This window comes from Calonectris borealis, chromosome 5 (assembly GCF_964195595.1).
Source record: "Calonectris borealis chromosome 5, bCalBor7.hap1.2, whole genome shotgun sequence".
Taxonomy (NCBI): domain Eukaryota; kingdom Metazoa; phylum Chordata; class Aves; order Procellariiformes; family Procellariidae; genus Calonectris; species Calonectris borealis.
The window spans coordinates 42341651-42411933 of record NC_134316.1 but is presented as its reverse complement, the minus strand read 5'-3'; the positions used below and the strand labels follow the sequence as shown (position 1 = coordinate 42411933).

The 70283-nt window shown below is 47.3% G+C and overlaps 1 protein-coding gene and 1 long non-coding RNA gene across 2 annotated transcripts; both read right to left on the bottom strand.

The window, feature by feature from the left end:
- Window positions 1-33489: 33489 nt before the first annotated feature.
- Window positions 33490-33965, bottom strand: LOC142083054 (uncharacterized). The gene is made up of 2 exons (XR_012673938.1): window positions 33865-33965; window positions 33490-33573 (listed from the first exon to the last, which is right to left on the bottom strand). It is a non-coding gene; the product is annotated as an uncharacterized LOC142083054 (long non-coding RNA).
- Window positions 33966-38856: 4891 nt separating this feature from the next.
- Window positions 38857-68216, bottom strand: EHD4 (EH domain containing 4). Its single transcript, XM_075152089.1, has 6 exons — window positions 67931-68216; window positions 60347-60523; window positions 54724-54821; window positions 45898-46310; window positions 42158-42322; window positions 38857-40048 (listed from the first exon to the last, which is right to left on the bottom strand). Exons 1-6 carry the CDS (start codon window positions 68161-68163, stop codon window positions 39512-39514), a joined length of 1623 nt encoding a protein of 540 aa, XP_075008190.1. The 5' UTR covers window positions 68164-68216; the 3' UTR covers window positions 38857-39511.
- Window positions 68217-70283: the final 2067 nt, after the last annotated feature.

Below are 70283 nucleotides of genomic sequence, written 5' to 3'. Positions count from 1 at the left end.
TTTATTCCAGGTGCATTGTATTGTTTTGGAATTCCTGACTTTATTGAAGATGGAACCTTGTTTTTTTCCACCAGTTTTGCTGTCTATTGCAGAAGCTGTTGACATCATCTCTGGCTAGGAGCGACTGTGAGACTATTTAGCAGGGGTTGAGGTGAGCATCTTGTATGCCTCTGTCTATGGAGTTGTAGCGTTGTTCAAGAAAGCAGCAGGGACATAAGGCATGGTGTCTTTCAGCGTATGGAACGGCTCGTGGCCTTCGCCCACAGAGTATCATGTTGTCCCTAGAAGCGATGCGGCTGGCGGCCGGCCCCTCGTGGATGATAAGCGTCAGGACTTGACTTCTTTTGTGGGGCTGTAGCAGAGGTCAGAGTCTGTGGGAAGGTGGGAGGTGCTCGCAGAAGCCTGGGCATAGCTGGGCAGAGCAGCTCCCGAGGAGCGGCCGACACAGGGGCTTGAGGGGTGCAAATCCAGGGCAGGAGCTGTCAGGAAGGAGCGGGGTTCCGTCGCTGGCAGTTCAGGAGAAGAGAAGGGGTTTCTAAACTTTTGGGACCAGGGGATGGTTGGGAAAGGGAGGTGTGTTCCCGAGCCTTCCTGAGATGGGTTTTGCAGTTGGATTTGGGTGTTGCTGAGGTCTGTTCTGTTGGAGTGTCTGTGCAGCCGACGAGAGATACAGCAAAGTCGTGGGAGATGCAGAGTAAACCGTCCGGGCCTCCACATCACAAGGTAGAGGGCTGAACGTCAGGCAAGTCTCATCTCGGAAAGCATTAGGTATGTTAAGGTCCATCAAAAAATAGCCTGCAGGACTGGGAGGTCTCTACGGGCTGCGTTTGGGGTGCTCCTGGGGCTGCTCGCGGGGGTCTCTGGGTGCCCAGAGGATGCTCCTGAGGGTCTTGGGGTGCTTCTGGGCGTTCTTGCGGTGCTCCTGGGGGTCTCTGTGTGCTCCCAGTATGCTCCTGGGGGTCTTGGGGTGCTCCTGGGGCCCTCTGGGTGCCCGCAGGCTGCTCTTGGGAGTCTTGGGGTGGTCTTGGCGGTCTAGGGGTGCTGCGGGGCATCTATAGGTGCCCATGGGTTGTTGCTGGGTGCCTTGGGATGGTCCTGGGGTTCTAGGTGCCGGTTCTAGGTGCCGGTTCTAGGTGCCGGTTCTAGGTGCCGGTTCTAGGTGCCGGTTCTAGGCCCTGGTGGTGCTGCTGGGGCGCTCCTCGTGGTCTTGCTGTGCTTCTGGGGGTTCTTCTTTTGCTCCTGGGGTCTCTCAGTGCCCATGGGTTGTTCCTTGGGCTCTTGGGTCTTCTAGGTGTCTCCGAGTCCGCTTGGAGTGCTCCTGGGGTGTTCCTGAGGGTCTCTGGGTGCCTCTAGGATGTTCGGGGCGTCTTGGGGTGCTCCTGGGTGTCTCTGGGTGCCCACAGGGTGCTCCTGGTGTTCTGGCGTTGCTCTTCGGGTGCTCTTGTTGTGCTCCTGGGGGTCTCTGGGTGCCCACGGGGTGTCCCCGGGGATCTTGGGGTGCTGCTGGATGTTCTTGTTGTGCTCCTGGGGGTCTCTGGGTGCCCTTGGGGTGTTCCCGGGGGTCTTGCGGCGCTCCTGGGTTTCTCTAGGTGCTCACAGGATACTCGTGGGCATCTTGGGGTGCTGCTGGATGTTCTTGTTGTGCTCCTGGGAGCCTTGGGGTGTTCTAGGTGCCTCTGGGTAGCCTTGGGGTTCCCCTGGGGTGCTCCTGGAGGATTGTGGGCAGTCCTTGTGTCTCCTGAGTGCCTGTGGGGTGCTCCTGGGGATCTCTGGGGGCCCGTGGGGTGCTCCTGGGAGTCTCTAGGTCCCCATGGGGTGTTCCTGGGGGTCTTGGGGTGCTCCTGGGTGTCTCTGAATCCTTGGTGATTTACAGCAAATAATTTGCTCTGCATCCAGAGATATTTCTGAGAAGGGATTCTTCCAGGATCTAATTCTGCTTTGTTGTTCAGTCCTACCCAGAACAGAGTTGTGTCAGAAGTGAGGTAGCATGCGTGGTGTTCCTAGAAATTGAAGTCTGACCCCATAGCATTTTGGGTTTTTGAGAGGAAACCAAAGCACATCATTTTGAATCATGATACTTTCGTTGCGTTGAATGATCTACTGTTCCTGCGTCGCTTGTGATGACATCTATCTTTGTCTATCTACGCCCTAGAAAAAGCGAGTTGAAGTCCCTGCCTGGTCCCATTGCTGATGCAGTAGCTGCAACTGTAGGAAAAATTTCTTTACTGAAAGAGTGGTCAGGCCTTGGAACAGGCTGCCCAGGGAAGTGGTTGGGTCACCAACCCTGGAAGTATTGAAAAGACGTGTAGAGGAGGTGCTTAGGGACGTGGTTTAGTGGGCGTGGTGGTGTTGGGTTGACGGTTGGACTCGATGGTCTTAGAGGTCTTTTCCAACCTTAAGGAGTCTAGGATTGATTCCAAAAGAGCAGGTATGGTGGTTTGCTGTGAGGGTGGCTTTCTCTGTTTGGTGCTTGGCATGCTGTAAACTGAAGGCAGGTGAGAAAACTGCCTGCTGCTCCTCTGGCTGCCTTGATGGCTCTGGTGGTTGGCCCCGCCCGTTCCCAGGGGATTGTGGGAAGGGCGGTGGGCGGGGCCTGGGGGAGATGAGCTACAGCCTCTCCTCAGGGAGCTCATTCTGCTGCTGGGCTTCTCTGGAGGCGGTGGTCTGCTGTTGCTTCAGTTGATTGCAGCTTTTGAGCTGTCTAAGCTATTTGGGTAGTCTTGTTTTGAGATTTAGGGAAGCAGAGGGGTCTGTTTAAGGTAAGGGCTTCAGGACCAGGCAAGGTTCAGCTGCATCTAGAGCAGAAAGGAGACTCGTGTGCAGCTTTTCTTTTTTTTTTTTTTTTTCCAGGTGGGTCAATTTGTATTGGGTGTTCAGAGGTGGCAAGATGTATGGTTTTGGTTCATAATCTGGTTTTGGTTTTTATTTTATTCCAGGTGCATTGTATTGTTTTGGCATTCCTGACTTTATTGAAGATGGAACCTTGTTTTTTTCCACCAGTTTTGCTGTCTATTGCAGAAGCTGTTGACATCATCTCTGGCTAGGAGCGACTGTGAGACTATTTAGCAGGGGTTGAGGTGAGCATCTTGTATGCCTCTGTCTATGGAGTTGTAGCGTTGTTCAAGAAAGCAGCAGGGACATAAGGCATGGTGTCTTTCAGCGTATGGAACGGCTCGTGGCCTTCGCCCACAGAGTATCATGATGTCCCTAGAAGCGATGCGGCTGGCGGCCGGCCCCTCGTGGATGATAAGCGTCAGGACTTGACTTCTTTTGTGGGGCTGTAGCAGAGGTCAGAGTCTGTGGGAAGGTGGGAGGTGCTCGCAGAAGCCTGGGCATAGCTGGGCAGAGCAGCTCCCGAGGAGCGGCCGACACAGGGGCTTGAGGGGTGCAAATCCAGGGCAGGAGCTGTCAGGAAGGAGCGGGGTTCCTTCGCTGGCAGTTCAGGAGAAGAGAAGGGGTTTCTAAACTTTTGGGACCAGGGGATGGTTGGGAAAGGGAGGTGTGTTCCCGAGCCTTCCTGAGATGGGTTTTGCAGTTGGATTTGGGTGTCGCTGAGGTCTGTTCTGTTGGAGTGTCTGTGCAGCCGACGGGAGATACAGCAAAGTCGTGGGAGATGCAGAGTAAACCGTCCGGGCCTCCACATCACAAGGTAGAGGGCTGAACGTCAGGCAAGTCTCATGTCGGAAAGCATTAGGTATGTTAAGGTCCATCAAAAAATAGCCTGCAGGACTGGGAGGTCTCTACGGGCTGCGTTTGGGGTGCTCCTGGGGCTGCTCGCGGGGGTCTCTGGGTGCCCAGAGGATGCTCCTGAGGGTCTTGGGGTGCTTCTGGGCGTTCTTGCGGTGCTCCTGGGGGTCTCTGTGTGCTCCCAGTATGCTCCTGGGGGTCTTGGGGTGCTCCTGGGGCCCTCTGGGTGCCCGCAGGCTGCTCTTGGGAGTCTTGGGGTGGTCTTGGCGGTCTAGGGGTGCTGCGGGGCATCTCTAGGTGCCCATGGGTTGTTGCTGGGTGCCTTGGGATGCTCCTGGGGTTCTAGGTGCCGGTTCTAGGTGCCGGTTCTAGGTGCCGGTTCTAGGTGCCGGTTCTAGGTGCCGGTTCTAGGTGCCGGTTCTAGGCCCTGGTGGTGCTGCTGGGGCCCTCCTCGTGGTCTTGCTGTGCTTCTGGGGGTTCTTCTTTTGCTCCTGGGGTCTCTCAGTGCCCATGGGTTGTTCCTTGGGCTCTTGGGGTCTTCTAGGTGTCTCCGAGTCCCCTTGGAGTGCTCCTGGGGTGTTCCTGAGGGTCTCTGGGTGCCTATAGGATGTTCGGGGGGTCTTGGGGTGCTCCTGGGTGTCTCTGGGTGCCCACGGGGTGTCCCCGGGGATCTTGGGGTGCTGCTGGATGTTCTTGTTGTGCTCCTGGGGGTCTCTGGGTGCCCTTGGGGTGTTCCCGGGGGTCTTGTGGCGCTCCTGGGTTTCTCTAGGTGCTCACAGGATACTCGTGGGCATCTTGGGGTGCTGCTGGATGTTCTTGTTGTGCTCCTGGGAGCCTTGGGGTGTTCTAGGTGCCTCTGGGTAGCCTTGGGGTTCCCCTGGGGTGCTCCTGGAGGATTGTGGGCAGTCCTTGTGTCTCCTGAGTGCCTGTGGGGTGCTCCTGGGGATCTCTGGGGGCCCGTGGGGTGCTCCTGGGAGTCTCTAGGTCCCCATGGGGTGTTCCTGGGGGTCTTGGGGTGCTCCTGGGTGTCTCTGAATCGTTGGTGATTTACAGCAAATAATTTGCTCTGCATCCAGAGATATTTCTGAGAAGGGATTCTTCCAGGATCTAATTCTGCTTTGTTGTTCAGTCCTACCCAGAACAGAGTTGTGTCAGAAGTGAGGTAGCATGCGTGGTGTTCCTAGAAATGAAGTCTGACCCCATAGCATTTTGGGTTTTTGAGAGGAAACCAAAGCACATCGTTTTGAATCATGATATTTTCGTTGCGTTGAATGATCTACTGTTCCTGCGTCGCTTGTGATGACATCTATCTTTGTCTATCTACGCCCTAGAAAAAGAGAGTTGAAGTCCCTGCCTGGTCCCATTGCTGATGCAATAGCTGCAACTGTAGGAAAAATTTCTTTACTGAAAGAGTGGTCAGGCCTTGGAACAGGCTGCCCAGGGAAGTGGTTGGGTCACCAACCCTGGAAGTATTTAAAAGACGTGTAGAGGAGGTGCTTAGGGACGTGGTTTAGTGGGCGTGGTGGTGTTGGGTTGACGGTTGGACTCGATGGTCTTAGAGGTCTTTTCCAACCTTAAGGAGTCTAGGATTGATTCCAAAAGAGCAGGTATGGTGGTTTGCTGTGAGGGTGGCTTTCTCTGTTTGGTGCTTGGCATGCTGTAAAGTGAAGGCAGGTGAGAAAACTGCCTGCTGCTCCTCTGGCTGCCTTGATGGCTCTGGTGGTTGGCCCCGCCCGTTCCCAGGGGATTGTGGGAAGGGCGGTGGGCAGGGCCTGGGGGAGATGAGCTACAGCCTCTCCTCAGGGAGCTCATTCTGCTGCTGGGCTTCTCTGGAGGCGGTGGTCTGCTGTTGCTTCAGTTGATTGCAGCTTTTGAGCTGTCTAAGCTATTTGGGTAGTCTTGTTTTGAGATTTAGGGAAGCAGAGGGGTCTGTTTAAGCTAAGGGCTTCAGGACCAGGCAAGGTTCAGCTGCATCTAGAGCAGAAAGGAGACTCGTATGCAGCTTTTCTTTTTTTTTTTTTTTTTTTCCCAGGTGGGTCAATTTGTATTGGGTGTTCAGAGGTGGCAAGATGTATGGTTTTGGTTCATAATCTGGTTTTGGTTTTTATTTTATTCCAGGTGCATTGTATTGTTTTGGCATTCCTGACTTTATTGAAGATGGAACCTTGTTTTTTTCCACCAGTTTTGCTGTCTATTGCAGAAGCTGTTGACATCATCTCTGGCTAGGAGCGACTGTGAGACTATTTAGCAGGGGTTGAGGTGAGCATCTTGTATGCATCTGTCTATGGAGTTGTAGCGTTGTTCAAGAAAGCAGCAGGGACATAAGGCATGGTGTCTTTCAGCGTATGGAACGGCTCGTGGCCTTCGCCCACAGAGTATCATGTTGTCCCTAGAAGCGATGCGGCTGGCGGCCGGCCCCTCGTGGATGATAAGCGTCAGGACTTGACTTCTTTTGTGGGGCTGTAGCAGAGGTCAGAGTCTGTGGGAAGGTGGGAGGTGCTCGCAGAAGCCTGGGCATAGCTGGGCAGAGCAGCTCCCGAGGAGCGGCCGACACAGGGGCTTGAGGGGTGCAAATCCAGGGCAGGAGCTGTCAGGAAGGAGCGGGGTTCCTTCGCTGGCAGTTCAGGAGAAGAGAAGGGGTTTCTAAACTTTTGGGACCAGGGGATGGTTGGGAAAGGGAGGTGTGTTCCCGAGCCTTCCTGAGATGGGTTTTGCAGTTGGATTTGGGTGTCGCTGAGGTCTGTTCTGTTGGAGTGTCTGTGCAGCCGACGGGAGATACAGCAAAGTCGTGGGAGATGCAGAGTAAACCGTCCGGGCCTCCACATCACAAGGTAGAGGGCTGAACGTCAGGCAAGTCTCATGTCGGAAAGCATTAGGTATGTTAAGGTCCATCAAAAAATAGCCTGCAGGACTGGGAGGTCTCTACGGGCTGCGTTTGGGGTGCTCCTGGGGCTGCTCGCGGGGGTCTCTGGGTGCCCAGAGGATGCTCCTGAGGGTCTTGGGGTGCTTCTGGGCGTTCTTGCGGTGCTCCTGGGGGTCTCTGTGTGCTCCCAGTATGCTCCTGGGGGTCTTGGGGTGCTCCTGGGGCCCTCTGGGTGCCCGCAGGATGCTCTTGGGAGTCTTGGGGTGGTCTTGGCGGTCTAGGGGTGCTGCGGGGCATCTCTAGGTGCCCATGGGTTGTTGCTGGGTGCCTTGGGATGCTCCTGGGGTCCTAGGTGCCGGTCCTAGGTGCCGGTCCTAGGTGCCGGTTCTAGGCCCTGGTGGTGCTGCTGGGGCGCTCCTCGTGGTCTTGCTGTGCTTCTGGGGGTTCTTCTTTTGCTCCTGGTGTCTCTCAGTGCCCATGGGTTGTTCCTTGGGCTCTTGGGGTCTTCTAGGTGTCTCCGAGTCCCCTTGGAGTGCTCCTGGGGTGATCCTGAGGGTCTCTGGGTGCCTCTAGGATGTTCTGGGGGTCTTGGGGTGCTCCTGGGTGTCTCTGGGTGCCCACAGGGTGCTCCTGGTGTTCTGGCGTTGCTCTTCGGGTGCTCTTGTTGTGCTCCTGGGGGTCTCTGGGTGCCCACGGGGTGTCCCCGGGGATCTTGGGGTGCTGCTGGATGTTCTTGTTGTGCTCCTGGGGGTCTCTGGGTGCCCTTGGGGTGTTCCCGGGGGTCTTGCGGCGCTCCTGGGTTTCTCTAGGTGCTCACAGGATACTCGTGGGCATCTTGGGGTGCTGCTGGATGTTCTTGTTGTGCTCCTGGGAGCCTTGGGGTGTTCTAGGTGCCTCTGGGTAGCCTTGGGGTTCCCCTGGGGTGCTCCTGGAGGATTGTGGGCAGTCCTTGTGTCTCCTGAGTGCCTGTGGGGTGCTCCTGGGGATCTCTGGGGGCCCGTGGGGTGCTCCTGGGAGTCTCTAGGTCCCCATGGGGTGTTCCTGGGGGTCTTGGGGTGCTCCTGGGTGTCTCTGAATCGTTGGTGATTTACAGCAAATAATTTGCTCTGCATCCAGAGATATTTCTGAGAAGGGATTCTTCCAGGATCTAATTCTGCTTTGTTGTTCAGTCCTACCCAGAACAGAGTTGTGTCAGAAGTGAGGTAGCATGCGTGGTGTTCCTAGAAATGAAGTCTGACCCCATAGCATTTTGGGTTTTTGAGAGGAAACCAAAGCACATCGTTTTGAATCATGATATTTTCGTTGCGTTGAATGATCTACTGTTCCTGCGTCGCTTGTGATGACATCTATCTTTGTCTATCTACGCCCTAGAAAAAGAGAGTTGAAGTCCCTGCCTGGTCCCATTGCTGATGCAATAGCTGCAACTGTAGGAAAAATTTCTTTACTGAAAGAGTGGTCAGGCCTTGGAACAGGCTGCCCAGGGAAGTGGTTGGGTCACCAACCCTGGAAGTATTGAAAAGACGTGTAGAGGAGGTGCTTAGGGACGTGGTTTAGTGGGCGTGGTGGTGTTGGGTTGACGGTTGGACTCGATGGTCTTAGAGGTCTTTTCCAACCTTAAGGAGTCTAGGATTGATTCCAAAAGAGCAGGTATGGTGGTTTGCTGTGAGGGTGGCTTTCTCTGTTTGGTGCTTGGCATGCTGTAAACTGAAGGCAGGTGAGAAAACTGCCTGCTGCTCCTCTGGCTGCCTTGATGGCTCTGGTGGTTGGCCCCGCCCGTTCCCAGGGGATTGTGGGAAGGGCGGTGGGCGGGGCCTGGGGGAGATGAGCTACAGCCTCTCCTCAGGGAGCTCATTCTGCTGCTGGGCTTCTCTGGAGGCGGTGGTCTGCTGTTGCTTCAGTTGATTGCAGCTTTTGAGCTGTCTAAGCTATTTGGGTAGTCTTGTTTTGAGATTTAGGGAAGCAGAGGGGTCTGTTTAAGCTAAGGGCTTCAGGACCAGGCAAGGTTCAGCTGCATCTAGAGCAGAAAGGAGACTCGTATGCAGCTTTTCTTTTTTTTTTTTTTTTTTCCCCAGGTGGGTCAATTTGTCTTGGGTGTTCAGAGGTGGCAAGATGTATGGTTTTGGTTCATAATCTGGTTTTGGTTTTTATTTTATTCCAGGTGCATTGTATTGTTTTGGCATTCCTGACTTTATTGAAGATGGAACCTTGTTTTTTTCCACCAGTTTTGCTGTCTATTGCAGAAGCTGTTGACATCATCTCTGGCTAGGAGCGACTGTGAGACTATTTAGCAGGGGTTGAGGTGAGCATCTTGTATGCCTCTGTCTATGGAGTTGTAGCGTTGTTCAAGAAAGCAGCAGGGACATAAGGCATGGTGTCTTTCAGCGTATGGAACGGCTCGTGGCCTTCGCCCACAGAGTATCATGTTGTCCCTAGAAGCGATGCGGCTGGCGGCCGGCCCCTCGTGGATGATAAGCGTCAGGACTTGACTTCTTTTGTGGGGCTGTAGCAGAGGTCAGAGTCTGTGGGAAGGTGGGAGGTGCTCGCAGAAGCCTGGGCATAGCTGGGCAGAGCAGCTCCCGAGGAGCGGCCGACACAGGGGCTTGAGGGGTGCAAATCCAGGGCAGGAGCTGTCAGGAAGGAGCGGGGTTCCTTCGCTGGCAGTTCAGGAGAAGAGAAGGGGTTTCTAAACTTTTGGGACCAGGGGATGGTTGGGAAAGGGAGGTGTGTTCCCGAGCCTTCCTGAGATGGGTTTTGCAGTTGGATTTGGGTGTCGCTGAGGTCTGTTCTGTTGGAGTGTCTGTGCAGCCGACGGGAGATACAGCAAAGTCGTGGGAGATGCAGAGTAAACCGTCCGGGCCTCCACATCACAAGGTAGAGGGCTGAACGTCAGGCAAGTCTCATGTCGGAAAGCATTAGGTATGTTAAGGTCCATCAAAAAATAGCCTGCAGGACTGGGAGGTCTCTACGGGCTGCGTTTGGGGTGCTCCTGGGGCTGCTCGCGGGGGTCTCTGGGTGCCCAGAGGATGCTCCTGAGGGTCTTGGGGTGCTTCTGGGCGTTCTTGCGGTGCTCCTGGGGGTCTCTGTGTGCTCCCAGTATGCTCCTGGGGGTCTTGGGGTGCTCCTGGGGCCCTCTGGGTGCCCGCAGGATGCTCTTGGGAGTCTTGGGGTGGTCTTGGCGGTCTAGGGGTGCTGCGGGGCATCTCTAGGTGCCCATGGGTTGTTGCTGGGTGCCTTGGGATGCTCCTGGGGTCCTAGGTGCCGGTCCTAGGTGCCGGTCCTAGGTGCCGGTCCTAGGTGCCGGTCCTAGGTGCCGGTCCTAGGCCCTGGTGGTGCTGCTGGGGCGCTCCTCGTGGTCTTGCTGTGCTTCTGGGGGTTCTTCTTTTGCTCCTGGGGTCTCTCAGTGCCCATGGGTTGTTCCTTGGGCTCTTGGGGTCTTCTAAGTGTCTCCGAGTCCCCTTGGAGTGCTCCTGGGGTGTTCCTGAGGGTCTCTGGGTGCCTATAGGATGTTCGGGGGGTCTTGGGGTGCTCCTGGGTGTCTCTGGGTGCCCACAGGGTGCTCCTGGTGTTGTTGTGTTGCTCTTCGGGTGCTCTTGGGGGGCTCCTGGGGGTCTCTGGGTGCCCACGGGGTGTTCCCGGGGGTCTTGGGGTGCTGCTGGATGTTCTTGTTGTGCTCCTGGGAGCCTTGGGGTGTTCTAGGTGCCTCTGGGTAGCCTTGGGGTTCCCCTGGGGTGCTCCTGGAGGATTGTGGGCAGTCCTTGTGTCTCCTGAGTGCCTGTGGGGTGCTCCTGGGGATCTCTGGGGGCCCGTGGGGTGCTCCTGGGAGTCTCTAGGTCCCCATGGGGTGTTCCTGGGGGTCTTGGGGTGCTCCTGGGTGTCTCTGAATCGTTGGTGATTTACAGCAAATAATTTGCTCTGCATCCAGAGATATTTCTGAGAAGGGATTCTTCCAGGATCTAATTCTGCTTTGTTGTTCAGTCCTACCCAGAACAGAGTTGTGTCAGAAGTGAGGTAGCATGCGTGGTGTTCCTAGAAATGAAGTCTGACCCCATAGCATTTTGGGTTTTTGAGAGGAAACCAAAGCACATCGTTTTGAATCATGATATTTTCGTTGCGTTGAATGATCTACTGTTCCTGCGTCGCTTGTGATGACATCTGTCTTTGTCTATCTACGCCCTAGAAAAAGAGAGTTGAAGTCCCTGCCTGGTCCCATTGCTGATGCAATAGCTGCAACTGTAGGAAAAATTTCTTTACTGAAAGAGTGGTCAGGCCTTGGAACAGGCTGCCCAGGGAAGTGGTTGGGTCACCAACCCTGGAAGTATTGAAAAGACGTGTAGAGGAGGTGCTTAGGGACGTGGTTTAGTGGGCGTGGTGGTGTTGGGTTGACGGTTGGACTCGATGGTCTTAGAGGTCTTTTCCAACCTTAAGGAGTCTAGGATTGATTCCAAAAGAGCAGGTATGGTGGTTTGCTGTGAGGGTGGCTTTCTCTGTTTGGTGCTTGGCATGCTGTAAACTGAAGGCAGGTGAGAAAACTGCCTGCTGCTCCTCTGGCTGCCTTGATGGCTCTGGTGGTTGGCCCCGCCCGTTCCCAGGGGATTGTGGGAAGGGCGGTGGGCGGGGCCTGGGGGAGATGAGCTACAGCCTCTCCTCAGGGAGCTCATTCTGCTGCTGGGCTTCTCTGGAGGCGGTGGTCTGCTGTTGCTTCAGTTGATTGCAGCTTTTGAGCTGTCTAAGCTATTTGGGTAGTCTTGTTTTGAGATTTAGGGAAGCAGAGGGGTCTGTTTAAGCTAAGGGCTTCAGGACCAGGCAAGGTTCAGCTGCATCTAGAGCAGAAAGGAGACTCGTATGCAGCTTTTGTTTTTTTTTTTTTTTCCCAGGTGGGTCAATTTGTATTGGGTGTTCAGAGGTGGCAAGATGTATGGTTTTGGTTCATAATCTGGTTTTGGTTTTTATTTTATTCCAGGTGCATTGTATTGTTTTGGAATTCCTGACTTTATTGAAGACGGAACCTTGTTTTTTTCCACCAGTTTTGCTGTCTATTGCAGAAGCTGTTGACATCATCTCTGGCTAGGAGCGACTGTGAGACTATTTAGCAGGGGTTGAGGTGAGCATCTTGTATGCCTCTGTCTATGGAGTTGTAGCGTTGTTCAAGAAAGCAGCAGGGACATAAGGCATGGTGTCTTTCAGCGTATGGAACGGCTCGTGGCCTTCGCCCACAGAGTATCATGTTGTCCCTAGAAGCGATGCGGCTGGCGGCCGGCCCCTCGTGGATGATAAGCGTCAGGACTTGACTTCTTTTGTGGGGCTGTAGCAGAGGTCAGAGTCTGTGGGAAGGTGGGAGGTGCTCGCAGAAGCCTGGGCATAGCTGGGCAGAGCAGCTCCCGAGGAGCGGCCGACACAGGGGCTTGAGGGGTGCAAATCCAGGGCAGGAGCTGTCAGGAAGGAGCGGGGTTCCTTCGCTGGCAGTTCAGGAGAAGAGAAGGGGTTTCTAAACTTTTGGGACCAGGGGACGGTTGGGAAAGGGAGGTGTGTTCCCGAGCCTTACTGAGATGGGTTTTGCAGTTGGATTTGGGTGTCGCTGAGGTCTGTTCTGTTGGAGTGTCTGTGCAGCCGACGAGAGATACAGCAAAGTCGTGGGAGATGCAGAGTAAACCGTCCGGGCCTCCACATCACAAGGTAGAGGGCTGAACGTCAGGCAAGTCTCATGTCGGAAAGCATTAGGTATGTTAAGGTCCATCAAAAAATAGCCTGCAGGACTGGGAGGTCTCTACGGGCTGCGTTTGGGGTGCTCCTGGGGCTGCTCGCGGGGGTCTCTGGGTGCCCAGAGGATGCTCCTGAGGGTCTTGGGGTGCTTCTGGGCGTTCTTGCGGTGCTCCTGGGGGTCTCTGTGTGCTCCCAGTATGCTCCTGGGGGTCTTGGGGTGCTCCTGGGGCCCTCTGGGTGCCCGCAGGCTGCTCTTGGGAGTCTTGGGGTGGTCTTGGCGGTCTAGGGGTGCTGCGGGGCATCTATAGGTGCCCACGGGTTGTTGCTGGGTGCCTTGGGATGCTCCTGGGGTTCTAGGTGCGGGTTCTAGGTGCGGGTTCTAGGTGCCGGTTCTAGGTGCCGGTTCTAGGTGCCGGTTCTAGGTGCCGGTTCTAGGTGCCGGTTCTAGGTGCCGGTTCTAGGCCCTGGTGGTGCTGCTGGGGCCCTCCTCGTGGTCTTGCTGTGCTTCTGGGGGTTCTTCTTTTGCTCCTGGGGTCTCTCAGTGCCCATGGGTTGTTCCTTGGGCTCTTGGGGTCTTCTAGGTGTCTCCGAGTCCCCTTGGAGTGCTCCTGGGGTGTTCCTGAGGGTCTCTGGGTGCCTATAGGATGTTCGGGGGGTCTTGGGGTGCTCCCGGGTGTCTCTGTGTGCCCACAGGGTGCTCCTGGTGTTTTTGCGTTGCTCTTCGGGTGCTCTTGTTGTGCTCCTGGGAGTCTCTGGGTGCCCTTGGGGTGTCCCCGGGGGTCTTGGGGTGCTGCTGGATGTTCTTGTTGTGCTCCTGGGAGCCTTGGGGTGTTCTAGGTGCCTCTGGGTAGCCTTGGGGTTCCCCTGGGGTGCTCCTGGAGGATTGTGGGCAGTCCTTGTGTCTCCTGAGTGCCTGTGGGGTGCTCCTGGGGATCTCTGGGGGCCCGTGGGGTGCTCCTGGGAGTCTCTAGGTCCCCATGGGGTGTTCCTGGGGGTCTTGGGGTGCTCCTGGGTGTCTCTGAATCCTTGGTGATTTACAGCAAATAATTTGCTCTGCATCCAGAGATATTTCTGAGAAGGGATTCTTCCAGGATCTAATTCTGCTTTGTTGTTCAGTCCTACCCACAACAGAGTTGTGTCAGAAGTGAGGTAGCATGCGTGGTGTTCCTAGAAATGAAGCCTGACCCCATAGCATTTTGGGTTTTTGAGAGGAAACCAAAGCACATCGTTTTGAATCATGATATTTTCGTTGCGTTGAATGATCTACTGTTCCTGCGTCGCTTGTGATGACATCTGTCTTTGTCTATCTACGCCCTAGAAAAAGAGAGTTGAAGTCCCTGCCTGGTCCCATTGCTGATGCAATAGCTGCAACTGTAGGAAAAATTTCTTTACTGAAAGAGTGGTCAGGCCTTGGAACAGGCTGCCCAGGGAAGTGGTTGGGTCACCAACCCTGGAAGTATTTAAAAGACGTGTAGAGGAGGTGCTTAGGGACGTGGTTTAGTGGGCGTGGTGGTGTTGGGTTGACGGTTGGACTCGATGGTCTTAGAGGTCTTTTCCAACCTTAAGGAGTCTAGGATTGATTCCAAAAGAGCAGGTATGGTGGTTTGCTGTGAGGGTGGCTTTCTCTGTTTGGTGCTTGGCATGCTGTAAACTGAAGGCAGGTGAGAAAACTGCCTGCTGCTCCTCTGGCTGCCTTGATGGCTCTGGTGGTTGGCCCCGCCCGTTCCCAGGGGATTGTGGGAAGGGCGGTGGGCGGGGCCTGGGGGAGATGAGCTACAGCCTCTCCTCAGGGAGCTCATTCTGCTGCTGGGCTTCTCTGGAGGCGGTGGTCTGCTGTTGCTTCAGTTGATTGCAGCTTTTGAGCTGTCTAAGCTATTTGGGTAGTCTTGTTTTGAGATTTAGGGAAGCAGAGGGGTCTGTTTAAGCTAAGGGCTTCAGGACCAGGCAAGGTTCAGCTGCATCTAGAGCAGAAAGGAGACTCGTATGCAGCTTTTCTTTTTTTTTTTTTTTCCAGGTGGGTCAATTTGTATTGGGTGTTCAGAGGTGGCAAGATGTATGGTTTTGGTTCATAATCTGGTTTTGGTTTTTATTTTATTCCAGGTGCATTGTATTGGTTTGGAATTCCTGACTTTATTGAAGATGGAACCTTGTTTTTTTCCACCAGTTTTGCTGTCTATTGCAGAAGCTGTTGACATCATCTCTGGCTAGGAGCGACTGTGAGACTATTTAGCAGGGGTTGAGGTGAGCATCTTGTATGCCTCTGTCTATGGAGTTGTAGCGTTGTTCAAGAAAGCAGCAGGGACATAAGGCATCGTGTCTTTCAGCGTATGGAACGGCTCGTGGCCTTCGCCCACAGAGTATCATGTTGTCCCTAGAAGCGATGCGGCTGGCGGCCGGCCCCTCGTGGATGATAAGCGTCAGGACTTGACTTCTTTTGTGGGGCTGTAGCAGAGGTCAGAGTCTGTGGGAAGGTGGGAGGTGCTCGCAGAAGCCTGGGCATAGCTGGGCAGAGCAGCTCCCGAGGAGCGGCCGACACAGGGGCTTGAGGGGTGCAAATCCAGGGCAGGAGCTGTCAGGAAGGAGCGGGGTTCCTTCGCTGGCAGTTCAGGAGAAGAGAAGGGGTTTCTAAACTTTTGGGACCAGGGGATGGTTGGGAAAGGGAGGTGTGTTCCCGAGCCTTCCTGAGATGGGTTTTGCAGTTGGATTTGGGTGTCGCTGAGGTCTGTTCTGTTGGAGTGTCTGTGCAGCCGACGAGAGATACAGCAAAGTCGTGGGAGATGCAGAGTAAACCGTCCGGGCCTCCACATCACAAGGTAGAGGGCTGAACGTCAGGCAAGTCTCATGTCGGAAAGCATTAGGTATGTTAAGGTCCATCAAAAAATAGCCTGCAGGACTGGGAGGTCTCTACGGGCTGCGTTTGGGGTGCTCCTGGGGCTGCTCGCGGGGGTCTCTGGGTGCCCAGAGGATGCTCCTGAGGGTCTTGGGGTGCTTCTGGGCGTTCTTGCGGTGCTCCTGGGGGTCTCTGTGTGCTCCCAGTATGCTCCTGGGGGTCTTGGGGTGCTCCTGGGGCCCTCTGGGTGCCCGCAGGCTGCTCTTGGGAGTCTTGGGGTGGTCTTGGCGGTCTAGGGGTGCTGCGGGGCATCTCTAGGTGCCCATGGGTTGTTGCTGGGTGCCTTGGGATGCTCCTGGGGTTCTAGGTGCGGGTTCTAGGTGCGGGTTCTAGGTGCGGGTTCTAGGTGCCGGTTCTAGGTGCCGGTTCTAGGTGCCGGTTCTAGGTGCCGGTTCTAGGTGCCGGTTCTAGGTGCCGGTTCTAGGTGCCGGTTCTAGGCCCTGGTGGTGCTGCTGGGGCCCTCCTCGTGGTCTTGCTGTGCTTCTGGGGGTTCTTCTTTTGTTCCTGGTGTCTCTCAGTGCCCATGGGTTGTTCCTTGGGCTCTTGGGGTCTTCTAGGTGTCTCCGAGTCCCCTTGGAGTGCTCCTGGGGTGTTCCTGAGGGTCTCTGGGTGCCTCTAGGATGTTCTGGGGGTCTTGGGGTGCTCCTGCGTGTCTCTGGGTGCCCACAGGGTGCTCCTGGTGTTCTTGCGTTGCTCTTCGGGTGCTCTTGGCTGGCTCCTGGGGGTCTCTGGGTGCCCACGGGGTGTCCCCGGGGATCTTGGGGTGCTGCTGGATGTTCTTGTTGTGCTCCTGGGGGTCTCTGGGTGCCCTTGGGGTGTTCCCGGGGGTCTTGCGGCGCTCCTGGGTTTCTCTAGGTGCTCACAGGATACTCGTGGGCATCTTGGGGTGCTGCTGGATGTTCTTGTTGTGCTCCTTGGGAGCCTTGGGGTGTTCTAGGTGCCTCTGGGTAGCCTTGGGGTTCCCCTGGGGTGCTCCTGGAGGATTGTGGGCAGTCCTTGTGTCTCCTGAGTGCCTGTGGGGTGCTCCTGGGGATCTCTGGGGGCCCGTGGGGTGCTCCTGGGAGTCTCTAGGTCCCCATGGGGTGTTCCTGGGGGTCTTGGGGTGCTCCTGGGTGTCTCTGAATCGTTGGTGATTTACAGCAAATAATTTGCTCTGCATCCAGAGATATTTCTGAGAAGGGATTCTTCCAGGATCTAATTCTGCTTTGTTGTTCAGTCCTACCCAGAACAGAGTTGTGTCAGAAGTGAGGTAGCATGCGTGGTGTTCCTAGAAATGAAGTCTGACCCCATAGCATTTTGGGTTTTTGAGAGGAAACCAAAGCACATCGTTTTGAATCATGATATTTTCGTTGCGTTGAATGATCTACTGTTCCTGCGTCGCTTGTGATGACATCTATCTTTGTCTATCTACGCCCTAGAAAAAGTAAGTTGAAGTCCCTGCCTGGTCCCATTGCTGATGCAATAGCTGCAACTGTAGGAAAAATTTCTTTACTGAAAGAGTGGTCAGGCCTTGGAACAGGCTGCCCAGGGAAGTGGTTGGGTCACCAACCCTGGAAGTATTGAAAAGACGTGTAGAGGAGGTGCTTAGGGACGTGGTTTAGTGGGCGTGGTGGTGTTGGGTTGACGGTTGGACTCGATGGTCTTAGAGGTCTTTTCCAACCTTAAGGAGTCTAGGATTGATTCCAAAAGAGCAGGTATGGTGGTTTGCTGTGAGGGTGGCTTTCTCTGTTTGGTGCTTGGCATGCTGTAAACTGAAGGCAGGTGAGAAAACTGCCTGCTGCTCCTCTGGCTGCCTTGATGGCTCTGGTGGTTGGCCCCGCCCGTTCCCAGGGGATTGTGGGAAGGGCGGTGGGCGGGGCCTGGGGGAGATGAGCTACAGCCTCTCCTCAGGGAGCTCATTCTGCTGCTGGGCTTCTCTGGAGGCGGTGGTCTGCTGTTGCTTCAGTTGATTGCAGCTTTTGAGCTGTCTAAGCTATTTGGGTAGTCTTGTTTTGAGATTTAGGGAAGCAGAGGGGTCTGTTTAAGCTAAGGGCTTCAGGACCAGGCAAGGTTCAGCTGCATCTAGAGCAGAAAGGAGACTCGTATGCAGCTTTTGTTTTTTTTTTTTTTTCCCAGGTGGGTCAATTTGTATTGGGTGTTCAGAGGTGGCAAGATGTATGGTTTTGGTTCATAATCTGGTTTTGGTTTTTATTTTATTCCAGGTGCATTGTATTGTTTTGGAATTCCTGACTTTATTGAAGACGGAACCTTGTTTTTTTCCACCCGTTTTGCTGTCTATTGCAGAAGCTGTTGACATCATCTCTGGCTAGGAGCGACTGTGAGACTATTTAGCAGGGGTTGAGGTGAGCATCTTGTATGCCTCTGTCTATGGAGTTGTAGCGTTGTTCAAGAAAGCAGCAGGGACATAAGGCATGGTGTCTTTCAGCGTATGGAACGGCTCGTGGCCTTCGCCCACAGAGTATCATGTTGTCCCTAGAAGCGATGCGGCTGGCGGCCGGCCCCTCGTGGATGATAAGCGTCAGGACTTGACTTCTTTTGTGGGGCTGTAGCAGAGGTCAGAGTCTGTGGGAAGGTGGGAGGTGCTCGCAGAAGCCTGGGCATAGCTGGGCAGAGCAGCTCCCGAGGAGCGGCCGACACAGGGGCTTGAGGGGTGCAAATCCAGGGCAGGAGCTGTCAGGAAGGAGCGGGGTTCCTTCGCTGGCAGTTCAGGAGAAGAGAAGGGGTTTCTAAACTTTTGGGACCAGGGGACGGTTGGGAAAGGGAGGTGTGTTCCCGAGCCTTCCTGAGATGGGTTTTGCAGTTGGATTTGGGTGTCGCTGAGGTCTGTTCTGTTGGAGTGTCTGTGCAGCTGACGGGAGATACAGCAAAGTCGTGGGAGATGCAGAGTAAACCGTCCGGGCCTCCACATCACAAGGTAGAGGGCTGAACGTCAGGCAAGTCTCATCTCGGAAAGCATTAGGTATGTTAAGGTCCATCAAAAAATAGCCTGCAGGACTGGGAGGTCTCTACGGGCTGCGTTTGGGGTGCTCCTGGGGCTGCTCGCGGGGGTCTCTGGGTGCCCAGAGGATGCTCCTGAGGGTCTTGGGGTGCTTCTGGGCGTTCTTGCGGTGCTCCTGGGGGTCTCTGTGTGCTCCCAGTATGCTCCTGGGGGTCTTGGGGTGCTCCTGGGGCCCTCTGGGTGCCCGCAGGCTGCTCTTGGGAGTCTTGGGGTGGTCTTGGCGGTCTAGGGGTGCTGCGGGGCATCTCTAGGTGCCCACGGGTTGTTGCTGGGTGCCTTGGGATGCTCCTGGGGTTCCAGGTGCCGGTTCCAGGTGCCGGTTCCAGGTGCCGGTTCCAGGTGCCGGTTCCAGGCCCTGGTGGTGCTGCTGGGGCCCTCCTCGTGGTCTTGCTGTGCTTCTGGGGGTTCTTCTTTTGCTCCTGGGGTCTCTCAGTGCCCATGGGTTGTTCCTTGGGCTCTTGGGGTCTTCTACGTGTCTCCGAGTCCCCTTGGAGTGCTCCTGGGGTGTTCCTGAGGGTCTCTGGGTGCCTATAGGATGTTCGGGGGGTCTTGGGGTGCTCCCGGGTGTCTCTGGGTGCCCACAGGGTGCTCCTGGTGTTCTTGCGTTGCTCTTCGGGTGCTCTTGTTGTGCTCCTGGGGGTCTCTGGGTGCCCTTGGGGTGTTCCCGGGGGTCTTGGGGTGCTCCTGGATGTTCTTGTTGTGCTCCTGGGAGCCTTGGGGTGTTCTAGGTGCCTCTGGGTAGCCTTGGGGTTCCCCTGGGGTGCTCCTGGAGGATTGTGGGCAGTCCTTGTGTCTCCTGAGTGCCTGTGGGGTGCTCCTGGGGATCTCTGGGGGCCCGTGGGGTGCTCCTGGGAGTCTCTAGGTCCCCATGGGGTGTTCCTGGGGGTCTTGGGGTGCTCCTGGGTGTCTCTGAATCGTTGGTGATTTACAGCAAATAATTTGCTCTGCATCCAGAGATATTTCTGAGAAGGGATTCTTCCAGGATCTAATTCTGCTTTGTTGTTCAGTCCTACCCAGAACAGAGTTGTGTCAGAAGTGAGGTAGCATGCGTGGTGTTCCTAGAAATGAAGTCTGACCCCATAGCATTTTGGGTTTTTGAGAGGAAACCAAAGCACATCGTTTTGAATCATGATATTTTCGTTGCGTTGAATGATCTACTGTTCCTGCGTCGCTTGTGATGACATCTCTCTTTGTCTATCTACGCCCTAGAAAAAGAGAGTTGAAGTCCCTGCCTGGTCCCATTGCTGATGCAATAGCTGCAACTGTAGGAAAAACTTCTTTACTGAAAGAGTGGTCAGGCCTTGGAACAGGCTGCCCAGGGAAGTGGTTGGGTCACCAACCCTGGAAGTATTGAAAAGACGTGTAGAGGAGGTGCTTAGGGACGTGGTTTAGTGGGCGTGGTGGTGTTGGGTTGACGGTTGGACTCGATGGTCTTAGAGGTCTTTTCCAACCTTAAGGAGTCTAGGATTGATTCCAAAAGAGCAGGTATGGTGGTTTGCTGTGAGGGTGGCTTTCTCTGTTTGGTGCTTGGCATGCTGTAAACTGAAGGCAGGTGAGAAAACTGCCTGCTGCTCCTCTGGCTGCCTTGATGGCTCTGGTGGTTGGCCCCGCCCGTTCCCAGGGGATTGTGGGAAGGGCGGTGGGCGGGGCCTGGGGGAGATGAGCTACAGCCTCTCCTCAGGGAGCTCATTCTGCTGCTGGGCTTCTCTGGAGGCGGTGGTCTGCTGTTGCTTCAGTTGATTGCAGCTTTTGAGCTGTCTAAGCTCTTTGGGTAGTCTTGTTTTGAGATTTAGGGAAGCAGAGGGGTCTGTTTAAGCTAAGGGCTTCATGACCAGGCAAGGTTCAGCTGCATCTATAGCAGAAAGGAGACTCGTATGCAGCTTTGCTTTTTTTTTTTTTTCCCAGGTGGGTCAATTTGTATTGGGTGTTCAGAGGTGGCAAGATGTATGGTTTTGGTTCATAATCTGGTTTTGGTTTTTATTTTATTCCAGGTGCATTGTATTGGTTTGGAATTCCTGACTTTATTGAAGATGGAACCTTGTTTTTTTCCACCAGTTTTGCTGTCTATTGCAGAAGCTGTTGACATCATCTCTGGCTAGGAGCGACTGTGAGACTATTTAGCAGGGGTTGAGGTGAGCATCTTGTATGCCTCTGTCTATGGAGTTGTAGCGTTGTTCAAGAAAGCAGCAGGGACATAAGGCATGGTGTCTTTCAGCGTATGGAACGGCTCGTGGCCTTCGCCCACAGAGTATCATGTTGTCCCTAGAAGCGATGCGGCTGGCGGCCGGCCCCTCGTGGATGATAAGCGTCAGGACTTGACTTCTTTTGTGGGGCTGTAGCAGAGGTCAGAGTCTGTGGGAAGGTGGGAGGTGCTCGCAGAAGCCTGGGCATAGCTGGGCAGAGCAGCTCCCGAGGAGCGGCCGACACAGGGGCTTGAGGGGTGCAAATCCAGGGCAGGAGCTGTCAGGAAGGAGCGGGGTTCCTTCGCTGGCAGTTCAGGAGAAGAGAAGGGGTTTCTAAACTTTTGGGACCAGGGGATGGTTGGGAAAGGGAGGTGTGTTCCCGAGCCTTACTGAGATGGGTTTTGCAGTTGGATTTGGGTATCGCTGAGGTCTGTTCTGTTGGAGTGTCTGTGCAGCCGACGGGAGATACAGCAAAGTCGTGGGAGATGCAGAGTAAACCGTCCGGGCCTCCACATCACAAGGTAGAGGGCTGAACGTCAGGCAAGTCTCATGTCGGAAAGCATTAGGTATGTTAAGGTCCATCAAAAAATAGCCTGCAGGACTGGGAGGTCTCTACGGGCTGCGTTTGGGGTGCTCCTGGGGCTGCTCGCGGGGGTCTCTGGGTGCCCAGAGGATGCTCCTGAGGGTCTTGGGGTGCTTCTGGGCGTTCTTGCGGTGCTCCTGGGGGTCTCTGTGTGCTCCCAGTATGCTCCTGGGGTCTTGGGGTGCTCCTGGGGCCCTCTGGGTGCCCGCAGGATGCTCTTGGGAGTCTTGGGGTGGTCTTGGCGGTCTAGGGGTGCTGCGGGGCATCTCTAGGTGCCCATGGGTTGTTGCTGGGTGCCTTGGGATGCTCCTGGGGTTCTAGGTGCCGGTTCTAGGTGCCGGTTCTAGGTGCCGGTTCTAGGTGCCGGTTCTAGGTGCCGGTTCTAGGTGCCGGTTCTAGGTGCCGGTTCTAGGTGCCGGTTCTAGGCCCTGGTGGTGCTGCTGGGGCGCTCCTCGTGGTCTTGCTGTGCTTCTGGGGGTTCTTCTTTTGCTCCTGGGGTCTCTCAGTGCCCATGGGTTGTTCCTTGGGCTCTTGGGGTCTTCTAGGTGTCTCCGAGTCCCCTTGGAGTGCTCCTGGGGTGTTCCTGAGGGTCTCTGGGTGCCTATAGGATGTTCGGGGGGTCTTGGGGTGCTCCTGGGTGTCTCTGGGTGCCCACAGGGTGCTCCTGGTGTTCTTGCGTTGCTCTTCGGGTGCTCTTGTTGTGCTCCTGGGGGTCTCTGGGTGCCCACGGGGTGTCCCCGGGGATCTTGGGGTGCTGCTGGATGTTCTTGTTGTGCTCCTGGGGGTCTCTGGGTGCCCTTGGGGTGTTCCCGGGCGTCTTGCGGCGCTCCTGGGTTTCTCTAGGTGCTCACAGGATACTCGTGGGCATCTTGGGGTGCTGCTGGATGTTCTTGTTGTGCTCCTGGGAGCCTTGGGGTGTTCTAGGTGCCTCTGGGTAGCCTTGGGGTTCCCCTGGGGTGCTCCTGGAGGATTGTGGGCAGTCCTTGTGTCTCCTGAGTGCCTGTGGGGTGCTCCTGGGGATCTCTGGGGGCCCGTGGGGTGCTCCTGGGAGTCTCTAGGTCCCCATGGGGTGTTCCTGGGGGTCTTGGGGTGCTCCTGGGTGTCTCTGAATCGTTGGTGATTTACAGCAAATAATTTGCTCTGCATCCAGAGATATTTCTGAGAAGGGATTCTTCCAGGATCTAATTCTGCTTTGTTGTTCAGTCCTACCCAGAACAGAGTTGTGTCAGAAGTGAGGTAGCATGCGTGGTGTTCCTAGAAATGAAGTCTGACCCCATAGCATTTTGGGTTTTTGAGAGGAAACCAAAGCACATCGTTTTGAATCATGATATTTTCGTTGCGTTGAATGATCTACTGTTCCTGCGTCGCTTGTGATGACATCTGTCTTTGTCTATCTACGCCCTAGAAAAAGCGAGTTGAAGTCCCTGCCTGGTCCCATTGCTGATGCAATAGCTGCAACTGTAGGAAAAATTTCTTTACTGAAAGAGTGGTCAGGCCTTGGAACAGGCTGCCCAGGGAAGTGGTTGGGTCACCAACCCTGGAAGTATTGAAAAGACGTGTAGAGGAGGTGCTTAGGGACGTGGTTTAGTGGGCGTGGTGGTGTTGGGTTGACGGTTGGACTCGATGGTCTTAGAGGTCTTTTCCAACCTTAAGGAGTCTAGGATTGATTCCAAAAGAGCAGGTATGGTGGTTTGCTGTGAGGGTGGCTTTCTCTGTTTGGTGCTTGGCATGCTGTAAACTGAAGGCAGGTGAGAAAACTGCCTGCTGCTCCTCTGGCTGCCTTGATGGCTCTGGTGGTTGGCCCCGCCCGTTCCCAGGGGATTGTGGGAAGGGCGGTGGGCGGGGCCTGGGGGAGATGAGCTACAGCCTCTCCTCAGGGAGCTCATTCTGCTGCTGGGCTTCTCTGGAGGCGGTGGTCTGCTGTTGCTTCAGTTGATTGCAGCTTTTGAGCTGTCTAAGCTATTTGGGTAGTCTTGTTTTGAGATTTAGGGAAGCAGAGGGGTCTGTTTAAGCTAAGGGCTTCAGGACCAGGCAAGGTTCAGCTGCATCTAGAGCAGAAAGGAGACTCGTATGCAGCTTTTCTTTTTTTTTTTTTTCCAGGTGGGTCAATTTGTATTGGGTGTTCAGAGGTGGCAAGATGTATGGTTTTGGTTCATAATCTGGTTTTGGTTTTTATTTTATTCCAGGTGCATTGTATTGGTTTGGAATTCCTGACTTTATTGAAGATGGAACCTTGTTTTTTTCCACCAGTTTTGCTGTCTATTGCAGAAGCTGTTGACATCATCTCTGGCTAGGAGCGACTGTGAGACTATTTAGCAGGGGTTGAGGTGAGCATCTTGTATGCCTCTGTCTATGGAGTTGTAGCGTTGTTCAAGAAAGCAGCAGGGACATAAGGCATGGTGTCTTTCAGCGCATGGAACGGCTCGTGGCCTTCGCCCACAGAGTATCATGTTGTCCCTAGAAGCGATGCGGCTGGCGGCCGGCCCCTCGTGGATGATAAGCGTCAGGACTTGTCTTCTTTTGTGGGGCTGTAGCAGAGGTCAGAGTCTGTGGGAAGGTGGGAGGTGCTCGCAGAAGCCTGGGCATAGCTGGGCAGAGCAGCTCCCGAGGAGCGGCCGACACAGGGGCTTGAGGGGTGCAAATCCAGGGCAGGAGCTGTCAGGAAGGAGCGGGGTTCCTTCGCTGGCAGTTCAGGAGAAGAGAAGGGGTTTCTAAACTTTTGGGACCAGGGGATGGTTGGGAAAGGGAGGTGTGTTCCCGAGCCTTCCTGAGATGGGTTTTGCAGTTGGATTTGGGTGTCGCTGAGGTCTGTTCTGTTGGAGTGTCTGTGCAGCCGACGGGAGATACAGCAAAGTCGTGGGAGATGCAGAGTAAACCGTCCGGGCCTCCACATCACAAGGTAGAGGGCTGAACGTCAGGCAAGTCTCATGTCGGAAAGCATTAGGTATGTTAAGGTCCATCAAAAAATAGCCTGCAGGACTGGGAGGTCTCTACGGGCTGCGTTTGGGGTGCTCCTGGGGCTGCTCGCGGGGGTCTCTGGGTGCCCAGAGGATGCTCCTGAGGGTCTTGGGGTGCTTCTGGGCGTTCTTGCGGTGCTCCTGGGGGTCTCTGTGTGCTCCCAGTATGCTCCTGGGGTCTTGGGGTGCTCCTGGGGTCCTCTGGGTGCCCGCAGGATGCTCTTGGGAGTCTTGGGGTGGTCTTGGCGGTCTAGGGGTGCTGCGGGGCATCTATAGGTGCCCATGGGTTGTTGCTGGGTGCCTTGGGATGCTCCTGGGGCTCTAGGTGCGGGCTCTAGGTGCGGGCTCTAGGTGCGGGCTCTAGGTGCGGGCTCTAGGTGCGGGCTCTAGGTGCGGGCTCTAGGTGCGGGCTCTAGGTGCGGGCTCTAGGTGCCGGTTCTAGGTGCCGGTTCTAGGTGCCGGTTCTAGGCCCTGGTGGTGCTGCTGGGGCGCTCCTCGTGGTCTTGCTGTGCTTCTGGGGGTTCTTCTTTTGCTCCTGGGGTCTCTCAGTGCCCATGGGTTGTTCCTTGGGCTCTTGGGGTCTTCTAGGTGTCTCCGAGTCCCCTTGGAGTGCTCCTGGGGTGTTCCTGAGGGTCTCTGGGTGCCTCTAGGATGTTCGGGGGGTCTTGGGGTGCTCCTGGGTGTCTCTGGGTGCCCACAGGGTGCTCCTGGTGTTCTTGCGTTGCTCTTCGGGTGCTCTTGGCTGGCTCCTGGGGGTCTCTGGGTGCCCACGGGGTGTCCCCGGGGATCTTGGGGTGCTGCTGGATGTTCTTGTTGTGCTCCTGGGGGTCTCTGGGTGCCCTTGGGGTGTTCCCGGGGGTCTCGCGGCGCTCCTGGGTTTCTCTAGGTGCTCACAGGATACTCGTGGGCATCTTGGGGTGCTGCTGGATGTTCTTGTTGTGCTCCTGGGAGCCTTGGGGTGTTCTAGGTGCCTCTGGGTAGCCTTGGGGTTCCCCTGGGGTGCTCCTGGAGGATTGTGGGCAGTCCTTGTGTCTCCTGAGTGCCTGTGGGGTGCTCCTGGGGATCTCTGGGGGCCCGTGGGGTGCTCCTGGGAGTCTCTAGGTCCCCATGGGGTGTTCCTGGGGGTCTTGGGGTGCTCCTGGGTGTCTCTGAATCGTTGGTGATTTACAGCAAATAATTTGCTCTGCATCCAGAGATATTTCTGAGAAGGGATTCTTCCAGGATCTAATTCTGCTTTGTTGTTCAGTCCTACCCAGAACAGAGTTGTGTCAGAAGTGAGGTAGCATGCGTGGTGTTCCTAGAAATGAAGTCTGACCCCATAGCATTTTGGGTTTTTGAGAGGAAACCAAAGCACATCGTTTTGAATCATGATATTTTCGTTGCGTTGAATGATCTACTGTTCCTGCGTCGCTTGTGATGACATCTCTCTTTGTCTATCTACGCCCTAGAAAAAGCAAGTTGAAGTCCCTGCCTGGTCCCATTGCTGATGCAATAGCTGCAACTGTAGGAAAAATTTCTTTACTGAAAGAGTGGTCAGGCCTTGGAACAGGCTGCCCAGGGAAGTGGTTGGGTCACCAACCCTGGAAGTATTGAAAAGACGTGTAGAGGAGGTGCTTAGGGACGTGGTTTAGTGGGCGTGGTGGTGTTGGGTTGACGGTTGGACTCGATGGTCTTAGAGGTCTTTTCCAACCTTAAGGAGTCTAGGATTGATTCCAAAAGAGCAGGTATGGTGGTTTGCTGTGAGGGTGGCTTTCTCTGTTTGGTGCTTGGCATGCTGTAAACTGAAGGCAGGTGAGAAAACTGCCTGCTGCTCCTCTGGCTGCCTTGATGGCTCTGGTGGTTGGCCCCGCCCGTTCCCAGGGGATTGTGGGAAGGGCGGTGGGCGGGGCCTGGGGGAGATGAGCTACAGCCTCTCCTCAGGGAGCTCATTCTGCTGCTGGGCTTCTCTGGAGGCGGTGGTCTGCTGTTGCTTCAGTTAATTGCAGCTTTTGAGCTGTCTAAGCTATTTGGGTAGTCTTGTTTTGAGATTTAGGGAAGCAGAGGGGTCTGTTTAAGCTAAGGGCTTCAGGACCAGGCAAGGTTCAGCTGCATCTAGAGCAGAAAGGAGACTCGTATGCAGCTTTTCTTTTTTTTTTTTTTTTTTTTCCAGGTGGGTCAATTTGTATTGGGTGTTCAGAGGTGGCAAGATGTATGGTTTTGGTTCATAATCTGGTTTTGGTTTTTATTTTATTCCAGGTGCATTGTATTGGTTTGGAATTCCTGACTTTATTGAAGATGGAACCTTGTTTTTTTCCACCAGTTTTGCTGTCTATTGCAGAAGCTGTTGACATCATCTCTGGCTAGGAGCGACTGTGAGACTATTTAGCAGGGGTTGAGGTGAGCATCTTGTATGCATCTGTCTATGGAGTTGTAGCGTTGTTCAAGAAAGCAGCAGGGACATAAGGCATGGTGTCTTTCAGCGTATGGAACGGCTCGTGGCCTTCGCCCACAGAGTATCATGTTGTCCCTAGAAGCGATGCGGCTGGCGGCTGGCCCCTCGTGGATGATAAGCGTCAGGACTTGTCTTCTTTTGTGGGGCTGTAGCAGAGGTCAGAGTCTGTGGGAAGGTGGGAGGTGCTCGCAGAAGCCTGGGCATAGCTGGGCAGAGCAGCTCCTGAGGAGCGGCCGACACAGGGGCTTGAGGGGTGCAAATCCAGGGCAGGAGCTGTCAGGAAGGAGCGGGGTTCCGTCGCTGGCAGTTCAGGAGAAGAGAAGGGGTTTCTAAACTTTTGGGACCAGGGGATGGTTGGGAAAGGGAGGTGTGTTCCCGAGCCTTCCTGAGATGGGTTTTGCAGTTGGATTTGGGTGTCGCTGAGGTCTGTTCTGTTGGAGTGTCTGTGCAGCCGACGGGAGATACAGCAAAGTCGTGGGAGATGCAGAGTAAACCGTCCGGGCCTCCACATCACAAGGTAGAGGGCTGAACGTCAGGCAAGTCTCATGTCGGAAAGCATTAGGTATGTTAAGGTCCATCAAAAAATAGCCTGCAGGACTGGGAGGTCTCTACGGGCTGCGTTTGGGGTGCTCCTGGGGCTGCTCGCGGGGGTCTCTGGGTGCCCAGAGGATGCTCCTGAGGGTCTTGGGGTGCTTCTGGGCGTTCTTGCGGTGCTCCTGGGGGTCTCTGTGTGCTCCCAGTATGCTCCTGGGGGTCTTGGGGTGCTCCTGGGGCCCTCTGGGTGCCCGCAGGATGGTCTTGGGAGTCTTGGGGTGGTCTTGGCGGTCTAGGGGTGCTGCGGGGCATCTATAGGTGCCCATGGGTTGTTGCTGGGTGCCTTGGGATGCTCCTGGGGTTCTAGGTGCGGGTTCTAGGTGCGGGTTCTAGGTGCGGGTTCTAGGTGCCGGTTCTAGGTGCCGGTTCTAGGTGCCGGTTCTAGGTGCCGGTTCTAGGCCCTGGTGGTGCTGCTGGGGCGCTCCTCGTGGTCTTGCTGTGCTTCTGGGGGTTCTTCTTTTGCTCCTGGGGTCTCTCAGTGCCCATGGGTTGTTCCTTGGGCTCTTGGGGTCTTCTAGGTGTCTCCGAGTCCCCTTGGAGTGCTCCTGGGGTGTTCCTGAGGGTCTCTGGGTGCCTCTAGGATGTTCGGGGGGTCTTGGGGTGCTCCTGGGTGTCTCTGGGTGCCCACAGGGTGCTCCTGGTGTTCTTGCGTTGCTCTTCGGGTGCTCTTGGCTGGCTCCTGGGGGTCTCTGGGTGCCCACGGGGTGTCCCCGGGGATCTTGGGGTGCTGCTGGATGTTCTTGTTGTGCTCCTGGGGGTCTCTGGGTGCCCTTGGGGTGTTCCCGGGGGTCTCGCGGCGCTCCTGGGTTTCTCTAGGTGCTCACAGGATACTCGTGGGCATCTTGGGGTGCTGCTGGATGTTCTTGTTGTGCTCCTGGGAGCCTTGGGGTGTTCTAGGTGCCTCTGGGTAGCCTTGGGGTTCCCCTGGGGTGCTCCTGGAGGATTGTGGGCAGTCCTTGTGTCTCCTGAGTGCCTGTGGGGTGCTCCTGGGGATCTCTGGGGGCCCGTGGGGTGCTCCTGGGAGTCTCTAGGTCCCCATGGGGTGTTCCTGGGGGTCTTGGGGTGCTCCTGGGTGTCTCTGAATCGTTGGTGATTTACAGCAAATAATTTGCTCTGCATCCAGAGATATTTCTGAGAAGGGATTCTTCCAGGATCTAATTCTGCTTTGTTGTTCAGTCCTACCCAGAACAGAGTTGTGTCAGAAGTGAGGTAGCATGCGTGGTGTTCCTAGAAATGAAGTCTGACCCCATAGCATTTTGGGTTTTTGAGAGGAAACCAAAGCACATCGTTTTGAATCATGATATTTTCGTTGCGTTGAATGATCTACTGTTCCTGCGTCGCTTGTGATGACATCTCTCTTTGTCTATCTACGCCCTAGAAAAAGAGAGTTGAAGTCCCTGCCTGGTCCCATTGCTGATGCAATAGCTGCAACTGTAGGAAAAACTTCTTTACTGAAAGAGTGGTCAGGCCTTGGAACAGGCTGCCCAGGGAAGTGGTTGGGTCACCAACCCTGGAAGTATTTAAAAGACGTGTAGAGGAGGTGCTTAGGGACGTGGTTTAGTGGGCGTGGTGGTGTTGGGTTGACGGTTGGACTCGATGGTCTTAGAGGTCTTTTCCAACCTTAAGGAGTCTAGGATTGATTCCAAAAGAGCAGGTATGGTGGTTTGCTGTGAGGGTGGCTTTCTCTGTTTGGTGCTTGGCATGCTGTAAACTGAAGGCAGGTGAGAAAACTGCCTGCTGCTCCTCTGGCTGCCTTGATGGCTCTGGTGGTTGGCCCCGCCCGTTCCCAGGGGATTGTGGGAAGGGCGGTGGGCGGGGCCTGGGGGAGATGAGCTACAGCCTCTCCTCAGGGAGCTCATTCTGCTGCTGGGCTTCTCTGGAGGCGGTGGTCTGCTGTTGCTTCAGTTGATTGCAGCTTTTGAGCTGTCTAAGCTCTTTGGGTAGTCTTGTTTTGAGATTTAGGGAAGCAGAGCGGTCTGTTGCTTGCTTCACGGTGTTGTGTGTGCCAGAACAACTGAAAACAGATAATGGCCCTGCTTACACCAGTCAGAAGTTGAGAACCTTTTTGATGAGATGGGGGGTCAAGCATATTACTGGCATCCCAAGCTCACCGATGGGGCAGAGCCTTGTCGAATGCACGCATCAGGTATTGAAGGACTATCTAACAAAGCAAAAGGAGGAAGAAAAGGACCCGCAAATGAGACTGTATAAAGTCCTATTTACCCTAAATTATTTGTGTCTGATGGGAGACAGAGAAGAGCCATTGATTATAATACATCAGCAAAACCTTAAGTTTAACTCTCATACAACGCTTCCGAAACTAAAAGTAATGTATCAAGACCCAATCACTGGCATGTGGCTGGGCCCAGTTTCGGTAATATTTAATGGGAGGGGATACATGTGTGTTTCCACAGATAAGGGACCAATATGGGTGCCTAGCTGAGCGGTGAAGCCTGCACTCTCACAAGAAGAGGAAGACGTATCAAAGGAATTGTAACGACTGAGACTGTACGTTGTTACGAACTCTCCTTATGAAACAGGAAAAAGCAAAATCAGATGCAAAGACTGTCACCCATGTAAACCGTGTGTGTTATGTGATCTGCGTTTTGTTTTGTTTCTTGCTACGGGAACTGAGCCTTTCAGAACCTGTTTGGTGGGCGTGCCTGGTTTCTGGGTAGAAGAGTTCATGTGTTGCATGAACCTATCCGATCATGGTGAGTCTATACATAAACAATTACAATGGTTAAAAAACCATGCAAGCATGATACCACAAAATAATGGCATTTTAGATGAATGGCTCGTGAATATTTTTAGAGAGTTGGTGCAATGGCTGATAGCTTTGTTAAAAGGAGGCTTGCATATATTGATTATCATCTTAATATTGTGTGTATGCTTTTGCATTGCTTTTAGTTGTATAAAAAAGGCTGTATCGAAAGTAGTAAATCAGGCTTGGATTGTTCAAAAACAAAAAGGGGAATTTGTGGAAGGATTTTTATTAAGTAACGGACATCCTATGAACACTCCAAGCACTGAGGGTTTGTTAACAACAGTATAAGGTAAAGGGTTGCTAAAGAGCAATTGTGGTTTTAGAGTCTCTGAAGTGATAGCAGAATAGGGAAGCAGGCTGAGGAATGTAACTATCAGCAGATTAGGTAACGGAATGCAGGTGGGGAAGCGTTCGCGTGGTCACCTGCTTTTGACCAGTCTGTGTATGTTAAGATTCGTGTGCTTGCTGACTGTAAACCAATAGAGGATTCGTAGGTGCGCGTGTTAGTGTGGCTAGCTTATAAAAGTAGCACAATATCTTGAAATAAAGGAGAATGACCATACCCACATTGGGACTCCTCATTACTCCGGGAATGCGCTCCTATTCCGACCCCGGGTCACTCCAACACCTGGGCTCTCATTTTGTTTCACGGGCTCTGGTTTTGTTCCCCGGGCCCTGGTTTTGTTCCTGTGGCTGTGGCTTTCTTCCACAGGCTCTGGTTTTGTTCCCTGGGCTCTGGTTTTTTCCCCGGGCTCTGGTTTTGTTACCCGGGCTCTAGTTTTTTCCCCGGGCTCTGGATTTCTCCCACGGGCTCTGTTTTTTTTTTCCTGGGGCTCTGGCTTTTTCCCTAGGGCTCTGGCTTTGTCCCTGGGGCTCTGGTTATTTTCCTGCTCCTCTGCTTCTTTTCCTGGAGCTCTGGTTTTCTCCTGCGGGCTCTGGTTTTGGTCCTGGGGCTCTGGTTTTATTCCTGGGTGTCTGGATTTTGTCCCTGGGGCTGTGGCTTTGTCCCTGGGGCTGTGGCTTTGTCCCTGGGGCTGTGGCTTTGTCCCTGGGCCTCTGGTTTTTTTTCCTGGGGCTCTGGCTTTGTTCCCCTGGCTTGGCTTTGTTCCCCGGGCGCTGGCTTTGTCCCTGGGGCTCTAGTTATTTTCCTGGGGCTCTGGCTTTGTTCCCCGGGCGCTGGCTTTGTCCCTGGGGCTCTAGTTATTTTCCTGGGGCTCTGGTTATTTTCCTGGAGATCTGGTTTTCTCCTGCGGCCTCTGTTTTTTTTCCTGGGGCTCTGCTTTTGTTCCTGGCGCTCTGGCTTTGTTCCCCCGGCCCTGGTTTTCTCCCACAGGATTTGGTTTTGTTCCTGTGGCTCTGGTTTTGTTCCTGTGGCTCTGGTTTTGTTCCCCGGGCCCTGGTTTCGTTCCCCGGGCCCTGGTTTTCTAACTGGGGCTCTGTCTTTGTTCCTGGACTCTGGTTTTGTCCCTGGGTCTCTGTTTTTTTTCCTGGGGCTCTGGCTTTTTCCCTGGGGCCCTGGTTTTGTTCCTGGAGCTTTGGTTTTCTCCCTGGGGCTCTGGCTTTGCCCTTGGGTTCAGGGGGGACATGGGACCCTGCCCGGTGCTGTTGGTGCTGTGTCCTGGGAACCAAGGCTGGTGCTATAGGTGCCCAGGGCTCAGTACCTGGGCCGGGGAGGTCGGTGCCGCAGCCCTGAAACCCGGGCTGGAGCTGTTGGTGCCAGGGCCCCGGCCCCAACAGCCCTGCCCCGGGTTTGCGATCCCCAGCCCCCACAGTCCCGGCCCGTGTCCCGGAACCAACAGTCCTGGCCCGGGTTCCCAGCACCAACAGCCACGGCCCAGGGCCAGACGCCCCGGCACCAACCGCCCATCCCAGGTCCCGGGGCACCGGCACCAACAGCCCTGGCCCCTGCCCCCCAGAAGAAACAGCCCCAGTCCAGGTCCCGGGGCCCCGGCAGAAACAGCTCTTGCTGCCAGAGCCCCGGGACCCGGGTCAGGCCTGGCCACACTACGTAAAACAAAGAGGGATGCAACACTTCCTTTCCATCTATTTGAAATTTTATTTGTTTTTTGAAATATAGTCATCCTCCTCCTCCTCTTACAACATGTATGTGAACTCCTAGCTCCTATCTAAGATGGAAAGAAAAGTTTAATTCCCCATCACAAAGAGCATAAAAGCAACAGTCACTGGACCCGCAGAGGGTTGCAGATGTCCAGTTTGCTGCTCCCACTCCCAGCCCTGGCCTGAGCAAGGGCTCATCGCTGTCAGCTTTCCCAGGACAGCAGAGCCCTGGTCCTGTGGAGGCCTCCGTGGGCCCCCTCTCCAGGTGGCAGCTCTGGCTTCCCCCTGTCATTGCCCTTGCCCACTGGGATGGAGGAGTCTGCTGGGGGGAATACATTTGCACAGATGCCTTCATGTGCCAAAGTGTCCCTACATAAGGCCACTCACAGTTCACAGTCCTTTAACTAAATGAGCCCTTCATTGTACCAAGCTACTACATCCATGTTCTGAGCTGCCACAGAGCTAAGCCAGCTCCAGTTTAAAAGCCATGTGGCCATACTCATGCCTGCTCTTACACAGGACTGAGTTTATTCACATGCCTCAGGTGAAAGGTTTGGCACAGCCCCTCACCCTCTATCCGTATGCTTTGCATACGCACGTTCCTGAAGATACACGAAAATCCTGTCTGATCTCTGCTAAGGAGAAGGCTCCCCAAATCTCAGAGAAAATAAGTATGTTAAGTGCAAACATGTGCATGACAGCTCAGCCCTCTACCCCCCACTGTGTCTCCAGCCATGTTGCTTCCACATGTAAGAGTCTCAAAACAACAAACATCTGGGCCTTGACTCTGTGGAGTAGGAAGGCAGCCCCCTCTCAAAGCCATGGTCTTGTTGCCAAGTCAGCACAGAAACTAGCCTGCTTGCCTAGGGCCAGCAGCCCGTGTCCCTCAGGTAGCCCTCCCCTCTGCTGCCCTCCCCAGTTCCAGCAAACAGCCCATGTTCAGACTCATCAAGGCAGTGCAGACACAGGTGAGATGAACCGTGATCCCAGAATATTTCCTAACCACATCTTGAATTACAGCAAATCTTAGCCCTCGTGGTGGCACAGAGCTTTGGATACTGAGAACGCAGAAGAGCAGCAGGCAGTAATTATTGCAAGAAGCTGTTTGCTCATTTGAGATACTAAGGCTGAAGAAAAGTTGGGGAGTTAGTCAAAAGCAGCTTAGGAGAGGCGTGGAGACCTCCAGCCATCAGCCTGCACAGATTCCCTGCTTTCACAGGCCTCTCAGCTGAACTTTGTCCCGAAATAGCCAAATACTTCTCCCAGCTTCCCTCCACAAGGGACTCCAGCTCACCACCCCCAGGCGCGCTCCCCCCACCCCCCACATACCTACCTTCCCAGCACCGCTGTCACCAGCCACCCCAGGGTGCCACCCACCCGTGGGCAAGGGGGTCCCGGTGGATGGAGCCCCAGCTCCTCTTAATGCTGAGCTCTGCCTGGAAGGCTCTAAACCGGCATCCCAGGTTGTTACAAACCTCAGCCTCCCCATGCTCTAGTCTAAACTAGAAGTTGCTTTTCTCTTTGAATAGTTGGCTGGAGGCAACATGACATCAACAGGGCGCAGAGTACAAGCAGAACAGTCAAATTACATCATCCAAAGGAATGGGAGTCCCTTGCTGCATTTGAAAAAGAAGACAGCTTAAAGCAAAATCAGATGGATTTATTTTTCCTAGCACGAAGAAGTTCAATCATCTTTTTGAAACAGAAAATATACGTTTGCTTGTTTAGTCATGAATTAAAGACATTTTCTTCTTGGAGCTGTTTATATTATCTTGAAATTTTCCTTCTGTTTCTGAACCTCAAACAGTAAGAGCTTCAACGGCTTTGCGGGATGAGCACATGGGACAGAGGACTTAAATTCTCTTTCCATCTCATATAAACATAGATAAAGGGTTTCAAATGACAGAATAGCCTTACTATTTTGAACATTATACTGAAAATGGGCCTTAGAAATCGCTGCCTTGGCAATGCCAGATCTAACTAGTGTATTTTTATCACACAGTTTTGATTTTTTCATTCTTATTCATTGCTACTAAGGAAGACCACTGCATGAGGGCAAAACTGCTTCTTTACAGCTGTATTTTAGAGGATTGGAGTATATTGGAGTGATAAAGCATTTAGCTCTATTTATCTATGAAAGAAAATTGTGAGACTTCCATGCAGATTGGCCCCCACCACCCTTAGTGCCAGAGCACTGCACCCTACCCACCGGGATGGCATACGCCATGGTGCGCTCTCAGGTTTTGGTCCCCACTGCTCCCTCCCAGCCCAGACTTCCCAGTTTCATTGTGAAGGCCACCCAGTCATGTGGAATAATTGACGGTAGTTGGCAAAAGACATAGCATTGTATAAACAGTGAACATTAAGGGTGCAAATTTTAGCAGACAAGAGATAAGACAGGGTCGTGCAAAATGAAGAAAAATTGCGATTACTCTCCATTGTAGGCTAAAATTGCCAAACCCTGAACTAACTAGTTATTAGTTATTGTTGCTTAGTTTTTTACTTTCAGACCAGGCATGAAATGAATGCATTTTGAGAAAAAACACAGAATGCTCCAAAAGAGGAAATCACTAAGTATGTGCAGCACCTTTCATCAGTTCCGTTCCTTATTTAAAATGTTTAAAAAATGATAATCATACATAGAAATCTTACAGTGCATCTGAAATACAGCATCCAGTGAGAGATACATACCATCCATGTAAAATGAACTACTTCCCTTACAATGTCATCTTCAGAGCTCCAGACTGAAGCGGAATATGGGATGCCGAGCTAGCAACACCTTGGAAAGAACATGGACAATCTCCATCTCAGAGGAAAGAATAGGTGGGGAAACAAGTTAGACTTGGCATTAATGAGTTTCCAGTATTCACTGGACCAGAAAGTAACTGTGAGTCCGCAGCCCACCACCAGGTGCAAATCTGCGCTGGCACGAAGTCCTGTGGGGAAAGGGAGAGGAACCCATCCCAATATCATCGTTTCCACGAGAGAAGATTATTTTTTCCTCGGAGGTCAGAAAAGCTGTATAGATACAGGACTTCTGAATATAATTGTTAAAATGTACCCCTCCTCCTGACTGTGTTTTGATGACAACAGGTGTTTGCTGGGTTTGGGCATTTATTTCCAGAAGATAGCTCATTGCCATGAATCCCGAGCGAAGGGAGGCACCTTCAGCCCAAGGGCCAAGCTTTCTCCAAGCTCCTCTGCACTCACAGTTAGTACTTGCAGCATGATAGAGCCTTGGATCAGAGAAGCCCGGAATAAAGTAGTATCCAAAGCCCTTACAAATGCACCAAATATGCTCTTACAATACAATAACAAGGTTTGGAGAAACTAAATGGTATGGTAGGCATAAATAGAAATATTTCACAGTTTAAGTGCCAAATATTAGAAGTAATAATTACTGCAAAACTTACAGTCGAATTGGTAGTGTGGACATTCATCCACTTTTCCCGTTGTCCAAATACAAACTGTGGATTAGAGCGGAACATCTAACTCTGAAGTGTGCTGCAGATTTTTCAAAGTCTGAAATGTCTTGTACGTGGAGTACGTAAAACATCATTCTACTAAGAAAACCAAACCCCCACCGCCCAACCCCATTAAAACTTCATCTTCTCCAAACTATTGCTGACTTTTATAAGGAACAGTTCAAACAAGCCAGTGCAATTCAGCAGCAGCATAGCCTCCAGGAACCCACAGCATGTTGTTCGCATGTGAAACACTTGCTTTCACATGACATACGACATGGCCACCATGAGCCTAACAGCCGAGCTTGCTAACACCGCTACATACAAACCCTTTAACTCTGCAGCAACTTCGATTTGCTAGTAGTAGGAGCAATGGCTGAACGGTAGCATCCTGGTGGCACAGATGTATCTTTGAAGATGTTTCAAGTAAGTTGTGTGTATACAGGAAAAGGAGATGGGCAGGAGGAATTAATTTAAGCACAACATTAGTGTGAGTGTTCTATTGATATAATTGGTTATTTATAACTAGTAGGTAGCACAGTGTGAAAGATGCCCTTGGATTTTTTGGGACAAACATATCAATAAAATACTTTTTGCTAAACTGCTATTTAATCTACTCTTACTGTTCAAGGTTAGTACCCCCACTGAAGTTAAAAGAAGTGCCTCTCAGCTCAAGTTTCAAGCTTTCAATCCACACAGGAAGTTTTTGATTTATCTTCCACACTTGGACTGTAAGAAATTTCCATGCTTAGACATTAAGAAACTCCAAAATTACATTCTGTTATAAAAAGCTAATTATGGAGAGGTGCTGGAGGTTTGTTTTTTTTTCCTTTTTAAATATAAATTTAATTCTGGACTCAAGCCTTGGCATGCGCAGTAATTTCAGCAACAAGCTCAGGCACACAGAAGAGAAAGAGCCATAACCTATTATGGATACATAAACCGAGGTGGGAAAATTAGCAGCTTGCCAAATAGCTCCTATGCCTATGAGCCTTAAGTAGCAGGATTACAAAATTCTAGGCACTGAAAGATTACCTTCCAGAAAGAATCTTACAAAAGAAAATCTCAGGTAGTTCAATATTAGTTTATTAAATCAGCAATTTTTATCACCACTTTCTAAAAATGATTACAAAGCATATTAAAATATATTACAGTATCTGCAAGGAATTTATTATGTAATAAAAGTGCAACAATAATTAACTTACAACTTTGTTTGTGTAGTTGGACAAACTGAAGCACACTGCACAGATCAAGCCTTCCCTCAAAAATTAGAGTGCCTTTGAAGTGAAAACACAGTATTTAACAAAAATATTAGAAAAGGTGAGCATGTGAAGTAGAAAACAAAGTTCATGTTCATTCTCTCAGTGCTAAGTTACACATACCCATCAAACCATACACTTCAAACTCTGAATTCCAACAATATAAAGAGCCAACAAAGTGAGTGCACATTGTGAAGGGAAGGAAGTGAAAAGAAAAAGAGGGCACATTTCAAGTACTGGGAATGAATGATGTTGAAAGTCAGGGACCAGATACTACTGCTTGGAGACCAGGTTTGACACAAATCCCTACCATCCCCAACTAACAACTGGGACCTCACCCTGACCTGAGTGTCTTTATAAACTCACCATTTTCAAGCTGTCACAGCTTTAAAAGGCTCTCGCTGTCCTGTAGTGTGGCTATGAGCAGCAGCCTCACATTTTCTATTCCAGTCTACAACAAAATTCTAATTAATTTCTGTGGGAACAGAATTAGGGTTGGGAATTAAAACTGTGTTGTGGAATAGTTGGAGAAGAGGTAAAAGCAGCAGTCTCTACACTTTGGTTTATGGCGGCCGACTACACCAGTGGGCACTGATTTCACAGGACGAATTACTGACAGTTTTGAATGGTCTCCCAATGTAATCAAAATCCTAGGCATAAAATGGCCAACAAATCCAACATCTTAGTCTTTCTTCAGCAGATATTAGTAACATCAAACTGAACACCAAAGGCTACCTCATACTGCTGTTCCAAATAACTACCTAGAGCACAATTTCACGGGAGAAGGTATTCCTGCTCACTTCTCATGCTCCTAACACACACACTCACTAACTCCACAGCACATTATCCAAACTGTTGCATGTGGCTGGTTTAACAAACTGAACGGGCTTGCAGGAGCTGACAAGCCAGAGAGTGAGCAAGGCAAATGGAGTAGGCTCACGGGTCTGCGAGGAGGTAGTGAGAAAAGAGATCCCTTCCCCTGAGCAACAGCAATCTACTGTGTCAGTTTAGCTGTGCAAGAAACTGCTGTTTAAAGTCCACATGAAATGTACTTTATTCCTATCAACTAAGTACGATGCTAGTACTGCACCACATATCTAGAGATACATCTATGCACGTAGCTCCTGCATGCTGATCCCAAAACAATTCTAAACAGAGAAGAATCAACCTCTACTCCTATACATGCTTCCTGCATTCCCCTTCCAAATTCTACAGGAAAACAAAGTAAAACATTTCAACCCCATCTAGACAAAATATTTTAACTTACGAAAATGATGCATTTCATTTGTCTCCCCTAAGCCCAAGTTAGCACACTGTCACAGAGACTGAAGAAAAGGCTGTGTTCTCCATTTTACTACCAATAAAGCTAGAAAAATAAAACAAAATCACTGAGAAACTATCCTGCTCCTCCCACTGAAGGAGGATATTTCTACTGGCATGGGATCACATAGCTCCAATGCAGTTGGAGCATCACCCCTGGAAGCTACAAACATGGGTCCACCCCTGGAACCCTGTGCTGTGAAGAGCAAGGTAAGGCAGACAGAGTCGGAAGATCAGCAACTTCCCAGATGCTCTCAGCTTTGCCCACACTACAGTAGTCACAATACAGGTGGCTTTCCTTACTAAGCTAGTCAGGTTGGTCATTAGTATATGAATTTGTCTACTGACTGCAGACATTACACACAAACAAACATACATACATTACTACTTCTGCTGCCTGTTTTTTTTTTAAACAACTCCTGCAATGTCTATAGGCTACTTTTTGTTCAATCAAAAATAAATTACATAGAAAATCAGTTACTCTGCAGATGTACAGTCACACAAGTAGACTCATGGTCAAGTTTCACAGCTCTACTGAAGTGCACAGAGATGCCCTAAGGCTAATTTGGCTCCTAATTTAGGTCTAACAGAAATAAAGTTGATATGCTTGAATGATAAGAGAAAAACCTAAGCTATCTTTCAAATCTGCCACCATAGGAATCAAATCTCTCTTTTGTGGTTGTCAGCTACATGTCGGCAAAAGAAAGAGTTAAAAACTTTTCTTAAAAATATTATATATAAAAAAATATAAAGAGATAACTGTATAATTACCTGTAAATAAAAATTAAATACCAGTGAAAACATCCCAAGACAATTCGATGTGCTTTGAAGAGGCTGACTTTGAGCAATGCACCTTTTCTGAACAGAAAGTGAGGCTTGATTTCAATGGAAATGTGATTTTTTTTTTTTCCCTTATGAAAACATTCTGCTGTCACTTTGAACAATTCAGGAATTTATTGTCTGCAGAGCAGCTAAACTGAAACCTCTAAAGAAACTCCAAATCCAAGGAACAAAGGAGATTCAGTTCTTCTAATGATAATACTCAGTATACAGTGCTGTATAAAACTGAAGAAGCAGTTCTTCAGATAACAAGACACAATGATGACAGATTGAAAGAATCATATTAATATTTTGCAGTTCTAGCTATAATCAAATAAGTTTTAAAACAAGTCTGCTCATGTTCTGAGCACTTAAAAGACTCTCCCCATTACTCTCCTCTCTTTTTCTAACCCCCTGTTAAATAATAAAAAGAACAAAAATAAGATTTCCTTTTTTATCGGTCTTTTCTTAAAACTATAGAGATGCTGACATACACTCTATGCCTAAAGTATGTTTTTAGCATAGAAAATGTTCCTTGCATAGGCAGGTGAATTTAACATTTAGAGCTTCCTTGTACTATTTAAAATAGTTTGGAGAAACTTATGGTTGATAAGTATTTAGGTTTGGTGAAGGTCAGTGATTTTTATACATGGTCTTTTCTGCTTTACGGTTGTAAAGGCAGCAAGACATAGAAGCAGGACTACAAAAACATTTTCACCTTACGATAGCTGTACACAAGGCACTTGTGATAAGCATGTCTGAGTGAAGGTCAGCAGGGACAGCTACACGAATGTTTCCCTGCTACCATGCTTCTAATTTGAGTAACTTGCATGAAATGTGCTGTGAGGTTTAAGGATCTAAGCCCAATTTCAAATTTTGGTGGTTTCAACATGTTCGGTGAAAGATTTTCAAAATCCTCATTGCTCTCCTTGTATTTTTCACTCTGCTGTCTGGAAAGGTTTCCTGTGAGATGGTGGCACCAGGTGGGGAGGTAGTGTGCCAGGCAGTTCATATCCATCCAGTTTAATCTTGATGAGATGTTTTGCTAATGCAAACTCCTCATCATCCAACATCCCATCGCCATCACAGTCTGCAAGTTTCCAGATCTTCCCCAAGACACTGTTGGGTAGTTTAGAAGTCACCATCTCCTTCTTTGCACTAATCCCAGATATTTTGCCATTGATTGGTGACAGAGTGTAGAAAATCTCATCATAAGCAGGTTTGTCTTTGGCAACAACCCATTCGTCTTCATCAGCTCCTTCCTTAGCACCTTCTCCATATCCGTGGCCAAACGGTCCTGCCATGGTGCCATCAAATGCTCCACCATGTACGATCTCTGTGGGCATATTGCTCTCTTCCTGTCTGATCAGGCTCATCAGGGAGGCAATTTTGTTGGCCAGCATGTTATCCACAGCTTCAATTAGCTTTGGTTTCAAAGAATGAAATTTAGTGAAGTCACAAGTCTCCAACAGCTCCTATCAATGACAAAGGTTTCAGTGACAGTAATTAGAAACATTTCCAATACATTGAAGAGGTTAAAGAATGGGCTTCAAGTTAAAATAATCTGTTATCTTTTGAAGCAGTTTCCATAACTGAAACTCCTCTTGAAGGAGAAGCAAAGTTGACACATATGCACCATAACCCAATATATTGTTCAAACACACTCAGACAATTTTCCAACAGCGTATGAGCTCATCTATTAAATTACATTTACAATACAATTTTCAAAATGGCAATGCATAAAAACATGTCAGTTGATGAATGTTACCCAACAACTTTCCATTTGATGATTTTCTTCCAAACATCAAAGAAAGCATGCAAGTAGGTCCTCAGTCCTGCTAGCACTTATGCAAGTGTTTAAAGTTAAAAATAAATCCAAGAGTTTGCAGGACTGATCTGATTTCATAGATTAAACTTTTGTTTGTGGTTAGGTCACAAAGAAGTGTCCTTTACCAACAAAGAAAAACTGAATTGGGATAACAGCAGCAGCGTTTTTATAGAAGTGCTGCCAGAACTCATGAAGTCATATGGTGCCTGCCGAGTTCTCATCTTGTACATAAACTCCCACTAGCCTCAGCGAGATGTTTAACTAGGTGACATGTGCTATTCCAGCACAAGCCCAAGTATGTTTTACATCAGAGCGTTGGAAAATTAAAAATGCTTTAGGCAATTATTAAATGATTTCTACATGCAAAATGCTAGCCAGGAAGAGGGAGTTAGTTACAGTGGAAACTGTTAAAAAACCCCAAACCACCCACCCCAAAACCCCTCTCAAAATGGTGTTAAACTGCTTTAACAAATCACATCTATCACCTCAGGGAGCTGCTCCCATACATATCAGAACTATAATGATATGCACCCAAGAAACCTGAAGCACAGGCAAGTGGCTTTGTCCATGCACACAGAACTTTGCATTTCTTAGAGGAAAACCACCAACCAACAACCATCACTCTGTTCAGGTGACATTTATATACAATCACCTGATTTACAGCAACTGATGAGTATAAATTTATGACATGCAATAAATCTTAGAAAGCAAAGGTCAAACCTGCTACCTGTTTTGGCACAATTTTGTTTTCTCACAATTTTGTTCCTCATTACAGAAGTGACTGACTCTCACGTATATATTTGCTGCCATCTGCTGCTGAGGCTTAGCAACATGCTATTAGTTTGATAAAGTTCCATTCAAATTTTGTTTCAATATTCAAACTGACAAGTGATCACCTCTCATTCTCTCATTTTGCATCACCAAAAAAAGTGGCAAGGGAAGAAAGGGTTAGCTTTTTCCACACAACCCCCTTTTAAAGCCTAACTCATGAAACCCTTCCAACAATCCTGCCTGTGAAAACCTAGCTGAAATACATCTTGTGCTTCATCTATAATTTACTGTCTCATGCCAGTAATTGATTCCCAAGTTAAATATTTTTGTTCATAAAAGAAACTTGTGCATCCCTATAGATAGATTAATCAGACAGTCATCACTCTTTATGATTAGCAGTGTAAGTGTACCACATAAATTGTCAGAATGATACGCAAGTGTCAATCTGGAAAACGTCCTCCATCACACTCATGATGAGCCCACGGTCAGACCAAACTGCAGGCTCCTGATCTTATGTTCTTCAGCTTCCAAGCTGAATTATGTTCTAATTCAAAGGCTATTTAAGAAGCCTATGATCTGAGATCCAAAAGTTGCAAATTGAGGCTTGAGAAATAAATTGAAAAGCATTGCTAACACAACATTAGCTGTTCTCCTCTAGGATGCTCTCCAAACAACTCACCTCAAATCAGAGAACAGAAACAAAAAGCTGAGAAAGTGACAGAAAGTTGGTAGCAAGATTGCATAAAGTTCAAAGAGAAACAAGAGACAAAAGATATTTAAACTAAACATGTTACCGATTTTTTTTGTTCTGCACTGCTTCCAAGTCATGCTAACCCCATAACAGGCACATGATTGATTGTCACTTCAGCTGCTCTGTTGCTGAAGACCCTAAACTATAATGCAGAGATAGTCTGTCCTACCTTTTCCAATTCAGCAATCCTGTTGGAAAGTTAGTATTATTTCAGTGGAACTGTCATCATCTTACCTGCATTTTCTTGACTTCAGGGAAGTCCCCTGCTGAGATATGGTATTCCCTTTGCAGCTGGATGTAGATCTCTGGTAATCTACTGATCAGTTCCTTCTTCTTGTTCTCTTTTCCAAATACAGAGGGCATTTCTTTTTTCAGATAGCTGATGATATAAGCATGAACCTAAGAAGAAGCAAAACTGAAATCAAGACTACTTATCTACTTAATACTAGTGTTTGTCATCCAGGTCACAAAAAGAAACCGAAATAATGTGTTTCCTTAAGTCAGCTCAAGGATAAGATATTATCAATGATTGTTTTTGGAACTTCATGTTTACATGAACAGCTATCAACTAGCTTTTGCTGCTTTCAGCATTCCTTTGAGGGGCAGAGAGAAAGCAAACACGTTTCAAGGAAACACAGATGCACATTTGCAGTTTAAGGAGAAGTACAGCATTCTATCAGTACCAACCGTGAGAGAAAAAGCAAGGCCCCAAAACTACGTCCTGACATTACATGCATGGATCATACACAGAGCGCCAGCCATACTGGTCCATCTGTCTCAGCAGTAGAGATTTGTTAATTCCATTTGCCTCGCCAATTATTATGGGAAGCAATGTGATAATGCCTCAAGTAATCCAAGTATGCTAAGTGGCAGGGCTATATAATTGAAGTGACACTGCATTCCTGCTTATTTACTCCCAAAAAAGTGAGTACCTATAGTCTGTATTTATGTAGCCATCAGAGGATGACAGAACAGTCAGGTTACTATAAGAACAGCATGCCATGGCTGCCTTGCGAAGCCTTAGGGAGAAAAATGGAGCCTTATAAGGTAAGACATTAATTTAGGATGACAAGTCCTAGAACACATTGATACTCGCAGAGCTCTTAGAGTTTCCCATCTGCCGTGATCAAGATAATCCAGCACTGCCATCAAAACATCCATCCTGTCCATGCACCCTCCTTCCACACTCACGCTGAACCATTCATCTCTTCCCCTTTACCACTCTCCCACCACCTTTCACCACCAAAAGGATCTGCTTGGCCACACAGCAAGTGATCTGGTCCAGGACAGAAATGGTGGTTGCACTTAATTGAGGTGAGTTCACTTATCCAGTTCATTGTGTGGACGCTGACACTCGTTCTGCACACGAGAGAGATGCGCAAGGACAGTCGTCTTTTAGAAGCAATGCACAGCTATCACAACTTGACGTAATCAAACTGCTTTCCTAAGCTCTGACCCAGCCAGGACAGCTGAAGTCAAATGACCTCCACAACAGGATAAATCTTTACAGAACTCAGATCCTTCTTCATTAAAAAAGGATGCAGCTGTTCCCAAAACAGAAGTTACTTACAATTTTCTCACACACAGAAAAAAAAACATTAAAAAAATAAGAATGTCTAGCAAACCACTGAGCAGTAAAAAGCTGAAATTTTGAAGACGGGGGAAGACAGTCTACAACAAAAAAGCATCAGCAGAAAAAAGTGATTATGTAGATGTGGTGTAAGTATAATACTTAATACCTACCAAAACATTACAGGATGTGCCTTATAGTATTCTGCAAAAACTTTACACAATCTGTACAGGGGAAGTGCTCTCCAATTCCTTTCCTTACTTATTTAGGAGGCTTACTGGAAACTAGAAAAAAAAAATCTCTTTGTTTTTAAAGAAAAATGGTGTAACCAGTTTTTATTTGCACATTTTAAGATCATAACTTTCACACAACATCACTTTCCTATATCTAAAAAGAGTGCATACATTTTAATTGCAGATAAATTTAAATTTCTACAGAGGAGAAAAAATAAACAGCATAAATAAGCAGAGTTTCTGCGTAAAACCATGAAATTTTCTAGTAGGGTAGATATGAGTATTTCTCCAGAATGACAGAACTGATTCAACAAGTATATTTCTAAGAGAGTTTATAAATAATTGTAAGTAATTTTATGGCTCTTATGTTTAAAATACTACTTCTAGCAAAGCCACAAAAGTGTGTTTATAGTTCACAAGCACTAACAGTATCATATGTGTATGCTAAGTGGTCTAAGGTCTGCCAGTATGCACATGTGTTTCTTGTAGATAAAAACAGTTCCCGTCTTTAAAATGGGATGGTGAGTCACAGGACTTAAAAAAAAAAAAGAGAGAGAAAAGCCCAATGCCTAAATTTGACAGCAAGTTAACAGTTTGCTTTTGGTTTTGGTTACTGTACATGTTTTAGAAGAGATTAAGAACAGAGTAGAATAGAAATAGGACAAAAAACCCACCATGCAATGCTGTAAAAAAAATGACTTTTCAGTGTCAGTACTTTAAGTTCAGTTTGGAAAAAAGAAAGACAACACTGGAAAGATTACATTGTTGCTTTCCTGCAGACAAACAATTTATTCCCATTCCATAGCTGTCTAATTAGCATGCCCTGTGAGCATTGTATTTTGGATTCACCTTTATCCATTTTTATTTTACATTACACCTAAGGATGATCCATCTGACACTTCTCCACTTCCAAAACGATTGTAACAAATGAAAGCAAAAACCTGCCAACAACATCCATAAAATAGATTGAGATCATAGCAACTTTTAACACAACATCATCAGGAACGTGATTTTAAATGGAATTTTCAAAGAAGCAACTGCTACAGGGTGCTCTAAAGCTCAGGCCACAAAAAAAACTTCAAGTGTATCATTATATTCAGAGAGTTAATTAAGCCAACATAGGAAGTGGTATACTATCCCCACACGACTATTCTTGTATCAATGTAAGTGCAAGTCCTCTTCATTTTTGCTTAGAAGTCCACATGAAAATGTGTTCCAAGACCTCAACTCACAATCTGTTTGATAACTACATTGGAAATTAGAATTTCTGTCTGGTACCATCGGCTTTCTCCCCAAGTATTTCTGAGGTTAGTTCTCCTTCTTTTCCAATCACACACAGCCTGCCCACGCATACTAGTTAGTGACCGTAAGTTGTGCACAATGCATGTACTCCTCCAGAGTCGAAAACAAGGGGAGTGGTGACAGGGGCTACCTACAGTGGGGCACAAAACTCATGTTCCTGGATAACAAGAGATGGGTTTTTCTGCATATGATGACACGAAGTCTGTACCGCCTAAGTGTCTTTGTGACTGGGAATGAAAAAAGTATAATCTGAGAGGCTCAGGAGTTTCAATCTAATGCACAAACACCTCTCCAATTCATCAGTGCTTCACCAAGAGTGAGGCTTTTAATCAGTCTTGTATTCCAGGGTATAACTTAAATGCATTCAGTCAAAGCATTTTTCCACAGCAGCTGACTGACAGTATGCATTAAGGCATTAATATGCAAAAAAAGCATACGGAAGGTTGCATGTGAATCGTTTTGGTTGTGGTTTTTTGCCTCCCCCCCCCCCCCTTTTTTTTTTTTTAAGTGTTCTCTACATACCAGCTATTGTTTAAAAAAAAAAAAAAAGGAAAGTAACACTAAGACTACCTTGCTGTAAAAAAAAATTCACTCCCCTACCAAGCAAATAGCAGCTTTAATGGCCTAAAAAGCATCAAATCCCTTCTCTAAAGTTAGGGAGGCATGCCAGCACAAGTCTCAATTTCCTCCTTCTTGCTTCTATATCCTGAATGGTTACCTCTTCCTTGAAAAACTGACAATTCAATCCATTTGCTGAAAAACACACAGTTTATAGGTAGAGAAAGATTGGGAAGAGTGAGAAAGGACACACTGAAAGAGACAGAAGAGACTGCTCATTCAATTAATTTAGGTTTTTTATCTTTTCTTACCTTTGCAAGTCTTGCCCTCTTAATGAGATCATTGAGTTTCCGCACAGCAGCCTTCTGCGGCAGACTCTGGATATCCTTGAAAAGATCCTGTGCCTCGGCTTCAAAGAGTCTTCGATTCTCTGTGTTTCGGAGAGGATGGGCCCAGAAGGAGCCAATGTAGACCCGCAGCACCTCTGGAGTGTTGATCACCTTTCCCAAGGACCACATCAGCGCACCGTAGACCCTCATCAGCTGCTGTGTGTCCACTTGGTCAGCCTTATTAAGCACCACTCGAATCTTGTCATCCTGGCCCCGGAATGACTTAATAGCCTCTGAAAACTCATCAGATATATCCAGCTTGTGGGCATCAAAAAGGAGGATGATGCGGTCGACCCTCTCAGCAAACCACTGGAGAACTTGGCAGAAGTCATAGCCTGAAGGAAGAACACACTATTACAGTCCTACCATTCAGAAAAGCGAGTCTCAGAGAAGGTAGGGCTGGGGATAGAGAACAAGGGGATCATAGCATCTACCTGGGGGAAAAGAGGAGATGCACCACCGGGAGAAGAGTGTCTGTGGACAATGAGGTCAGGACAACTGTGTCCTACATTTCCTTAGACTGCCTTTTGTTTTTATCACTGCCTTTCCCTCAACCTTGCCATCCATCTCTTATCTCACTATCTTTTGTGCTGCTTTGAGTTACCATCTCATGCCCATGTCTGCCTCTTCCCAGGAGTTCTGGCCCCAGTAGAGTGCCCAAGGTCTCTGGGGCTCTTATCACAAGCTCTCTTCATCGCTGTTAATACTGGCCACTTTGGTAGCACTGCCTATCTGTACTAACAAAAAAAACAGCGCAGATGCAGCACTCCAGTGTAAGCCAGCAACCGAAAATATTTGGATTTTAAAACCATTTCCAAACTCTTCTCTCCTTGCATTGCAACACTTGCTGTTATTTCTGCCACAGCAGACTCAGAGATCCAATTCACAAGTAATGCACCTGTGTTGCTGATGGCTTTGGGGATGTGACAGGTTACAGAACACGAGCAGTGACTTTTCTGATCATCTGAAACAAACTTTTTGATATTCTAAAGGAAAGCCTATTCACAGTACCTGTCTGAACACTTTTATAAGTGCAGCTGGTAGCTAATCCACACAAACAGTATTCAGGAACTTCTTATTCACAAGTGACACATTTAATCGGCAGAGTGATGTGGCATTGGGCTTGGCGTGGATGTGACTCATCTTGTTTGAGTAAGGAGCAGCAAGGTATGAGCTGGGAGCCGACATCCCACCCCTCCTCTTCCTCTCAGAAACAAATGGGAGCTAAAAGAGGGAGCCATCAAAATGCAAGGACTGGTGTAAAGTAATCCGAACAGAATCAACAGTTTTGCTCCCAACAGCATATATTTAAATGCCAACAGCAAAGAAAGCTCAGTTACCACCAGTGAGCCCTCCAAGGTGTCTTTGGTCATTTCTCACCTGTGCAAGATAAGCCTTTAAACCTCCAATCCCCCAGCAAAGAAAACCCACTTAGACTACTCATACATGAACCAATATCCAAACACTTCATACACCTGGTCCAGATACAAGCAAAAGACACTTCACCACTCCTCATTTTCCCTAGCATCTTTTAAAGAGTATAAATAAAGGGTATAGGGACATTGTAAAGTTGCTTAGTTTTTCTTAAAACAATGCTGGTTCAGTTAAGTCATTATTCATTACACCTTCAAGTTTTTGGTCTTTAACAGGGAACCCAAAAGCAAATCAGCTTTTTTCGCTTTCCAGTAGAACCTGACTAGGGCCAACAGAAAAGCAGACATACATGAAAGTAATAGGAAAAGATGGTGAACTCCAGATTTGCCATGGAGCATACTTGTGTGTGTTTAAAAACACAGGAAAGAACTCAGTCTTAAATCTTTTGTTTAAAAATTACAAATAGCATATGAAATGAAATCCAGAAATTCTATTTAATAGTAAGAAAATGTCCCCAGTTACCTGTCTTCAGGTAACTTCACTAAAAACCCAGCACAGACACATCAAACTGAAAGGAGAGGGCTATGTTAAAAAGTTGTTATTAGGATCCAAAAGGATGCAGGTCAGACTCATTAATTGGCTACACAAAAAAAAAGCCAACATAACCTTTCCCATTAAAAGGATTACTTTGTAAAGAATGCAAAATCCAGCCCCTCTCCAGATAATGCTGCTCTGGTGCTTTTATATGTTCTTTCCTGTGACCAGTTCCTGAAGGGCTGAACACGAGACGAAAGATGGGACCAAGGAGGAAAGCTGCACAAAACGCTGCTGGAAGAGAACTCTTCTCACTTTAAGCTAACAATCTAATCAAAACCAGTATGAATAATTTATCTTTATAAAAATTCAGTAGGAAAGAAAGGAAGAAGCGAGATCTTGTATGTCACTTGCATGTCACAACATAGTTGCAACAGTGCACAAATCTGAGCTACGCAATAACCTGTTCTGATTTCATGTAGAAGGAAATATGCTGGAAATGAAATACATAAAATTGCAAAATGAAGCAAGTTCAATTCTATTAAGTCTTCCACAAATGGATATGTGAGAAGGTGACTTATAAGGCTGGTTAAATAAATATATAAAATTCCCATCACACATTTGATGGATTTTGAACTGTAAAAACAATTGTACAGTCAACAAGTATATGTTAACTAGCAATAAATTTATTTTAAATATGAATTAAATATTAATGAAGCATTTGCTTTGAGAAAAAAGTCCACTTGTTGAAAATGAGTAAGAAAAAGACCTCATAAAAATCTGAAAACAATCTATTCATTTGAATGAAAATTTGGCATTAGAAGTGAACCTACTTTATATACAGATTCAGTGTCTTCAATGTATTACACATTAGAGTATATCTGAACTACAGAGAAGTGACAGATGGTTAAATATTTCACCACTGAGACACAATGCATTTAGGATCCTGTCACATACAGTACATGTGTGTGGATTAGGGCTTTCAAAGTTGAGCAGTACAAGGTCAACACTGATCAGTTTGAAAACTTGACCAAAAAAATTTGGTGTTGATACTTCTCAGCCTCTTGCTGCTCTACTGTTGCTATTTCTTCAAAGCTTTGTTCCCAATTACTGATGTCAGCAATTACATCCAGCCTGAGGATCTATGCCTCGCCAGGTAAAACATCTATGTGCAAATGCATATTGGAAAGTCGCAAGTCACCCTTGTACCCAGCTAAGGGACAGAGGAAAGCAGCACTGCAGAACTCCTGAGCTCATCCCAAGCTACAGGGAGGGAGCGAGCTGGTGCCTTTGAGAGGGCCGTCGGGCATCAGTAACGGGCTGAGCAGAGACCACAGAAGAGAACAAAATGAAAGAATGCGGAAGAGATAAAAAAGTTGGAGAGAAACTGCACGTGGTTACCAGCCCTGGAAACACTGATGAGAAGAATAATCATGGGCTCTCACCTGTCATTAGCACAGGGCAAAGTACCAGCCCCGTGCATGACAGCCACCAGCCATACTCGAAAACACAGCTGCACAATCGTGCAGTATGAGCATGCGTCAATTTTCTCTGCCAGTTAGTAATAATGATTTAAACAAACGGTAGGCTTTCCCTTGTGGGCCCAAGGTAAATAATTTCTGACTTGCCCTAAAACCATCTCCCAAAGCTTTTGCAATTTAGAAAACAATTAGGGAGGCTTGGTGGGCTCCACCCACCCTCTGCAAGCACAGACAGGTCTGTGTCCAGCTCTTCCACCCCTGGGGCTGGTGCTACTGGCACAGAAGAGAGGCGCCTCTCAGATGAACGCTGCAATGAGGAGCCTCCAAGCTCAGAGAACAGTACCCACTTACCAGATGAATCAGGGGTGGGCAGAGCGCTGGAGCGATCCCACCCGCCATTGCTGTCTAAGTACCACACAACCAAGGCTGCAACACACAATTTGGACGTGGACAAGAGCAGCCTTTCCCCCCTGCCCAATCTGCTGTTCTTCTAATGCTTTGCCTCAGGTGAGCATCTAAACTTCCCAGTTTTTCAAATGGAGCTCAGTCCCACATGGAAAGATGCACTTTTTGCTGTCCGGGGTGGAAGTTTCCAGTTATGTTAATGAAAACCTGTCTTAATCCAGCACTCCTGGATAACACTCTTACTGCACTCCTGTTGGTGGACCAATCCTAAGGAGAATGTACAGTGTCCCACTGCAAGGGAAAGTCTGACACAATGCTGCAACATCACCTTACTTAATCCATGACTACATTTTCACAAGCCAGATTCAACTGAGAAAGTTACCTGTATTTAAGTAACTCCAGTTCTAAAAAGGCAAGCTAACCAATATCCTCCATTTTCCCTTGAGCTCTTTCTCCATACTTATTGAAACCTTTGCCTTCATGCCACTCAATCATGAACCAAACCCACTCTCCCTTTCTAAAAGCAATTCCTCCCCACACCCTGCCAGACGTTGCTTCTCCTTCCTCCTCTCCTTAAGCTCATTGTTCCTTCCAAATCTTGCAGACCATACACACATTTCTGTCTGACACAGGCTTTGTGAATGTCACCAGTGACGCTGCAGAAGCAGCACAGGGACGGGCATTGTCTGACCGGGGACAATGCTGGCACACGTCTGCACGTTCTCCTCCAGACACTTACGCAGTCCCTGAACTGACAGGCAGGAAGCTTCTGGCACATCCTCCTGCCGAGAACAGGAGCGGGAAAGGTGTGTCAAGAGAGACAGCTTTGAACGTTGCACTCTATCTATATTTTTGACCCTTCAGAAAGCTATCGGCTCCTTCATCCATGGCCTGGATGCTTTCCAGAGTTATAAATAAAACATGGGAAGTACTGCATATCCTGTATTTTTACTTTAGTCCCTTTACTGTTTTCCTGCATTTCAAAACTGAAAGTTAACATTTGATTGCTTTGTTGGTCTCAGAAGGCTTCACCTTACTCCCAGTGATACCTGTAAAATTCTACCATTATGCAGGTGTTACGTCCATTCATAGGTAAATAGTGAAGCAGTGGCTCACGGGAAGATTAAAAAAAAAAAACACCAACAGCAAGGAGCGAAGGTTTTACACTGAGGTCCTGTAATGTTATTCTTCCACCAAACACATTAAAACATCACCAATACAAAAAGTTCCTGCTCACCATTGTTAGAAACAAGCTAAACTGTTAGAAACTGCTAAACTGAGCGCTGGTGGACAAAAAGCTGAACATGAGCAGGCAATGTGCGCTCGCAGCCCAGAAGGCCACCGCATCCCGGGCTGCATCAAAAGAAGTGTGGCCAGCAGGTCGAGGGAGGTGACTCTGACCCTCTACTCCGCTCTGGTGAGACCCCACCTGCAGTACTGCATCCAGCTCTGGAGCCCTCAGCACAGGAAAGACATGGACCTGTTGGAGCGGGTCCAGAGGAGGGCCACAAAAATGATCGGAGGGATTTAACACCTCTCCTATGAAGAAAGGCTGAGAGAGTTGGGGTTATTCAGCCTGGAGAAGAGAAGGCTTCCGGGAAACCTTATTGCAGCCTTTCAGTACTTAAATGGGGCTTATAAGAAAGATGGGGACAAACTTTTTCGCAGGGCCTGTTGTGACAGGACAAGGGGGAATGGTTTTAAACTAAAAGAGGGTAGATTTAGACTCAATATAAGGAAGAAATTTTTTACAATGAGGGTGGAGAAACCCTAGAACAGGTTGCCCAGGGAGGTGGTAGATGCCCCATCCCTGGAAACATTCAAGGTCAGGTTGGACAAGGCTCTGAGCAACCTGATGTAGTTGAAGATGTCGCTGCCCACGGCAGCGGGGTTAGACTAGATGACTTTTAAAGGTCCCTTCCAACCCAAACTATTCTATGATTCTATGATAAACTTCTAGAAAGGTAATTTAAAAACTTATGTATGAACAGACAGCAATAATGTGCAGAATAGAAAGCATCTAAGAATACTTACCAGGTGTTATTAAATGTCATATTCCGTTACTGAATTATACAAGATGACACTTTTCATATATTATTTAGAAAATAGCAGCAAGATTCATAAGAAAAACAAGAGTTTAAGAGAAAAATAGAAAGAAACTGAAAGCCTAAAGAATTTGCTGAACTATAAAATTTTGAAATACAAAATCATGAAATGGTCAGAAAAGAAATTCTGAAGAATCACCCTGTATATTTAGAGCTTTCCTGGCACGCACAGAAAAGCATCCCCATGTTTAAGTCTGTAATCACCTTCACAGTGAAAGAAAATGGCCGTTCCTATAGCGAAGCACACCAACTGCAACCTTTTTCAGTGAGAAGCAGCCAATGAATTTAATGGGTAACAACACACATTTTGTAGGAAAAAACCTTTGTTGGTCTGTACAAACAGGACCTTCTCTGACAGAAACGCATTTAGGGACAGCAGAAAACATCTTGTAGAATCCTGCTTACATTTGCATACAGTGATTTAAAAAGTAATCTAAGCAACTCAAACTTCAAAACGTGCTAAATTAGACTTGTAGCATAAATATGTTGAAGTCAGTCTGAATCCTTCGGGAAACAGGTCAGACAGGCCTTGCTGTGTGCAGCACCACAGGACAAGTCAAGCTTGTACTCCACAAAACCACCTTTATGGAAACTGCCTAAGCAGCCCAAAAGTCTAACTGTGTAATAGTTCAGACATGGGTGAACGCAGTATTGCCTAATCATAAAAGCATGCAATAGGTGCATGCAATAGGTCCATACAGTGACTTGTAGGTATTTCATGTATGCTGACGCCTAAGTATATGAAACCTTAACCTTGGCAGCAGTTGCCCTTCAAGCCTAGGGCACAGAGAGAACAGTGCTCTAAAGCTGACTCCCAAAACCTTATTCATGGTACAACCACACTGGTTAAAGCTAAACAGCATACAGGAGAACCACATTTGTAATAAAAGAACTATGCCAACTTACGTATTCAAGACAACCCTTAACATATTGAAAAAAAAATTCATGATATGCAAACTAGTCAAGTTAAAGCCTGTGAAATAGGTAAGTGTTTGAGATTATCACTGACCAGCGTCAATTTAGGTGAAAGTCTACCATACCAAAGGGCAGGCCAGCTAGGCCATAAAAACAATTCATAAGGCACATACCATCAAGAAACGGAGTTTCTGAACAATAAAGGAACAACAGTCATATGTTTTGTTAAGTCACAAGAGCAATTCTAGATGGCAGTGAAGAGCCATGGTCCTTTAAGCAACAGAGCACTACCAGTAAAACATAACCTGGAGTAAAACACAACTCTGTCCCACGCGTGAAGTCTGGGACTTCCACAGCATCCCTAATGGTGTTGAATTTTGTCACACAATTGCTCACTTTCTCAGTGGCATATTAATATGATGCTCTAGTTTTCTGCTTATTTCATGTTCACTTCCATACTGTTATGAAAGTGGCAACAGATACTTGAGTGCTGCCAAGCACTATTTTCTCTTGATTTAACAAGCAGAGAGGGAGAAAGATGTGCCTAATTTTTCTTGGTGGAGGAAAAAGTGAGCTGGAATCCACAACGGAGAAACAGAAGTAGGAGATTTAAGACCATCTTTGATTTTATCAGAGACTCTGTGTAAACTGAGACTTAAACATTTTGTGTACATCTTACGAGAACATTTTTCAGGATTAAAGATCATTAGTTATACACTTGGTTATTTCTGCCTGGAAGTAAGAGTGCCAACATGCAGTATTTGTTTTACTGATCTAGTTTCACAACATTCAAGCCTTGCTTGCACAGATAGAGAGCACTCATGCTGTTCATCTCTACAGGTTGACCAATACATCACATATAGGAAAACACAGCTCTCCCCCCATGACGAATGCTTTACATGAGTGTATGAGCAATAAAGGGGACAAAACCATCACATTCTGTCACTGAACAAAGAATCCAGAAACATCTAGTAGACCAGTTTACTAAGCAAGCATAGTTTAGATTACAGTCCTAAGAAGTTAGTCTCTTATTCTGTCAGTGCAATGTAAAGACAAGACTATAGTTGCACAGCTGCCACATATTGTGCTCATTCCAGGATTTCCTCAAAAAAATCCCAGGTGTGATATGTTAAAGAACAGATTTCCCCTCCCACGAAACACACAAGTTTCTATTTCTTAAGTAAAGATCTGAAAATAGAGGGCAGCTGGATCACTACCATTTACAACTCCACAGAAATCTCTGACATGCACTTAAATGCAGCTGAAGGAAACAAGGAAGAAAGTTATTTACATTACACTGTTTTAATAGTTTCTCAAAGACAGGCTAATTTCTTAAACAGCATGTTAAAAAGAGGGTTCAGTTCTTTGCAGAATTTTCATTTTATTGAAGTATTCTCATTCCCTCTTCCTCCTGCTACCTTAACTCTTTTGACTGAAAATTATATTATGGCATGACTGAGCAACCTTAAGAAGCAACACTAGCAGCTGTGTCTACAATAAAAGCACCTTATTTATAGCCCAACCTCCTCAGTTTTTAAACATGACCAGCTTGAAGAGGTAGTTATTATGAAACATTTCTTCATTCATGAACTTCAGTAGTATTAAGTCTATCCAACTTTGTGGAAAGCAATTAAAATGATGGAAACAAGACTTTTTCTCAGTAGTGTCAAAGCACTAATTGGTCAACAGACCATGCAACCATAGCCATAGCAGCAGGATGATAGAAATCCCAACCCCACCAGTTTTCAAGAGAAAAAATTCCAAACCCTACATCCAACCTTAAAACATGGGTTTAAAATAGGCCTTGCAGTAAGAAAGGTTGGGACACACCACCAGTCAATACCACTACAACAGGCCCCCAACAGATTAGGGTGATGACTTGTCCAGTACAGCAAAAATAGCGAGCTCGGTTATTTTCAAGCCCTGCAGCTCACCTCTGCTGATGCGCTGCTTCTCTCCAGAGAGAATGCCAGGGCTGTCGATGATACTGATGCTCTTCAGTACCTGGTTAGGTAACTGAGAACACATGAACCTGGAGGAAAGGAGGAGAAAAAAACCATTAACAATAGCTCTAGCTCACATGTAGATTGTCCCTTGAGAGCTCCCCTTTATGTATCTGCTTTTAGAAAGACTCAAGTGAGATTTTAAAAAAAAAAAAAATCATCAAACTTTCTGTAGTCCTAATGAACCCCCATGTTTGGCAACCATACATGTTTAAGAAAACAAAGTCTAAACAGAGAGCTTCTCATAAGAAGGAAAACACAGGAAAACCTTGTAAAACTATATGTCTAAGTGCTGATAAAATTCCAAATTTTGCAAGAGCTGACAAGGTGGGCCATATATGCAACATTAAAAAGACTCCATTAAACAAAGATCTTGCTAGGACCAGAATTAGTATACACAAGAAACAATTCTTCATGTACACCAACTTTTGCCCAAATTCAAAGAGATTCAAAGGAAGAGGGAAGCAGGGAGAAAGCCATACTGACGATATGCTTATATTCCAGTCACTAGCAAGTCACCCTCCCACCTGCTCTGGCAGTGTTTGAACCGTCCCCGTCTCTAACCCACCACCCTCCTTAGGTGGGACTTGCGGACAACTGAGAACAACAGTGTTTCTCCCAGAAAACAACAGTGTTTCTCCCAGAAAACAACAGTGTTTCTCCCAGAAAACAACAGTGTTTCTCCCAGAAAACAACAGTGTTTCTCCCAGAAAACAACAGTGTTTCTCCCAGAAAACAACAGTGTTTCTCCCAGAAAACAACAGTGTTTCTCCCAGAAAACAACAGTGTTTCTCCCAGAAAACAACAGTGTTTCTCCCAGAAAACAACAGTGTTTCTCCCAGAAAACAACAGTGTTTCTCCCAGAAAACAACAGTGTTTCTCCCAGAAAACAACAGTGTTTCTCCCAGAAAACAACAGTGTTTCTCCCAGAAAACAACAGTGTTTCTCCCAGAAAACAACAGTGTTTCTCCCAGAAAACAACAGTGTTTCTCCCAGAAAACAACAGTGTTTCTCCCAGAAAACAACAGTGTTTCTCCCAGAAAACAACAGTGTTTCTCCCAGAAAACAACAGTGTTTCTCCCAGAAAACAACAGTGTTTCTCCCAGAAAACAACAGTGTTTCTCCCAGAAAACAACAGTGTTTCTCCCAGAAAACAACAGTGTTTCTCCCAGAAAACAACAGTGTTTCTCCCAGAAAACAACAGTGTTTCTCCCAGAAAACAACAGTGTTTCTCCCAGAAAACAAGCAAAAGCTTTCAGACTGCCGGAACCAAGAGTTCAAATGACACACAGCATGCTTTAAACAATAACCTCCTGCCTCTGCGACAGGAGAGAAATTCAATGATGGTATTATGAAAAATGAATAATTCACGAGGCCTCCGAGAGTCGTGCAGAACACTTCGTGTGTTAAATCCAAACTACTCCGATGCTTCTGGGATAGCTCACGACTGAAGAACTTCACCTCCCTTCATCATAAACTGCCTTTAAGAGATTTGCATAAGAGTTTAATCTTCTTATCGGATAGCAGCTGAAGACCGTACCAACAAGCACACAATGTAACCTACCCTCCTCCTGTGACGCTGCCCAGAGGCAGCCCAGCACAGGGGTAAGCTGCAGGCTCAGGCTGTAAGATGGCCGCCCTGCGTTAACCCATCGCTTTAGAAAGCCACTACCTCAAGAAACAGGGTATCACAGGACAGCAAATTTTAACCGTGCCAAGGTCAAACTAGAACTTTAAGACCAAAGATAATCTGAGTTAGAAAGAGTTCAGGCAGTCAAATAATCAGAGACAAAATGTAAGACATATCAAAATTTAGAAGCTATTGTACAGATAACGATCCAGATGATTCAAAGGAAATCAGGAAAAAAAAAATCCTTACACCTCGCTTCACCTTGTTTTTCAGGTGACCTTGTAGTAACGAGTCTGCAACAAAAGCACACAGCATGCCTTCTGGGGTACAACAGGTTGGGCAGCATCACCTACGCCTCTCCCTGAAACCCAAGGGGGGATAAAGAAACAGCAGCCATCTTGGCCTGATAAAACCTCAGGTATGTAACCAGCACTACCCTTTGTTGGTTTTTTTAAGTGGAACACCAGGTGTAAAAAATACTGCGTATCTGAAACAAACTCTTCCACTAAGGCTAATTTTCTAGTAGCTTAAGAGATGCTATTGAATAACATAACATTTTTTGAACTTTCCAAAACCTAAAGGAGACACTATGTTAAAGCAAACACATTTTGTAGAAGCATAGTGGATGTGCATAAGCAACAAAGAAAATACATTTGACCATGTCAACCATTACAGAAAAATACATCACTAGTATGTACAACATGAAGTAGCTTTCATAAATTTGGAAATGTGAAGACTGAATTTTCATGTATGTTTTTTCTTATCACTTTATTTCAACCTTAGAAAGTCCAGGACTCGTTTAGTATCACTGAGATGCTTCTAGGCCTACCTTACAGGAAGACGGGCCATTATTTCAGCTGAACAATACGGCAGTATTTTGACTTAGGCATCACCCAAACAGGGACAGCTGGAAAAGGCCGTGCAAGAAAATAGAGAACTACAGGCCTCAGAAATGTAAAGACACTGCAGTCTTCACAGCAGTCATTAGTGGCAAAGGAAGGCGGAAAGTATATAGGAAAAGGGTATGAAATAGAAGGATAAACTCAGAATTAACTGGCTGTAGCTTTTAGAATATATCTATAATCTAAAGACAACAGATAGGTTAAAAAACTTACATCAAACTAGTATTTCAGACAACTTAAAACTGTTGTATTTGAATATGTCTTTTCAACATTGAGACTTGGCTCTGAACCACTATGCCTTACATGACCTGTATGAAGTGTGATTTTAAGTGCTGCATCATAAAAAGCAAAACTACATACTATCTACCTAAATGACAACAGACGTTCACAAAAAAAGCGTTACAAAAATAGTTGGGCAAATGAGATGACTGTAACTGATTATGACACATTAGACCTTTGATATTGTCATGTTTTTCATATTATCATATAACTATTGTTAAAGAAAACCAGCAATATCAGACTATTCTTGCAAACATAAGCTACATTGTTTGCAAAAATGAAAGCAACCACCTTACAATCATCTGTTGTTTTTATTAATTTTTTTTGGATTAACTTTGGATGACTCAAAGAATCTAGTAAGAATTTATACTCCTTTTTGTGTCAATTCAGATACCCATTAGAATAGAGCAGGACCATGTGTTTCTCCACAGCAGCACCAATTTATTTCCATGATCTTCTGGTATACTGCAATATTCTTTCCTCAGTTACTTTACCCAGCATCCAAGGGCACACTAGGTCCTGTCCCCATCCCCTTCCCCCCCAACTTTCCTTTAAAGTACGCAAGAGAAATAAGGCACAAATTTCTACACTTAGGAGCCTTACAAAGACATCTATCACAAGCAGTGAGATACAGGGGGAAATAAGAAGGGGTCATGGAAAAAAGAGGCAAGGTAACATCAATAAATTAATGCGGCTAATTAGTAAGTACAAGCCTTGATTGTGCTACTGTGTTCTCATTTGGTTTTAGTTTCTCCATTACCTCAGTCACTGTTTCCTTTCATCTTGCATTTAGATGAAAAGGGCACTTGACTTCACAGTCTTAGTGTCCATAGCCTCATGAAAGTAACACCTTAAGTTTTTCCACAAAACAAAACACTAGGATTGTGAAATCTTTTTAAAAAAAAAAAAAGAAAAAAAAAAAGCAGGGGTGAGGGAGAGAGAGAAGTAGAGAGAAATATATTAAGGCAGGAGTGAAAAATCTAATATTGGGTATAAAGCATTGTCACTGCCAGCATGGCAAATGAGAGAAGGCAAGCAAAATATGTAGTATGACTGCAGGTAAAGACGACAGGGAGAAGTTACTCAAAGAAAATGAAATAAAGCCTAAGACATCTTCAACTAGGTAAAGTAGCAAGGAGAAATGAGTTGACACTTTTAAAAAAGCAGCAATATGATCAGAGTGGCAGACAAAGCATGGTGCTAGGGGAATATAAGCACCTAGGTCTCTGCTGTGAAAATAAGAAGCAAATGTGAATGCTGGGGAAGATAAGGTTGCTTACAGCACTGCAATATAACACCACCACAGTCACCAAAAGAACTGGAATAATTTAGTCGGTTACTTTGAATGTACGTCTTTTTAGCTAGCAAATAACCTTGCTTGCCTAAGATTCAGGATCTGACACAACTAGCTAGACAGATGATGTTAGCCAAAAACTTATGTAACCCATTCATCCAAACAAACATTTAGTATTATTACATGTTCTGTGTACAATTTGTGCACAATTTGAATATTGTGCAAAACACTATTTACAGTATAATTATATTAACTTGTCATAGAGACCACAATGGTAGGGAAAGAGAGAACTAGAACAGTGATCTGGAGGACAAGACTTAGCCAATAATCTCACAGAAAGGGTCTTGGACTCCTAATTTAAAATGGGACTTGACTTGGGCAGCTTCCCACAGCACACATTCTTATCTCTCAGCAAAGTGATAACCAAGCCAACTATAAGCAGCTATAAACTTTCTTCTGTGAATAAGCACAGCGAGAGATAAGACTGTACATGACGAACTTTTAACACATATGCCAGTGTTTATCGGCCAAACAGGAAAGTTTATTGTTAAAAGAGAACCAATTTAGATTAACTGGCTCACAAAACCAGGCCTCCATGTCAAGCCACCATCAAATACAGGAAGAAAACAAGGTGATTGCTCACACAATGCGAACAAAGTTATTAATAACTTTTAACTGGAAATATTTAGCCTGCTACTTAAGTTACCCATGGCGATATTCACAGCCCCTGAACATCTCTCCCCTTTTTTGCAAATACCCAGCAGCCACCCAGAAGCTAACACTATCATCCTGGTTTATGGGACTGCTTGAAGACCAGCTAGTTAAAACTGAACACTTAACAGCCTGAATATGTACTTTATCCAGAAGGCATAGTCAAATATTCTCCATTCTTGCAGGCCTTTTTACATATCCCAGCAATTCACAACTTTAAAGAGCTATACCAAGACCTCAGCATAAAGCAACAAGACAGCATGAAAGGGAAAAGATCTTTTCCTTTGATGGATGGTAGTTTTTAATAATAGTACTAATCTACCAGTTTTACTGAGCAGGGAAATTTGTGCCCAAACTGATCTTGAGTTCCAGCTGGCGTAATGCCTTACAAACAAGTTAACTGGTGGAGCGTTTCAGCAGTTTTCTGTGAACTGGTTTTAACAATTACTTTCTGTTCTGATAACTGTATATAAACACTCCTTACCTTTTTAGATTTTTTTTTTTTAAAGTTTTACCAAGTGTACACAGCTCTATGCTAGTACTACCTACCTAGTACAGCTTTTTTTTTTTTAATTCACTTGAACTGCCACCACTCCTGCTTGTATTTGAATATTTATTCCATGCTGTTCAAAACAAATACAGCAGAGAAAACTTAGTAAAAAGCATTGATGCTTGAAGATGTTATCAAGTAGAAATTTAAACATAAAAATGAAAAGACAGGAAGCAAACAGATCTCACCTGTTCAGGAAAGCATTTCCAAAGCGGCTGAGTTTGCGGAACGGCTTCTTAGGATCAACAACTAGGGCATTTCCAGGAACATTTCCTTCTGTATCTCCATACATCACAGCAATAAAAGAATCCGTGGTAGGCTCCGGACCAATCCGCATGCCTGGAAAGTCTTGTTCGAGCAGGTATCTAGAGATGGAGAATACATAAAGTAACAGAATGAATGACTGGGAACTACAGCAAAAGCAAATACTTATAATTCACTTGAAAATTCCCAAGGATATACACACTCTAGAATAATAAAATTACATTTTCCCAGCATTTCATTATTCCTATTAACTAAGGTCTTAAAAAAAAAAAACCACCAAGTGAATTCCAATTTTTCACAACAACTAGGTAAAAGGATAAAGTAAATCCCTTTAAAAAAAACAGGGTGGAAGTATTCCCTCAACCGCAGCACCTGAACCACTCAAGCGGATGCTCCTACCAATGATCCCAGTGCTGTAGGTACACTACAAGACATTGCTGCTTTTGTGTGTGTTTTCAAGCCTATACAAGTGCTGCTGGACTACTAAAAGGGAGCGGTTTGAAACAGCACATGAGCAGTGTCAGTTTGCTGACAGACCTAACCCTTTGATGACCTCAGTATGATTTTACTACCTTTAACTCATCTTACCACAGGCAGAGATAGCACAGTTATGAGACAATACAGTTACATCTGTTTGAGAGTGAGGAACAGATTTTTTTTCTTTTGACCCGCATATCAAAAAGTAATTTTTAACTAAGTCAGACCTGCAGAACTTGAGGCCTAACATAACATACTTCCAAGAGGCATCAAGTCAGGCAGCGCTGTACCAGCAGAAACCACCTTGCATCTCTCCGAGTAATCCACTCAGAGAGGCAGACAGCACATACTCAGTGGACCAAGTCTGACACACCAAGTCTTGACCTTCCAGACAACAAGGTCTCAAACGAAGGATGTGCGTATTTAAATGCTAAAACTTAATGGAACCAGAGCATGTATTTACAGAAAAAGCCTGTCTGCATCCCTTCCTGGATGGGCAGTGAGAAGCAAGAGAAGCCCCAAGCCTATCAAGCAAGCCTCCAGTTTACAACGTTCCCCCAGCCTACACTATGATAACTGCCACTTTTCAAAAACAGAAGCAGACAACCCTGCTTAACTTTAAAGCATGAGTGCTCTTGTCCTCATTCACAACAGCACCATCTTGAAAATGTTCACCTCAAGACTAAAACCAAATTGTTTTCAAGTATGCTGTAATTTGACATTACAGGAGCATTAAAATTCTCCAATCAACTCAAGCCATCTCGTAATTATTAATTCCATGGGTTCCATGTCACCCTGGCGTTCTTAAAAACCCCCACAATTTTAACCAACTACAATTTAACTTTTTACATAATCAAAGCTGGATTTAAATGAGAATTCTTCTTCAGGCACAGGTGATGGTCCTACATCCAATGACAGCACTAGTTAGGTTTGAGCACATCTGTATTAACATCGGTCTTTGAATAATAGGTTTGTTCTGGCCCTTAATCCAACACCACTATGCCTGTTCTGCTATCATTTCATAAACCAATATTGACTTGAGAGGACTTTCAGGCTGCTTTTGCTGCAAAAAACATTCTACAAAGCATCTGTACTTGCTGAACAATCTCTGTTTGTCTTTAAATTCAATACCCAAACATTCACAGACTTTATAGATCAGTGCACAGAAGCTGAATTTAAGGAACTAAATATATACGACACATTCCAAAGATCTTTTTCCACTAGCCTTAGCGAACTGGCTCCAATCAGCTCAACCTGTGATCTGGGAGGCTTAAAGCATAGAACAGTTATTTACGTTCTGCAGCTTTCTGCTTCCAAACAAATAAATGAAAAAAATGCCAATGCTAAAAACTGTGGGAAAGGAGGAACACAAGAACAGTCATGCCAGAACATGCCAAAGTGGATTTGTTCTACTTCTAGAATAAGCTGTACCTAATGTTCAGTAACAGGGAAATAAAACTAACCCCTCTCCAAAAGCGAAAAAAAAAAAAAACACAACACTCAAACCTCTCTGCACATGCAGGAGCGTATAATGCAGCAGATCCCTCATCTTTATGAAGTAGATCATATATCAAAATGAAGACAAAACTCCTTTGGTAGCTCGGCAGTTGAACCTTTTATGCATAGAAACCCAGGACATTCAAGTGTTGTTGCAAACAGCTAAACACGTGAAACACAAAAGTGTGTTCCTGCCTCCTCACAGAACACCACTGCAGACAAGAGCCCTCTAAAACAGGATGCAAAGACTAACTCACAACAGCCACTACTATTTTTCACTAAAGCCATACTGGACTTATCCACAGCATCGATTTTGAAAGATCAATTATACTTTTAACTTCTAAAATAAGTTTTTTAACTTGCCACGATAAAATGTTCTACTTCAAAGTCTCTCAATTCTGCTTTTCCTCATTGCCCTTCTTTTAAAAGAGAAAGGATCTCTATGAGACTCATCACTCAATTCTTCTCTTGATATGAACTGTCATTCCCAGACTTCTGCTGGCAGAGGCAGCAATTCATAAGGTGGCAACACATATGACAAGAAGCTCCCAGAGCGGCAGTAAAGAACATTGTACTGAATCAATTGCACACGAGAGAAGTCTCAGATCCCAGGTCACAGAAAACTACATGATGGGACACTCCAAGGTAATAGGATAATTGCTATCCATCGTAAGCTCATGAACCTGCCAGGCATGGTTATGGACATTCAGTGGTGGTGGTCTTTTAGATGTCTAAAAAAATAATCTCATGGCCTGCTCATGAAGTTGCTGCACATGTAACACTTGCAGAATTTACAAAAAGTCGGAAGTATTGAGCACCTTTTAGGATTTTCAACATCTGTATTTTCAGCTCGGAACTCAACAGTGCAAATTCAGATTAGCTGCTTATTGAAATGACTAAACAAGAATAAAGTGCTACTGAACTGCAATGATACTTTCAAGTTAAAGTCACAGATGCAGCTTTAAAAACCCAGATTTTTATAGTGATAACAATCCAGGAAGGCAAGATCTCCTTCCAAATACCAAGTCTCACCCAACAGTCACAGCGCTGAGCCTGGTACAGCTATTCAACAGACATAGGAAACACTTTGCACGGCAGGTATTTTCCATTAAGACTGGCCCACAGTTGCACATCAAGAATCAGTACAGCCTAAAATAAACCCCAGATCTTGAGCACTGGCTGTACAAGCTATATCACACTTCCTCTCAGCATGAAAATATCAGTTTCACTTAGCCACACAAAAGGGATGACCAGTCTTCTGTAAACTGAAAAGCTGCAAATGTTTTTCTACAGTATGCTGTATTAACAGAGGAAAATACCTGGATTTTTAGCATCCGCAACTGCATGCCCTTCTCAGGAATTTTCAGCAGAGAGGGAGTTCAAAAAGGTTCACAGGAAGAATGCTTAAAAATAGCGAACATCCCAAAAACAGTCTAGATCAAACAACAGACATCCTGTTGACTCTTCTCCCTTTGTTTTTACCTGGGCTATAACCTTTCTGCTTTGCCAATAAACATTCATCTATGTTCCTTTGCAAGATCTATAGCCGACTATGGGAAACTGGTTTACAATGTTCCAGAGATAGCAAAGATTACCCACACTTTTGGATACTGATAATCATCTGAAGTCTAAATGCTTTAGCTAAGCCATACTAATGCACGAACACAGGTGAGCTGGACAGAGCAGCATTGGGCAGGGATACCGTGTGACGCATGGGGAGACAAACTCAAGTCTCCTTTCATAAGGCTGCTCACCTCCATACTGCACTAAATCCTCCACGCTTTTTTTGAAACATAACAAAAGTAGCAGATGTTTGCTTGAGTGTAAGAATTCTGCTGCAAATAACTCAAATAAAACTTTCATATAGAGCTAGTAACAAAGAAGTTCCAGCTTTCACCCAAAGAAATTAAGAGGGACCTTTTCCCCCCCAGAAGAAATAGATGCAGCCCATTCTTGCCGAACAAGCGACGGCATGCTACTTGCAGACTCCAGATATTATGCATACAAAAGGGTGCTTTCACAAAACCCAGTTCTGGCTGAGTTAAATAGAAGGAAGATTACCATTTTAACCTCTGAGTAATACCTCTGAGCAAAGTAAAAGCACAGCCTGGCAAGCTGAGGAATTTACTTCTGTTTTTCCTCATCTTGATAAGTTCTTTCAAAAAAAGTCAGTCTCTTACACTTTTAAAATAGAAAAATTATTAACAAGTTAAACATTATTAGACGAGAAGTTTAATTCATTGTTAGAAGGAAAGAAAAAGGTCAGCAGCCAGAAACTCATACTGACCAGCTCCTTTCTCTTTCCCATACACTACAATTCTTCTCTCCTGTCCCATCTTTCCCCACTTCTTCCTCTAAAGCAGCCAGGAGAAATTGAGAGAATTACAGAAGCTGCAAGGCCAAGCAGCTCACATGCAAGATAAGCATTAGGCTCTCACCCATCTTCCCACCCCATTAAAAACAATCAGACAAGTATTAACATTTGGGCCTGGATATATTTGTTTGAATTGTCAGCATTGTCAGATACTTGAATAAAACAGTATCACCAGGCTACACCATAGACAGCGAAACTGGCTGGTTTCACTGCATTGTTCCAAGTGCAAAGAGGATAAACAGCACCAACTGAAAAACCAGAAGAGCTGTTAGAAACCTGGAAGCGTTTGTTTGCATATCTTGCTCCCCAGGGACATTCAGTCATTGCTAGATTAGTGTTTTCCATGAAGACTTAGTGGAAGGAACCGGGTGGATGTGGATGTGTCAGAGGTATGAAAATGTGAAGTTCTCACGATAATGTTTAAATCAAAGTAAATCCCAAATGAATATTTGTCAGCTAAACAGAACTGTTATGTTCACACATAAACCTAATAGTAAACACTTAAGCAGATCTAGTATGCCCTCCTGATCATGAAATGGAGAAATGTGGAACAAAAAGCAGTTTTAATTAAGATTTAAAATAATATTTGCTTGTTGAAAGGCTAGCAGGAAACAAACTATAGTCCAACTTCATTCTAAGGAAATCTATAATAAACCCAAAATTATAAAAATCTTGAGTGTACGACATTTTTCCATGGGAAATTCAGCCTACCAGAGGGGAAATTTATTTGTGGCTGACCTGAACACTATAATATTTTCCCATGACTTCTTCTAAGTCTTGCCTTCAGCATACAAGCACTTCTCTTTTTTGCTTTTCTTTTTCCCCTCTAAATTGGATTTTGAGTAACAGTCACTATGACACTATTGTCTAAGTTGCTGCCCATCTCGAATGGAGCATTTTCTCATGCTGATTCAGCCAATTATTATCTATTCTATAGCGAACACTGATGTAACGAATGTTCATCATGGTGAGGTCAGACTGTGGTCCTTTAGAAGCAGTAACAGCTGTTCTGTTACTGATTGGGTCTCAACAGTCAATTCCTGTCTTCTCCAACACCTAGTAAGGGATTAAACCACTCTGCAGTCTACCTAAAATGGGGACAGGAGAAAGGGGTAAGCAGGTGAAGAGAAGGGCACATCACAGTAGAAGTCAGCTGCTCCATTGAGTTAGATATTTTAATAAAACGCATGAGAACACATCTTTGAAAACTGTATCTCTGTCAAATTTGTCTGGGCATCTTCGTCCAGCAGTGACCAATGTTAAAAGAAGCTGGAAATAGCTGTAATAAATGATACTTCTTTTCTCATTCGGACTGTACATTAGTATCAGTCAACCCTATTGCTCAGTATTTTATGGTTAAGGTGATAATAAGTTACTCACAAAGCAACAGTATAAAAAAATACATCTAAGGCACTGCAAGAAATACCAACGTTTCTAAGCGCAATATTGACTTGCACCCCAGTCAAATATGGGCAACTGTAAAGGACAGAAAAGTTGAATGCCCATAAATCAAGAACGTGTGTTCTCATCCAAGGCAAACTCTTACAGGAGGGGAAAAAAGTCTCCTGTGAATTGGAAATGACACAGCAACTCAGCTGACAGGCAGAACAGGTTCTGGTACGTTCATATTTGGGACCGTTCTGTCTCCATATTACCCATGCTCTCACCATCCTCTGTCCATTAGCCAGGCAAGAACACTTATCTGGAAATATATACAGACTAACAACGCAGCTGTACTTTTAGAGAAGAAAATGAATCAGCATGGCTAAAGAAATGTTAGGAGAACCCAAATCACCCACTCTACGTGTTTGCAGGAATTCAGTAATAATCAGTAAAGAACCAAGCTTAACTTTAAGCTTCCAATTAGCTAGCTGTAAAACCAGAAAAGAAACGATTAGCTCTGTAAACATCTAAACATCTGAAAGCTCTCAGGTGAGTAAAGGTAAACATCGCTCTTCAATGGAGAAGAAGGGAGGTAGGTCTTTTGTAAAAAAAAAAAAAAAAAAAAAAAGAGTGTTATGGCAAAGCTGCCAGTAACCTTTGGAACGGAAAGAGAAACATTTGTAAAATTTACAGAAGGACTATAATGAATTTCAGATAAAATAAGTAGGTCAAAATTTGATCCAAGTGACCTCTCAGTGTCTTTTGCAGAGTTTTGTATAACCTTAGACTGATTTGTCAGGGGCATATGAGAGGCAAACACACTCGAATATATGCAAAATGTTCACAAACTCGCAATACCCGAGGCACACTTCAGCTTCCTAAAACCAGTTACTAACCAACTTAGCAGTAAGACAGGCAGGAAAGACAGAAAATACAACAACAGCAGCAACATCATTAAGCTGCTTTATTAGTGATATTGCTTGTACCATGCAATTGCCCAAAAGAGTTGGGGGAAAAAAAAGGACTTTCCAGATACCATGTGTTTTTTTCCCAAAACCGTAATCGCGTTTCTCTCTTACCTTCACATCCAATCTATGCATTAAACTACTTTTAGCAGGGAAAGAAGGGGGGAGGAGATAAGGTTTAAATGGTCTGTGATGGCCGATGCAGTCACGCCGTTTTAAGGCGAGGTGCCTGTTTTCCCTTTGAAATAATTTAGAGATTAAAAAGAAGTTAAGAGGAAGTAGAGAACGACGTGACTCTTTCTCAGCAGAACATGAAATCGAGATAATATTCTTAAACGGGAAGTTTGCAGGAGAGTGACAGAGCATGTAACAGACTCGGGAGCGGCGCCCATCCTCGACACACCACGGGAGGCACTCAGAAAAGCCCCACGCCTCGGGAGGGACACGCACAGCGGCCACCGGGCTGTCACCGCTACCCCGGACTCCCAGCAGCCAGACGCCAGCGCTGCCGGCCCGGCCGTGGAGCGTTAGCCGCCCTTCACCGAGACGGGCGCTCCCCGCTCCGCGGCTCGGCCCACCGTAGGGGGCGGCCAGGCGAGGCGGCCGCTGCCCCGCACGGGAGAGCTCGCTGCGGGGTGCGCTGCTAGCACGTAGGAAGTATTTACCGCACAGCAGAAACGCCCTGGGCAGGAGGCGAGCGAGGATTACCGAGCAGGCGGCGGGGGCGAGGCCGGCAGGGCGCCGGCCGGCGTTCCCCGAGCGGGGGAGAAGGAACCGCGCAGCACGGGGGGGGGGGGGGGGGGGGCGCCTACCGGATGAAGGTGGTCTTGCCGGTGCTGTATTGCCCCACCAGCAGCACCATGGGCTTGTTCTCGAAGTCGGCCTCTTCCAGGGCAGGCGAGTGGAAGTCATGGAAGCGGTAGTGCTCCTCCAGCGGCAGCAGCTTGCGGAGGTAAAGGTCCCGCAGCCCCCCGGTCACCGTCTGGACCACGTCGCCGCCGCCGCGCTCCCGCCCGCCGCCCTGCTTCCCCAGCCAGCTGAACATCCCGCCGCCGCCAGCGCCCCGCCGCACTGCCGCCCGCCGCCGCGCCTCCCCGCGCACGCAGCCGCGGGCGGGCAGACCCGGCCCAGCCCCGGCCCCGGCGCGGGGGCGGTGCCAGCGGCAGCAGCGCAGTACGCGCCCGGCTGAGCAGGGGGGCCACGCCTCTCCCTGCCGTGTACGCCCTGGGTGATGGGTGGCTTTATTTGGTGGGTTTTTTTGGGGGGTGGGGGTGTTGTTATTTTTTCAGAACCAGAGGATTTTTTTTTTTTTTTTTTTTTTAACCACAAATCCGCCTCTGGAGGTGAATTGTACCTGCTGCTCTTCCACGCTAAAATTTCAGCCCCTTGAAATGAAATCCGGAAACCCTTGGACAACTCAGATCTGAACATAGACTCGCCCAAACGCTTTTCGTGTTTTTTGGATGATGGTTGCTGGCTTTGGATGCCAAAGGAGCGGGTGACTAAGCGCCGTGGGGGTTAGCTACGGCGTTAGGCAACTCTCTTAAACACAGCGAAAATTCGTAGTAGAACAGTGAAATTTTGCTGTGGGACGTGCGTAGCAGATTCGGCCATTAGTTTTAACCTTAGGTCTTGATGTTGTGTTAAGCCACGTGGGAGGATCATCTTTTCCATTCATTTGACCAGAGATTTTAGTGGAATACAATGTCATATTCACTAAAACATTGAAGAAATCAGTAAAATGAATATTTTTTTTCCCTGACATAAAAGTTTGTCTGTACTCGCTCACTACTTAGAAGAAAAAAGCTTGAGCTCCCAGTTAAAAAAAAAAAGGAGGAGGGGGATTTTTTGCTGAATCTGTGTGTATACATTATGTTGGAAGTGTATCTTTTGTGTTACATACTTACGCCCTTGGCTCCTTTGCAACATCCTTATCATTTAAATCCCTTTTTGCTGGTCCAGCACATCTACCAATTCACGTTTTGAGCTAGGTACCTTTCTCCCTCCTGATTTCCATCTTGAATACTACCTTTTCTCTATATGCTCCAGCTCTTTTCTAAATACATCAGCAGGTTTAGATGTGCCATTTCCATCTCCCTCTTCCCCATGCTGTTCCTCAAAGAACAGATGTTAGGCTTTAATAATGCTCAGTCCTGAGCATTTAACCACTCTGCCTTTTCTTGGTTCCTTGCTTCACTTTTTATTTAGGGCTGTGCATGTGTTTTGCAACTCTTTTATTGCAATTTCCATGCTGAGTCTAAAGATTTTGTACCATTTCTCGTAGGGTCTTGCTGACTGGCTTCCTCATTTTTCTAAATCCCCTTTTTATAATTTGGCTTTGCATTCCTCTCATTTTCATGACTTTTCCCCATAGGTTAATCCACAGGTAATTAAGTTATCCTTGCAGTTACTTACATCTTCTCCATGTTACTTCAATAATTTCTTTTAAATAAGTCTTGTATCACCACATCTGTAGGAGTTCTGACTACTCCTGATCATTTATTATCCGCAAAAATATCTGAGCTGTGGAAAACCTAAGTACTGCAGTCTGGGGTGAGACTGCTTTCCCACTTGTCTTTGATGCATCCAGTATTTAGTGACTGGAGAACATCACAGAAAGAGGGCAGGTACAATGCTGTCTCAGACTGTCCTCCCAGCCTCTGGGAATTGATGATTCAGTGCAGGACTGAGGCAGATGTGGAGCCTTTGTATTTTTTAGTCCTTACGTTTTTCCAGTGAACGCACTAATCAGTTTTTTTGAACACACAAACTTTTATCAACAACAACATCCAGGGTCAAAGAGGTTTGTAACTTAATTGCATGTTGTGTGCAGAATTACTTTTCTTTGTTAACTTTGAACCTGCTGCTTGCTAGTTTTGTCTGATCCCGTCCAGGTCTTGTGTTAGAAGAGAGGTGCACAGTCACTCCCTGCTCATTTCCCACAGGGCACTCCGGATTTCGTAGATCTCTCTTCTCTGCCTTTCACTCCTCTTGTCTTTTTTTCTACATTGCAGATTCTTTATGTGTTCTACCCTTTGTGTGGAAGCGGTTCCACCTCTTTGATCAGCCCTGACATTTTCTTCTGTATTCTTATTGAATAGAGAGCGCTCAGAGATGCTGAATAATTATGTCTGTTCCACTGTAGGCTTTTTGAAATGGGGTAAA

Coding starts and splice junctions, on each gene's coding strand:
- EHD4 (XM_075152089.1), bottom strand. CDS start 68,163: ATGTTCAGCTGGCTGGGGAAGCAGGGCGGCGGGCGGGAGCGCGGCGGC. Junction 54,822..60,346: donor GGAAATGCTTTCCTGAACAG/GTGAGATCTGTT, acceptor CCTTTCCTCCAG/GTTCATGTGTTCTCAGTTAC. Junction 46,311..54,723: donor GAAGCAGCGCATCAGCAGAG/GTGAGCTGCAGG, acceptor TTCTTCCTTCAG/GCTATGACTTCTGCCAAGTT.